The sequence below is a fragment of the Cucurbita pepo genome, chromosome LG09 (assembly GCF_002806865.2).
Source record: "Cucurbita pepo subsp. pepo cultivar mu-cu-16 chromosome LG09, ASM280686v2, whole genome shotgun sequence".
Taxonomy (NCBI): domain Eukaryota; kingdom Viridiplantae; phylum Streptophyta; class Magnoliopsida; order Cucurbitales; family Cucurbitaceae; genus Cucurbita; species Cucurbita pepo.
In genome coordinates this window covers 978,707-1,045,171 of record NC_036646.1, presented here as the reverse complement: position 1 = coordinate 1,045,171, position 66,465 = coordinate 978,707, and the positions used below count along the sequence as shown (strand labels likewise).

Below are 66,465 nucleotides of genomic sequence, written 5' to 3'. Positions count from 1 at the left end.
GTCGCAGGGAACTTGGACGGCGATTCAGTGGGCTTGTCTAATTCGACGTCCAATTCCAATGCTGATGAGAGGGAAGAAAAGAATGAGGGTTTGGATGGAGAGGATGATTCATTGATTCAGACAGCGGAGTGTCGCATTTGTCAGGATGAGGACGTGATTAAGAAGCTCGAAACGCCATGCGCCTGTAGTGGAAGTCTTAAGGTATAAATGATTGATCCCTCGTTTTAGAAATGAAGCATTATAAAACTTTATAGAACCTCTGCTTCGTTCTATATTCAAATAGTTTGGATTTAGGTCTAGTTGCAAATCGCTAACGGTATATACCTTATGGGATTAACAATAAATAATGGCTGGCTTAGTCGATGGTGATGTGAAAATTTACACCTGTATCAGCCCAAACTCACCTTCTTTGGGTTTTCCCTTTCGGGCTTCCTGCTTTTACACTCTTATAAGCAATGCTTCGTTCCCCCCTCCAATCGATGTGGGATCTCACAATTCACCCCCTCCCGGACCTAGTGTCCTCGCTGGCATTCGTTGTCCCCTCCAATCGTTGTGGGATTAAGAAATNTAATCCTGAGGTCGAGAGTTCGAGCCTCTCTCACCCCATTTTTAGATATTATGTTAAAATCTTATTATTGCGATATGAGGATTATATGAAATTCCGTAACTAAATTTGTCTAGTCTGTAAACACGAAGGGGTGGTGGCGCAGTTGGCTAGCGCGTAGGTCTCATAGCTAAAGAGTAATCCTGAGGTCGAGAGTTCGAGCCTCTCTCACCCCAGTTTTAGATATTATGTTAAAATCTTATTATCGCGATATTAGGATTATATGAAATTCCGTAAGTAAATTTGTCTAGTCTGTAAACACCCAGGGGTGGTGGCGTAGTTGGCTAGCGCGTAGGTCTCATAGCTAAAGAGTAATCCTGAGGTCGAGAGTTCGAGCCACTCTCACCCCACTATTTTAGATATTTTGACTAAAATCTCGGATAAATGATGAATATTTAATGCATGGCGGGCCAGATGGCGTGGACGATAGGAAGAACCCGGACCCGGCTACTTACGCGCCAATATTACAAGTCCCGTTATCGGATTGTATATTTCGTTACATTTATATACCTTAGAAGATTTGTTGTTCTTGGCGACGAAGGTCAATTCCCGTTTTTGACGGAACGAAACCAGCCCGATTTCATTGCATTACCACATGTATGTTCTTGGATTATGTCCCAATTTGATCCAGCCCACTTCCATTTGAGTAAGTCCCTCCTCATTCTTCCTCCGCTCTTCAGCACTGCTCCGGAACCCCTCCGGTCCGCTGCCCTCTCAGCGCGATCGCTGGGGATTCTAGCTTTCTCATCATTTGCTCCGATTACTACTAGTACGCCTCTTTTGTTTTTAATTCCTGTAGTGTTTAATTATTTGCGACTGTGAGCCAATGAGGTTTGTTTTTGGTGACTTAGGTGTTTGATTTCTGGTTGCGGAGAATGAGCGATCATCTCGCTTTGTATGTGGATCGATTAATTCGGCCGGCGCCCGTTGATTCGGAGCTCAGCCCGATTGAGGTTGTTCCTCTCTTGCCGGTCGCAGGGAACTTGGACGGCGATTCAGTGGGCTTGTCTAATTCGACGTCCAATTCCAATGCTGATGAGAGGGAAGAAAAGAATGAGGGTTTGGATGGAGAGGATGATTCATTGATTCAGACAGCGGAGTGTCGCATTTGTCAGGATGAGGACGTGATTAAGAAGCTCGAAACGCCATGCGCCTGTAGTGGAAGTCTTAAGGTATAAATGATTGATCCCTCGTTTTAGAAATGAAGCATTATAAAACTTTATAGAACCTCTGCTTCGTTCTATATTCAAATAGTTTGGATTTAGGTCTAGTTGCAAATCGCTAACGGTATATACCTTATGGGATTAACAATAAATAATGGCTGGCTTAGTCGATGGTGATGTGAAAATTTACACCTGTATCAGCCCAAACTCACCTTCTTTGGGTTTTCCCTTTCGGGCTTCCTGCTTTTACACTCTTATAAGCAATGCTTCGTTCCCCCCTCCAATCGATGTGGGATCTCACAATTCACCCCCTCCCGGACCTAGTGTCCTCGCTGGCATTCGTTGTCCCCTCCAATCGTTGTGGGATTAAGAAATGTATATGTATATGTGAAAGTGAACGCCATAATTGTGAGGAATATTTTTCTTAGGAATGTACTTACATTCCGTATGCTATAAGGCCATTTACATTTCTCTTGTTTCGGTTATCTCAAATGCATCTAATGAGGCATTTACTGTTTGTGTTGCATTATGATTTAGATGAGATGTTAACAATGATTACTTTCCCAGTATGCTCATCGGAAGTGTATACAGCATTGGTGCAATGAAAAAGGGGATATCATTTGTGAGATTTGTCATCAGGTATGTTTACATTCTTGATTTTACCTGGTTATATCAAGTCCTTGGAATCATATATGCATTTGATGTCGATATTATACTAGAGGAGGTACGGTTGTGCCCCCTTTTCGGGATAAGGGCAGTGTTAGACAAACACGACTCTCCACAATGGTATGATATTGTCCACTTTGAGCATAAGCTCTCATGGCTTTGCTTTGGGCTTCCCCAAAAGGCCTCATATCAATGGAGTTAGTATTCCTCGCTTATAAACCCATGATCATTCCCTAAATTAGTCGATATGGGACTTCCATCATCCAACAGGAAGAATTCTTTGGCAAACTTGTTGCTTTGCTGTTGTGAGGGGTGTTTGTATTCATATTTTTCAATGAAAGTGGTTTTTTTTTTTGTATATATATACACACGTGCACTCGACATGTTATGTTATGTGGCCGCATGGTACTCATTCAATACATCACGGATGCGCCATGACACAATCCGGTGAAAGCATCTTGGATAGAATAAGCTGAAAGAAAACGTTTCTTATGTAATGATATTTCCATTGAAAATGAAGTCAAGAAATGTTACAGTTTGACTATTAAAAGATTAAAAAATTAAGATGATGAGCGTTAACGCATATATATGGAACAATTCAACTACTTTGAATGTTATGGTTTTCTAGAGGTTCAGCTTATCTGATTTTATACTCCTACATATTATGTACAGCCTTACCAGCCTGATTATACAGCTCCACCACCTCCCCCTCGAGTTGAAGAAACGTCTATTGATATTGGGTACCTTACATGCTTCAAACTTCCTTGCTTTAGAAAGTTCCAGGATTATCTTTTGAAATGTTTTTGTTGAAAAATTATGGTTAACTCTCTGATTTTTTTTTTTTTTTTCATTTTCGATATTGAGCTAAACGTGTCGTATCTTTGTTTGCGTTCTTGCTTCTGCAGGGGAGGGTGGACCATTACTGGCACACCTTTGAGTTTACACGATCCTCGCCTTTTGGCTTTTGCAGAGACTGAGCGTAATTTATTGGAAGTCGAGTATGATGAATATGCTGCTTCTGATGCCGGTGGAGCAGCATTTTGTCGAGCAGCTGCTCTTATTGTAAGTTTACTGTTTGATATCACACATAAGAAGTCTCGGTAATATAATCACAAGTCTTATTATTATCATTCACTTCTCATAAATTGATGTAAATATAGATACCCTACAATCTCAATAACTAGCTAACAGATACACCATTGTGCTAATACCTCACTCCTGAAGGTGTTTTTAATGCTTGGCCTCACTCTTGAAGGGTTTTCCATTCCATGGGATAACATCATTTGCTTGATTTCAATATGGCAGCTCATGATCCTACTTTTCTTGCGCCATGCAATGGAAGTCTCCGATTCTGAAGACGATGATTACGTGTCTGCGTTCTTCTCTGTAAGTCGAGTTCATTGTTTTAATGTGGAATGGGCAACAATCTTTGACGGTTTTCCTTTTTCTATTATCTTTGACGTTGCTCAATTTGTGCATGTTGTTTTCAACCATACTGTTCAGATTTTCTTGCTTCGAGCAGCTGGTTTTCTCTTGCCCTGCTACATTATGGCTTGTGCAATCAGCATCTTGCAACGTCGACAACGAAGACTGGTGGATATTACCTCCCACATTCGTTAACTAATGATTCAACTTCAAGTTTATTTACTAAATGTTTGCTTTCCTTTATGTTCTGCCTAATTTGAGGAACGGGAGGCCGTAGTCTTAGGTGCAGCACAAGTTGCTTTTATGCGCACTTTCATGAGGACCTCAAATGACTTCCCACCAGGACACTGTTTAACTTACATAGGTGCAAATTGTATAACCTCTTCATTTATCCCCCCCAATGGTTTTAGCACCGAAACGGGCAAATCTAGATCTCCCTTAAAACCAGTGTCTATATCTTGTAATCTGACTTCTACATTCATTTTGCAAACACCGAGAGTAATTCTTCACAAGAATGCAATTGTTTTTCTTGATTTACAATCTCATAGCCCTTAGTAATTAAGCAACAAAAACTTAACCATAGTTGGGGGACTCCAAACAGAAATAGTGGGTATGGCTAAAAAGTCTCTGATATATTAGAAATACCTATATGTTTGGTCTGTCTGTCTTGTAACTATCTTATCTTACGCTTTTAATCAAAACATTCAACATGGATCTCTTTGCAGTGCGTTGAATATCAAGCTAGACGCCTCTGACTTCCCAGATCCCCTTGTTGAAAGAACAAAGAACAGCATAAAGAAGAGCAGTTGGAGTCGGAACAAGAACCAAGTATTGAGTAAACTTTTTGTCACCTAGAAAACTGATTTAATGATATATATGGGCGGTCAAATAGGCAAAAGAAGCCGATGGTCGATTAACTTTCAAGGGGGGATTTGTTCCAACAGTCATAATTCATGCATTAAATGATAGCTTCATAATCAGTCATGCTTCTTCTTGTTTGTTTGCTCTAGAGCAGGTGCACAAAAGAAGGGCCACAAACCATCAGACAGATCCAAGAAGTCCAATTGATGCAACAAAAGCAGCATAAGCTCATTCTTAAGGGTGTTTCCAGGGAGGATATGCACAAAAAAAGGGGAAATCCATGGCGCCTGATCCACATCAAGTCATCAATCAACCAAAAGAAGAGGTTCATTTCATTTGTTTTGATTACAAAAGGGAATAATAATAAAAGCTGATGCATGATGAACCTGTTGGCATTTTTAGTATCTGTCTTATTGTTCTTCATAATGGTGCATTCCTTTCCTTTCCTTTCCTTTCCTCCATGCATTTTCTTAGATGAGCTGGAATTACACTAATAGAAATGATCATTTATGACCAAAGAGAATACTTGGTGTAAGGGGGTAAGGATGAGGTAGGTTGATGACTTTTCTGACAGGATAATTTCACCAAAACCATATGAATTTTTGGTCCCTTTGGCTTTAAAGAAAATGTACTTACTGCCGCCACGTTCTTTGTTCTGTTGACTACTCCCATTCCCATTCCCATTTCATCAATCCCTTCCATCTATTCCACTCCAATCCTACCACTTTTCCACCATAACCTTCATATATTCATGCCCCCTCTTGCCCATTCATTGTATTCACCTTTATCTTCTTAGTTTGTTTCATTTCCACTCCAAATCAAACAAAGCCAACAAAGCATACCCTATAACTTTGTCAAAGATCAGATCAGATCGGTCCATAACACCTAAGGCCACATATAGCAAATATTGTCCCCAAATCCAATGCTAGCAGATATTGTCCACTTTTATCCATTATGTATTCAGCCTCAGCCTCATGATTTCTCTCTCTAATTGATGTGCAGGACTTTATTTTTCGTTTCCCTTTTTTTTTTCTTTTTTTCACGGATAAATATGTGGAGGGGAAAGTAAATTGTAAAGTTTGATTATATGGCCAATAAGGAGGACGCATGGTGATGTTAGATCATAGTGCCGCAACCCCCTAGGCCTATAACTATGGCGGCACCGGCATGTCCACCGCATTAGTTGCGGCACATCCACGGCCTGGCCATTAATTAGAGCACGCCTTGGCCTCTGGTTGTCATAATGTCATTTCAAAGATAAAATTGAAGTGTGAAAAAAGGGTGAAGCCGCAAAGATTTGTGCTGCTTTCTTCACTCCTAATTTAATCACTCATTAGTCATTTCAATGACTCAGCATTATCTTTCATTATGAGACAAATCTGTCACCTCTTCCCTTTGATTTTACCCCTCCCCTCCCCACCCCCTTAATTATGCTCTTAATGGCTTCCATTATCACACTAAACCCGACATCCTATGCCCTTTGATTTATTCATTCTCTTTGGCCTTATATGGTTTAAAAATGACCACGTGCCTCAAACAATGAGTAGGGGTGTACATTCTAACCTGAGAATCCAATTCGAATTATAAGGGTTGGGTTGAGTTTAAAATGATTTCGTGTTTAAATTGGGTTTGTTTTTTTAGGACCCGATTTGAGGGTTCGAAATTTAAAGTATTGGGTCAACCCGACCCAACTCGAGAACCTTAAGAAAAAAAGAAAATAAAATAGGCTCAAGCCCATGCAGCCCCAATCTGTGAGTCATCGTCTGCGTATGCGTCTGCACTACAGACTGCCTGTCTCTCCCTCTCTCTCTACTCTTTAGCAGTGAGTTAGAGACTTTGTCTTGCAGACTCACGCAGTGTTCGTCTTCGACCTCTACTAGCGTAATTGGGTAAGTGAAATGAAGTCTCGACTCTTGCACTCTTTGTCTCACACACTCACATCACAGTATTTGTCTTCGTCGTTCGACTCCTCTCAACACTCTTTGTATGTCGTCACTCTTGTCTCACTTCTGTGTGTCCTCAGATGTCGACGTCGCTCACCTCTTTATTTCTTTGTTGGACTCTCTTCTCAATTCCCATTTCTTCGCTCGACCTAGTCTCTATGTTTCTCATTGATCATCATCGCCAACTAGCTCTTCGCTCAGCACTCTATTCCACTTTCATCGAACTTCTCCACTCTGTATTTCTCATCGGGCTCCTCCGTTCAATGCTTTGTTGTTTCACAAAACCCAAACCCAACCCAAAAACAGAGGATTCAGTTGTGAAATTTTTGAAGTTGGGTTAAGTTACCAATCCAACCGACCCAAATTTTTGAACTCGTCCAAAGTACATCTAATAATGATCGAATATCGACCCACCCCACTTCTCAAAAATATTAGTTAAAAAGATAATCAAGACATAAATTTGATTAATTGTTGGGTGCATATCAAATCAAATATCAAAATATCAAAGGATTTATATCTAATTTGAATCAATACCTAAATTTCTTTTTTCATTAATTAATGGCCATCAAATTTCCCAACTTCTTGCTCTTCCTTTCTCGTCCTCACCCTCCATCATTTTTTTTTAAAAAAATTATTATATTTAATTATGTTTAATCATCTTAAATCTGATTTATTATTTGTTAAATTAAAACGTGTCTTGGTCAAACACTCAAATTGTTACACATTCTGATCCCAAATTTAATCATTATTGTCGTCACCGTCACGTCGTCTCATTGTTCATAATCATAATCATCTTCTTCTAATGCAAAATTAGTCCCTTTTTCCCTCCTTAATCGTGTCCCTAATCATTCTCTTACACCAAAACAACCAAATAATCTCCATCATAAAACGAGATCAGCCGACGCTAACAATCAACACCCTCCAAAACCAACCCCCATGTTCATCTATTACAGAGAATGTCTCAAGAATCACGCCGCCACCGTCGGCGGCCACGCCCTCGACGGCTGCGGCGAGTTTATGCCTTTACTTACCGCCACACCCTCCGATCCCACTTCTCTAAATTGCGCAGCCTGTGGTTGCCACCGCAACTTCCACCGCCGTGAACCGGACGATTCCTGGCAGAATCTCCCCACCCACCGACGTTTCCAATCATATCGCCTCTGCACACCGCCGTCGCCGAAGCCTCAAAGCCCATCCTCGCCGATCCCTTTACAGATTTCGCACATCCCACCGCCAGTTCACTTCTCCGCCCCTCATATGTTGCTGGCATTGAGCACCGGCGCGGCGGCGCAAGAGCAGCGTGGCGGTCGATTCAACCCAAAACAGAGGAAGAGAAACAGGACCAAATTCAGCAGGGATCAAAAGCAAAAGATGCGATCTTTCTCCGAGAAAATGGGATGGAAAATTGGGAAATGTGATGAAAGGTTAGTGGAGGAATTCTGTAATGAAATTGGGATCGGAAAACGGGTGCTTAGAGTTTGGATGCATAATAACAAATACATGGGAGGAAGAACAGAGAAAAACAGAGATTCTCAGAGTAGCGAAAATGGAAGGGATGACTCAAAACAGAGCTCATAACTTAACTTCACCATTAATTAACCCTTGAACATGTTCATGGGAAGCAATTATTTAGGGAACATTTTGGGAAATTTAGAGAGTTAAGTGAATGAGTTCTTAATAGTTGCATAAACATGTTTGTTGTCTCTGAAGAATCTCGTACTCTTTTGTATCTTATTATGTTTCCTGCAGCTGGTTCTTTGCTCCATGTTTTTTCTTTGGATTATAATTGTCACCTATGTTTAGTTCAACTTTTTTTTTTTTTCTTAATTTGCTTAAAAGATTATTGCAAGTTATAAATTTTATCTTTTGTTTTAAAATTGTGAGGTTGATGGAGATACGTAATGGGTCAAAACGGGCAATATTTGTTAGCGTTGGGGTTGGACTATTACAGTGGTATCAAAGTCAGATATGGGTTGGTGTGCTAGTGAAGGCGCTGGTCTCTTGGGAGTGGATTGTGAGATTTCACATTGATTGATAGTGGAAACAGAGTATAGAATTGTTTGAAAGAGTATGGAAACTCCTCCCTAGTAGACATGTGTTTAAAATCGTGAGGCTAACGACCCTACATAACATGCCAAAGCAGACAATATCTGCTAGCGGTAGACTATTACAGGGGTATTAGAGCCAAACACCGGGCCGTGTGTTTTTTTTTTTTTTTGGTAGTTTGCTTAAAAGATTTAAAATTTTGAAATTTTGGACTTGAAACTGTCTGAGTGGAATTCAAAAGTTAGATCTTGACAGTAGATTCCATATCTGTTTGGAACAGGGAATCACCCATGTCATTCGCAAACGCGTTTTAAAATCATGAGATTGACAGTAATACGTAACGGATCAAAATATACAATATCTAGTAGCATAGCATTTTGTCACGTGCTTTGTTAATTTTCACACTTAGGTATAAAATAAATTGTTGTTACAATAACGTTTTCTAGAGTTTCCGAGTTGACTTGCTTTATTATATTTTTTTGAGGCAATTACGTTCAATGAATCTGAATTTTTATTTTCTTCCACTTTATTTAATATAAGATATGAAGCTTTTAAAATCTTTAAATTATTCACTTTGGCCAACTAAAAAATAAAATTATGGAAATTTTATTTATTAAAAAACTTATATTGTAGGTCCAATATCATGTCATATTATCAATCTATAATTTAATTTCTCTCTTATTTTGTTAAATAAATAAAGGATATTGGTTGTAATTTCAAGAATAATTGTAATTATAAGTAGTTGACCGGAAAAGAATCGAAAAGGTGATTTCACTCTATTTATGACTCGAGACAGATTCTTGGAGTATCTAGAAAATAAATTGGAGCATAAACGAAAACATTCTCGAACTACAAAGATAGTTTTTTTTTTTAATCATTAGTATTACATAAAAACATTCTTTCTAGAGTAGCAGCTCCGGTTCGGGACAGAGAAATAGAAGACATGGTGCAAGACAACCTGACAACCACACGACATGAGTATCATCACATAAAAATATTCTTTCTAGAGTAGCAGCTCTCGTTCGAGACAGAGAACAGAAGATACAGTACAAGACAACCTGACAACCTCAAGACATTAGTATCACATAAAAACATTCTTTCTAAAGTAGCAGCTCCCATTTGAGACAAGGAACAAAAGACACGGTGCAAGACAACCTGACAACCACAAGACATTAGTATCACATAAAAACATTCTTTCTAGAGTAGCAGCTCCCGTTCGAGACAGAGAAACAGAAGATAGGATGCAAGACAACCTGGCAACCACAAGGCATTAGTATCACATAAAAACATTCTTTCTAAAGTAGTAGCTCCCGTTCGAGACAGAGAAACAGAAGACACGGTACGGATTAAGACAACCTGACAACCACAAGACATGAGTATCATCACATAAAAATATTCTTTCTAGAGTAGCAGCTCTCGTTCGAGACAGAGAAACAGAAGACACGATGCAAGACAACCGAGCAACCACAAGACATTAGTATCACATAAAAACATTATTTCTAAAGTAGTAGCTCCCGTTCGAGACAGAGAAACAGAAGACACGGTACGGATTAAGACAACCTGACAACCACAAGGCATTAGTATCACATAAAAACATTCTTTCTAGAGTAGCAGCTCCCCTCAATCTCGTATGAATATTTGATGTACGAGTTTCTTTTAATTTGATGAATTTACGAAAAAGTCCTCATACAAAATTCTTTTTATTAAGAGATTAAATTTGAAGTTTTCAATTAATTTACAATTTCGCCATCTACAAGTAAAACGTCCATCGTCTTCCCTGCAATTCTGTTGAGAAGATTAGAGCCGCCGTCTCCATCTCCGTTTCTCTGTCGCTTTACCTTCGCTTTTAATCAACACAAACCTCCATTGATCACCTTAATTCCATTTTCATGGCTTCAACCAAACTTACTCAGTTTAATCCCCTTCTTCATTTCGTATTATTCAAGACTATTCCTCACTGCAATATGTTGCCGGTCCTCCTCCCCTTCAGGATTTTTCTTCACACCTACTTCTTGTCTGCCTTCCGATTCGTTCATCGATACGTTTTCAGGTTTGCTTTCATTTAGATATCCGATGATGTGCATTTTATCTTTCTGATGTTCTTAATTCGTTCTTCTCTCTGTTTTTGTTTCTCTAAAGATTTCGTAACGATGTTCAAAGAAGTGAGCTTATGGAAAATGGTGGAGTCGATTCAGAACATTCTGAATTTCGGGAGAAGGAGAGTGGTGAAATGGAAATGGATGGTGAAGACAATGGGAAAACTAGGAGCTCTGTTTTTTGCTCTGTTTCTATGGAAACTATTTCGTCTTTGAAAATGGGAGATTCTGAGTTTACTTGCGGGATTAAAGAACTTGACATGGATAATGTTGATTGTACTCTTTCTTACGTTCAATCCACTGCCTTGGATATAGTTTCTAAGGGAGTAAATTCTGATGGCTTGAAAAGTACTAACACAATTCTTGATGTTTACTCAGAAAATGATGCTTCCAATGTGTTTGATGTATTGCCTGAACCAGAAGTTCAAGTTCTTTGGGAAGATTATCCCGATCCGTCTGATTCAGAATCTGCAGAGGAATCAACCAGTGGCTCCCCAAAGACCAATCATGATCAAGTTGATGATTCATCTTGCAAAGAAATCAAGCGACTTGACTCTTTCAACAATTTTGAGAAAGAGAAAGAATCTGTCAATGTTTTGGAGGAATCAACTGAAGCAAGTTTGCAGGAGAATCCCTCCATGTTAAATTATGATCGCAGGTATGAACTAAACTATCTACCAGATCACCAGGATATAGTAAAGCAGCTAGAAATGGAGCTGAGAAATGCAAGAACTGGAGGGCTTCCAACAATTTTTGAAGAGGATACTGAGACAGCTGAAGCAATTAATGAAAAGTTCAAGTATGAAGAAGTAATGGGAGAGATACAAAAGGTCTACAGGATTTATGCGGAGAAAATGTGGAAACTTGATATCTTAAACAATCAGATTATGCATGTCATTGGTGGGTACTCATCTACGTATCATGAAGAAGTCGAAACACTTACCTTTTTGTAAGGTCGTTCTACTCAGTATATTTTGTTAGGAATCACGGATCTCCACAATGGTATGATATTGTCCACTTTGAGCATAAACTCTTGTGACTTTGCTTTAGGCTTCTCCAAAAAGCCTTGTACCAATGGAGATATATTCCTTACTTATAAATCTATGATCATTCCCTAAATTAGTCAACGTGGGACTCTCTCCCAACAATCCTCCCCTCGAGCAAAGTACAATATAGAGTCTCCCTCAAGGCCTATGGAGCCCTCGAACAGCCTCCCCTCAATCGAGCCTCAACTCCTTTTTCTGGAGTCTTCGAACAAAGTACACCATTTGTTCGACACTTGAGTCACTTTTGACTACACCTTTGAGGCTCACAACTTCTTTGTTCGACATTTGAGGATTCTATTGACATGGCTAAGTTAAGGGCATGACTCTAATACCATGTTAGGAATCTTGGATCTCCACAATGGTATGATATTGTCCACTTTAAGCATAAACTCTCGTGATTTTGCTTTGGGCTTCCCCAAAAAGTCTCGTACGGAGATGTATCCCTTACTTATAAACCTATGATCATTCCCTAAACTAGCCAACGAGGACTCTCACCCAATAATTCTCAACATAGTTTAGTCTATTTGGTGCTTTTAACGTAGCAATTGATTCAATTCTGTAGGTTTGCAGCATCTGAAATATCCGCTGCAATCAGTTTCAGCACAGAACTCACAGAGCTCACAGCTATGGTTGGGAAAAGCACGGAGGCTGGGAGCTGACCCAGTACTTGTTTTCTTAGGAGATTTACTAAGGGACATAGAAATGGTGTATGTAGGACAAGTTTGTCTTTCCTGGGAAATGCTGCAATGGCAGCTTAGGAAATCCCTTGAGCTGCAACGATATGACTCTCAAGGTATTCGTCAGTATAATCAAGTTGCTAGTGAGTTCCAACTTTTTCAAGTTATGCTGAAAAGATTCATGGAGGGAGAAAGTCTTCAGGGCAACAGAGTTAACAACTATGTCCAGAACCGCTGTGTATTTCGTAGTCTTTTGCAAGTCCCACCCATCATAGGTAGAATATGCATCACATTTTGCAAATTTTGAGTGCTTTGGTGGTTCAGATGATGATAAATCGATGTAATTGTTACTCAGATGATGATTCTGCAGAAGCTGAAGGAAGAGAGTGGGAAGATGATTATGACTTTTCCAGTAACTTTTTAGCAGAAATCATAGAGAAATCAATGTGGGTTTTCTATGAATTTCTTGTTTCTGATAAAGATGATGCCAAGAACATCCTGAAATGCAACAGAAAGCATCAGATTGAACTCCAAAATTCAGAAAATCCACAGCTTTTGTTGGTCAACGTACAAGATCACTTTCAGAAGGTATGCATGTGCTTACCAATATTATTCCTCAATAACATAGAAATGGCTTTCTGTCAGCTTATACCTAAAAAAAACCATGTTTTCTGGTGATACAGTCAGAGAGAAAGGTGAAAGATCTTCTGAGCAGAAACAAGAGATGTTCTTTAGATAAGCTGGGAAAGCAAGAGGAAGCTGGACTGAGTTATTCATTAATGCTTCTCATTGCGCAGGTTGACCTGAAATTGATTTCAAGAGTGCTGAGAATGGGAAAATTGACAGTCAACCAATTATTATGGTGCAGCCAAAAGCTTGATCATCTTACGTTTATAAACAGACAGGTTCACTTGGAACCCTCCCTTCTGCTTTTTCCCTTTTGACACTATATCTCAATTTTTATTCACATTTAAGTAAAGTTACAAGATATGTATAACACCACACTAGAGGTTAGGATCCGTTTTAACCTATTATGTATCGCCGTCAGCTTTACGGTTTTAAAACGCATCGGTTGGGGGAGATTTTCCACATCCTTATAAAGAATATTTCGTGGGATCTCACGATATAACCCTTTCTAGAATGAGAAACCAAATATTCCCTATAAAAAGCAACTGCAAACTCTCTTCCTCCATATATTTCACTGAAAGAGAAAACGAATCCTTTATTTATGAACACAAACACATTGCCACACGTATCTTTGTTCATGCATTTATCATCCCTTATTGGTCGTGAAGTCATGAACTGTATTATTATTCCTTCAGCTCGTTCATGGTGGTGGTTCAGTGATCTTTAGGCTTTTGAGGGATCTTCTCTTTCAGCTTCTGAACCATTTTATGGTGAGGAGGAAGAGTTTCCTTAATCAGAGGATGGTCCTTCAAAGCATCCACCCATGAGAGAAAATCAGGGTTTCTTTTTGAGCCAATTACATCTCCAAGAATCTCACGCAGTGCCAAATAGTTGCAGGCATTAGGCCCCACAACTATATCAAGAAGTCCCAAGTTTTTTCCGTCATAAAAGGGAAATTTTCGTGGAAAATCTTTCTTCATTCCTTCTTCAAATACCCTTATCAGTTTTGATAGCTCCTCACAAGCTGCCTCTCTTTCTTCTCCTTTGGACTTGAAGATTGGCAAGGTGCCTAAAATGATCTGAATATCATAAACAGAGCATTTATCAAAGACTAGAAAATGATCGAGAGACCCGAGGAACGAAGCATTTTTTATAAGGGTGTGGAAACTTCTCCCTAGCAGACGTGTTTTAAATTTGTGAGGCTAACGGCGATGCGTAACAGGCTAAAGCGGACAATATCTACTAACGGTGGGCTTGGGCTGTTAGAATATACCGAAAAAAAAAAAAAAGGAAAAAAAGAGAGATTGAAATTAGGAGTATTTGGTGCAAACCTTTTGGTCATAGAATTGAGCCCAGAAACGAACTTTGGATCTTTCATAAGGGTCTTCAGGAAGAATTTTGGGACGGTGATTCCAATGCTCTTCTATGTATTCAAGAATGACAAAGGACTCTGCAATTGGCTTTCCCTTATGGATGAGCACAGGGACTTTCTGATGAACTGGATTGAAGTTGATAAGCAATTCACTCTTGTTTGCTAAATCTTCTTCCACATACTCAAAGTTTATGCCTTTCATTTTGAGTGCTAGAATAATCCTGGTGCAGTATGAGCTATACCACGTTCCAAACAACACCACATCACTTTGCTTCCCAGCTTCCATCTCTCTGTGTGTATATGGCTGATGTTTGGAGAAGGGTTATATAAGTTCATGAGTGAGATTATCTTATTTGGTCTAAGATGTTAGGTGAGTCAATATATCCATTTATTCAAACTCATATAAGTTAGTATAATAAGTATGCCTTGAACAAATAGAGTTGCTATCTGAAAATAAGATTTTAGAATGATTCCCACCATCTTAGTTTTTGACATTAAAGCATTATAAACAAGAAAAATGTTGAATATTTGATCAGAGACCTTTCTGTGCCAAATAGAATAAGATTGATCAAGAGAAAATAATGAGTAGGAAAGTGTGAGATCCCACGTCTATTGAAGAGAAGAATGAAGCATTCCTTATAAGGGTGTGGAAACCTCTCCCTAATAAACGCGTTTTAAGACCTATAGAGGAAGCCCTTGAAGGGAAAACTCAAAGAGGACAATATCTGTTAGCGGTGGGCTTGGACTGTTACAAACAGTATCATAGCCAGACACCGAGTGGTGTGCCAGTGAGGAGCTAGCTCCCAATGAGAGTGGATTGTGAGATCCCACATCGGTTGGAGAGGGGAACGAAGCATTCCTTATAAGGGTGTGGAAATCTCTCCTAGTATATGCGTTTTAAAACCTTGAGCGGAAGCCCTTGAAGGAAAAACTCAAAGAGGACAATATATGCTAGCGGTGGGCTTGGGCTATTACAAATAGTATTAGAGCCAGACATCAAACGATGTGCTAGCGAGGACGTTGGGCCCCTCAAAGGGGGTGGATTGTGAGATCCCACATCCGTTGGAGAGGGGAACGAAACATTCTTTATAATTGTGTGAAAACTTCTCCCTAATACCCAAACAGAACAATATCAGCTAGCGGTAGGCTTGAACTATCACAAAAAGTCATGGTTTTTATTTGAATTCAAAGAGATCACTAAAATAATCATTTACGTTCTGAAGTTACCTACACATGTCATGGATAGAGACAGAGAATTTTTTAAACTTAAATCTATTTATTCTATGGTACTTGCAATTATCTTCTTCTCTTTCATTTCTAACCTTTAAGTTCTCAAATTTGCACATGTTAGTCCTTAGAAGTCCAACCCTTAGCTTTTTTCTCGAATATTGAGTTATGATCAAGTGAAGATTCCATTCTATTGAACTTACTCGTAATTGGTGTGTGCATGTGATTAGATAGAAAACAACTCGGGTTATACTCATCAACTTGGTGTAGATAGCTTACTTCCACACACAGCCCATGTAAGTTCTTATAAGAACACTAATAATAAGTTACAAAAACTTCCCATATCTCTAGCTAAACTACATAATTAAGCACCTAAGAAAAAGCACTTTAAACTTTCTACTTAGCTCTAATCCATCAAGTGTAGCAATTAGATGTAGATAAACTTGTTGAAACTTCACTAGGGCATGAAGAAGAAGAGTCCCAAATCAAATTTGACTTCACCAAATCACTTATACTCAAAGGAAAACTCAAAGGATACCCTGCAGTGGATCTTATGGCCCCAAATTGCTCACCAGCTGCATGCATCTCATGTGTCATAATTTGTGGATTGTTGCTTATAAACTGCTGTTGTGCATGCATTTCTATAGGGTCAGTAGGCTTGATGCCAAAATCTCCAAGCACTGATGATGACATGTTTAGCAAAATAGAAGAAAGGTCCACTCTGCATGTTTCAGCTGGTTCTTCTGTGGTGTTGGGTGCTTCAGTTAAAATGGGAAGATGGGAGAGTCTGCTGGTTGTTTGAGTGTTGAATGGCTTACATGAGGCCACAAAGTCACAAGGGTAAGCGTTGGAAATGGAAGGTTGGTGGGTTTCATATGAGGGAAATGGGGTTTTTGTGGGGAAAAATGTGTCATTAGCTTTTGGGATATCATCAGATAATGGTGGGTTTGAAGAGAGAGTGAGAGCTCTTTGAGCTGTGGAGTTGGTCTTTTTGAATATTCTGCATATTGCCCATGAATCCTGCATCCCCCATTTTGTAATCTTTTAGAATAATTACATAGATAACTGTACAGTCCAAGCCCACCACTAGTAGATATTGTCTTCTTTAGACTTTTCCTTTCGGCTTTTCTCAAGATTTTAAGACGCGTCTATTAGGGAGAGGTTTCCACACTCTTATAAGGAATGATTCGTTTCCCTTTCCAACCGATGTTGGATCTCACAATCTACCACCCGTGAGGACCTGGCGTCCTCGCTGGCACACGAATTGTGAGATCCTATATTGGTTGAAGAGAGGAACGAAGCATAAGGGTGTAGAAATCTCTCCCTAGCGGATGCATTTTAAAACCTTGAGGAGAAGCTCAGAGGACGATATCTACTAGCGGTGAACTTGAATCTAGCTGCATAAAAGTTATCGAAACCTCTCCACTCCATGTTTGAACTAAAAGAAAATAGAAGGGTTTAGATGCATTACATTTGCAAGAAGGGTCTTATGAACAAATCGCTTAGTTGGAGCTGGATCAGTGATAGAAGGGAGACGAAACTCATGCATCATCCAGTCAGTTTTAACACCTTTAGCAGCTCTTCCCTTATAGAAAACAAGCGATTTCTTCAACCCAATGCACTTATTGCCATCAGATGAGTAAATTGGGCGATCAGTGCCAGTGGCCTTCCAAAACCCAGCTCCAGTGACACGGTTAGGCCTCGCACTGTTCCTATATTTTCTATCTCTAGGACAGTAGAAATACCACTCCTTTTCTCCACTACCAGCCAGCTCTAAAACACAAACACAAAACACAAAAAAAAAAAACACACCAAAAATTAGATTCAAAACAAGGAATATCATCACTTTCAACAACAAAAATGAATAAAAATGAAGAAAGTTTCTTACTTGGAAGATCCCATGGATCATATTTGTAGATATCAATTTGTTTGATGAGTTCAATAAGAAGAGGCCTTTGTTGAATCTTTCTTTTAAGGTAAAACCCAACAAGTTCTTCATCGGTTGGATGAAAACGAAACCCTGGCAGCATTAGTTCCTCTATATTTTCACCATGATCATGTCTCTCCTCCATTAATATATAACAAAACCCTAAAGTGATCACCTTGCTTTGTAACTAAGAAACCCTAAAAAGAGTTTGAGAGTGAAAGCAACAAAGAAATGAAGAACAACAAAAAGAGAAAAATTAAAGCTTTAGCAGAGAGAGTGTGTGAAAGTTGAGTTGAATTGAAGGCAATATATGCTTCCTTTCAAGGGGTTTGCCTCCGAGGGATCAGCCGCTATTTCTGGTGGGTATTAAAGAAGCCCTTTTTTCAATAGCAACAAATTAAAGAACACATACCAAGAAAACCCTAGAAGGTCTTAACCTTATCAATCACTCATTTATATGTTCATAAACTTCAAAAAGGAAGCAACTTTTTAAGAACCCATATGATAAAAACTTAAACTTTAGCATAATTACCTAATTTATGAAATTTTTAGTGTAACTTTATTGGAAATTTACGTTTAATTTGGTGAATTTTGTGATTATGGAAATGGGGGAATCTGGAGATTTGAGAGAGAGGGGAAATTTCTTGGATTCGTTTTGGATTAAGTGAGTTTTTGGGATTAATTTTGTGGAGTTTTAGGTGTGTTAGTATTAAATTAGGCAATGAAGATTGGAGTTTTTCGAAGAACACTTAATTAAAAAAGGATTAGTATTTGAAATCAAGACATGGAAACATGGAGCTAAACACGATTTTCGATACTCTATGCTTTAAATATATGTTAATGAAGTTGATTAATTATGAAGTTTATTGATTTTTTGTATGAGCTATGAGTTATGAGTTCCTCGGAGTCCCAAAATTCAGCTTCTATTCCATTCCCACAGTTTCTATTCCACTGCCTTTGTCAGAATTTAAACCAATATTTTAAGATTTTACAAGAAGCCAAAAGTTTGAAATTTGTGTAATTTCCAAAAGGGTAAAATGGGTATTTCTTTAAATGGGTCAACCTTCGAGTTTTGACCCATTTATGGTAATCTTACTCCCTAAAAACGTTAGGATTATTAGTAGTACCAAGTTGGCTAATTAAGAGGAATATCATGTGTTTATAAGTAAGAAACATTATCTCTAATAATACGGGCCTTTGAAGAAACCAAGAGTAAAGTTACGAGAGTTATTGCTCAAAGTGGACAATGTTATATTATTGTGGAGATTCGTGATTTCTAATATGGTACTAGAGTTATACTCTTATCTTACCCAGAACAAAGAATGCTTTGTTTGAGGGCTCTAGAGAAGGAGTCGAGCATCAATTAAGGGGAGACTATTTTGAAAGCTTATGGGTTCTAGAGAAGGAGTCGAGCATCAATTAAGGGGAGGCTATTCTGAGAGCTTATAGGCTCTAGAGAAGAAGTCGAGCCTCAATTAAGAGGAGGTTATTCTGAGAGTTTATGCTCAAAGTTGATAATATCATACCATTAAGATATTCATGATTCCAGAGAAGGAGTTGAGCCTCAATTAAGGGGAGACTTAATATAATATCATCGTGGAGATTCATGATTCCTAACAAAAAAAACACAACTCTAACCCTTTGTTCAAGGGCTCTGGAGATGAAATCGAGCCTCGATTAAGAGAAGGTTGTTCGAGAGCTTCAAAAGAGGCCTCAAAGTTATATGAGTTTATGCTCGAAGTAGATAATATTGTACCATCGGACAGATTCATAATTTCTAACAAGAAAAAAAGAAAAAAAAAAAAACCTCACTTTCAGCGTTGAAGCTTTTAGGGTTTTTGGAAAAATATTAAAATATATTATTTTGGGGAGAAGGTGAAATGAAATTCAGTGAAACTCCCAAAAATGTAGCCCTCAGTTGGAACCCTTTTTGTCCTTGTTCTTGACCTTTGAGCTAACTTGCCATTGTCAAGCGTGCAACACACTTTATTTTAATTACAATGCACAGCCTTCCATGCCTCTTTTTATTACATAATTAATACGCTTAATCACACTTAGGAAATTACATTATGGTCTGTTCTTATATTATCCTAATTACACCAACAGCTCTGATGTTTCTAAGAATCTGGCCAAAAACATAGTGGAAAAGGCAGTGTTTCTAAGAATCTGGCCAAAAACATAGTGGAAAAAGCAGTGATAAACAGCTATAATAAGCTCATTTTATCAACTAGTTTACTGCTAAAAATGTAGCTTTTAACAGCCTATTCTCCGGCACAGATTCTGAGTTTTTAGCACAAGAAACCACAGGTTCGACTATGTTGTCTGCAGCAATTCCTTGATATCGTAGCCTTGGAGCTATATGCAAACGAAAAGAAGGGTTAGCTCAGTACCTTTTGTGGTCTGAATTTGGAGTATAAGATTTCACTCACCGCAAGGAAGGTGAGGAGCAAAATGACGCCTGAGTTCCACAAAGCATGTATGGTGATGGGGGTTAAGAGGTTGCGAGTTTGAGCATACGAAAGTCCGAGAGCAGTTCCTACGTGAGTTTTCGACACGAGGAAACGTATGAAAAACTTGAAATAACTTCGGCTTTGTTATTATTGACGGGTTTATAGCTTAACGTGTTGCTCTAGAAGGACTATAGAAATGGTAAAAGGAGAGTTTCAAGAGAATTTGCAGGTGATTGAGATTACCAAGTACAAAGAGCTGAGGAAACTCGCCAGGAGTGAGATGTGCAAGGGCAAATACAGCTGCGCTGATTAGAATGGCAACGGGCGTAGGAACCCTGGAGGAATGAGGAGAAGTGATAAGGATAAACATACTAGTTCATCATATATAAATGGTAACACAATCAAAGGACTTGGACAATGATGTTAACATAATCTCATAAATTAGTAGATAAAATGATGATATTCAACCGAAACAACTTAATTTAACGAACTCGCCAACACGTCGTTCCTTAACAGTCACTTTCATCAAATTTTGGTCAGTCTTGCTTCTCGTATCACCAAGGTTAGTTATGTAACAGCCTAAGCCCACCGCTGGTAGATATTGTCCTCTTTGAGCTTTCCCTTCAAGGTTTATAAAACACGTGTGCTAGGGAGAGGTTTCCACACCCTATAAAGAATGCTTTGTTCTCTATAAAGAATGTTTTGTTCTCCTCCCCAACCGATGTGGGATCTCACAATCCACCTCTCCTTCAGGGGCCAGCGTTCTCACTGGCACTCGTTCCCTTCTCCAATCGATGTGGGACCCCCAATCCACCGCCCTTTGGGGCTCAGCCTCCTCATTGGCACATCATCCGGTGTCTGGCTTTGATGTCATTTGTAACCGCCAAAGCCTACCGCTAGCAGATATTGTCCTCTTTGGATTTTCCCTTTCAGACTTTCCCTCAAAGTTTAAACGCATCTGCCAGGAAGAGGTTTCCACACGCTTATAAAGAATATTTCATTATCCTCCCCAACCGATGTAGAATCTCACAAGATAAGTCTATAAATCAGTACAGCAGCCATTAATTAGTTCAGAACTTTCCAACCCTCGCCTAAGAGCATCTCATCCTTTCCCTCGTGCATGCAGCTTTATAAGACGATATTATGATTGTTTCGCGATTTCGTATCATTAACAATCACCCAATTCTATGCTTCCAGACATTTTTTTTTACCAGTATCTCAAAGCATGTCTCAGAGGCAGCACTATTATTTCACTTTTCTATGGCTAAATGGGCCTAAAAATGTATAGATTCTCTATTTACTCTGTAAACAGCAAGTGTTTTCCCAACAGTTGAATTCATGTTCTCAGTTAAATCATTTAATGGCCAATATCATAAGAAAAACTCAACTTAATTAAGGAAGTAAAGACCATACCACTTAGTAAGAGACACCATAAAAAATCCCCGGAACACAGTCTCTTCAAGAACTGGAGCAAGAACACCTGCGATTCCCACTAGACAAGCAGTGCTGAAATGAAAACATATATGCTGGCTTTACTTGCTTGTTTCTAAATTAATCGTTGGTCTTAGTAACTTGGACACCAAAACGATGAGCCTTAGAGAACATTAGACACATTGAAAGCCAGAGTATATGCAAAATTGATGCAACCTCCCGTGAACTACCTGATGCTGGAAGATCCTATTAGTGGAAGCAAGCGTACTAGAGCGTCTGTCTGAAACCAAAATGAAAAGAAAATTTGAGAGTCTGTGCTCTGCAAGATTTGACATAACCCATAACGACAATAATAATTTCAAAATAGTGAAACCAAGTTCATTCAGACTCATAAACATAGTAAACAATCCCATGTGAGCACACAAGAACGCTTCTCTCTTCGATCCAAAGGAAAACTTGATTGATCAAAACTCGCCTTGAAGCTGTCAAGTAGGCAAAAACAACAAAGGTGTAACAGCCCAAGCCCACCGCTAGCAAATATTGTCCTCTTTGGAGCTTTCCTTTTTGGGCTTCCCCTCAAGGTTTTAAAATGTGTCTGCTAGGGAGAGGTTTCCACACCCTTATAAAAAATGCTTCGTTCCCCTCTCAATCGATGAGGGATCCCCCCAATCTACCCACTTCAGGGCCCAACGACCTCGCTGGCACCGCCTAGTGTTCACCCCGCTTCAGGACTCAGCCTCCTCGTTGGCACATTGATTGGAGAGGGAAACGAGCGTCAACTAGGACGCTGGGTCCCGAAGGGGGATGGATTGGGAGGATCCCACATCGGTTGGAGAGAGGAACAAAGCATTCTTTATAATCGTGTGGAAACCTCTCCCTAGCAAACTCGTTTTAAAACCGTGAGACTGACGGTAATACGTAACAAGTCAAAGCGGGCAATATTTACTAGCGATGGGCTTGGGCGGTTACAAAAGGGCTATAGAGCTATATACTTTCCAGTTCCAGCTTAAAATGGACAACGGAAAATATGAAAATGATCTTAAACGTTTCTAACCTCTCTTTCAGGACTCCCACCGTTAAACGAAGACAACACAGCTCCCGTCGCTGCAATAGAAGCCAGAGCACCAGCCAGACCCACTCCTGCCCATAAGAGCCAGCCCTTCTGCAGATTCAGAGGGTCCCTCACATCTGAATGATACCCATCAGCAGAAATGTTAGAGCATGATCAATAAACCAAAGATCTGCCCAAGTTACTACTAATCACATGAAGTATAATTTTTCCACTAAGCAGTATAAAACACAACAAAGGCTCTTCTGAGTTCTGACACCATAGCTCATCATGGGTAATCCATATCAACAGTATTAAATGATCAGCAATAGCTTGTAATTAAGAATACCATAGCGATACAAGTCTTCAGGAAGTGGTTGGAAAGTGTTGGCAATACTGTATAAGATCCCAAGAACAGCCACAGTCGTAATGCTACCAGAACAACCAGTAAATAATTAAGTGTCATTCCGGATTCTTGTGAAAAAGAGGATCACAAAATCTATGAACATGTCTGAATCTGAAAGAACCACATTTGATCTAAAATCAAGGCATACCCTTGGTCGAGGAAAAGTATTTCAGCCTTCTGGTCTAAGCTTAGCTCTTCAATGCGAATACCAAGATAAGGTATGGCAGCAGATTCAACCAATCCTGTCACAATGAAACTGTCTGGGAAAACATTAACTTTTTCTCCTCTTGCTAATTATGAAAGCAATTACACTTGAACAAAGCAAAAACAGTCGTAAAAAAGTCACCTCAATCCACAAGCTAGTGAAGTTAATGAAACTGTTTGCCATCCCCATGGCACCTCCCATCGCCTCAAGATAGGCCATCCCGCCCCATTTCCCTGAAACAATTTTTCAAATGCCTTAAACCCAACTCATACTATTTTCTTTTTTCCAACAAATCAACAACAGAGAATTTTGCAAACAAAATGTCTCGAACCACACGATTCTCTATAATAACATGATATTGTCCACTTTGAGCTCTCGTGACTTTGTTTTTGGTTTCCCCAAAAAGGCCTTGTACACGTGGAGATAGTATTCCTTATTTATAAACTTATGATCTTCTCTTAATTAGCCAATGTGGGACTCCTCTCCCAACAATCCTCCCCTCGAACAAAGTACACCATAGTGCCTCCCATGAGGCCTATGGAGCCCTCGAACAACCTCCCCTTAATAGAGACTTGACTCCTTCTCTGGAGCCCTCAAACAAAGTACACCATTTGTTCGACACTTGAGTCACTTTTAACTACACGTTTGAGGCTCACAACTTCTTTGTTCGACGCTTGAGGATTCTATAGACATAGCTAAGTTAAGGGCATGACTCTAATACTATGTTAGGAACCACGACTCTCCACAATAGTACGATATTGTCCACTTTGATCATAAGCTCTCGTAACTTTACTTTTGGTTTCGCCAAAACGCCTCATACCAATGAAGATAGTATTTCTTATTTATAAACCCATAGTCTTCCCCTTAATTAGTCAATGTGAGACTCTCTCCCGACGATCCTCTGCCCAGTCAAATACTTTGTTTTCTTTTCAGCAACACAGTATACGTACTTCAATTCTCTGCTATTTAGTACATTTCTCTAAATTCAACAGCAAGTGTGTCCAAAATTAATGGCGAATTACAGTAAGAAGAGCGCACCTTTTGCTGAAAATCGCCGCCGGATTCATCTTTAGCATTGAAGAAGCAAAGTGGACGAAACCCATTTTGGAACCGGAAATTCGAACGCCGGGGTGGGTGTCGCAGGGACAAATTGCGATAACCAAAGAGTAGAATCTTAGGAATTGGTTTCACCGTGGATTTCAAAGAAGACGACGGTTTCCATTGATTAGAAAGACAATGGATTGAAGATTCAGCTAAACTTGCGAAGGTAGTCGAACAGGAAATCTTCATTACTTAATTAATTCTATAACAAATCCGTCGACTGAAGTCCCACCCAGCTTCGAATTTTTCGCTCTTACCGAAGAGGATAATGCAACGAATTTCAAAAAAGAAGCAGAAATTTCAAGAGGTCAATAATCAAAAGGGATAATTTGCAGAACTTCCAAGCCCTAGTAAGTGGACTGGCAACTCAGTGAGAGGAACTAAACCCATTCAATCGCCCATCAATTTCCTTCCAACCCATTTAAATCATTGGGCCAAACCAATATGATCAATGCTCAAGCCCAAACCCAAACCAAGTGCCCATACCATAGATAGTAACTATCAAATCTCTCAACTCACTCTTAATCGAATGTGGTGTGTCAATTATATTTGGAGAGATTTCACTTTGATATTATATCTTAACTCTTCAAACCCATGATTTATATCGAAATTTAGATCAAATTTGGCATCCAACGACCTCAACATTTCTTTGCATCCACTACGACCTTAGACATGCCATGTACTTATCTTGAACTACTAAGAATTGTGAAGGTTGTTCTTAGACTAACACCGGTTCATATGTTTTTTTTGCTCATTTACATTCTTTTCAAGAGTTCACTAAGCATAGGATTGTCAAGTCAAACACGTTTAATTTTATAAATTTCAATGGTTGAGTAGTTATCAAGAACGATAATGAGTTTAAGTAAAGAAAAGTGTCAAAGAGAGTAGATTGAAACTTTCCATTAGATGGACAAACAAGTGGCATATGTACATACGTATGTGTCTTAATAAGATCAAACCATGCTTAGTAGGGGCCAAATGAAGGCTTCTCCAATTAAGTTTGTCCACATTCTACAACGATGACATTGGACGACCACCCTCGCATACACCCATTGCTTATCAAAGCCAATGTTTAGGTCAACTAGGCTAAATGGCTTAGTCTCCTTGTGCTCGAGGCTAACCAATTGATGTGCACCCTAATTCGCATCACACACCCTTCCACTGTTCCACATAAAATCTCTATGAGATCCCACGTCGGTTGGAAATGAGAACGAAGCATTTCTTATAAAAGTATGGAAACATCTCCATAGTAGATGAGTTTTGAAACCTTGAGACTGTCGGCGATACGTAACAGACTAAAGCGAACAATATTTTCGGACGGTGGGTTGGAGCCACCCATTATTGATCTAGTTTAACAATCAAAGGTAAGCCCGGGCATTGCTCCAACTCAACGACAAGACACCCTTTTTGTCTCCTACTTCATCATTTCCTAATCATATCTCACAAAAGAAAGTACAACCAGCAAAAACCCAGTTCAGTTTTGCAGACAAGAAAATGAACAACGACGTAGGCAAACAAAATTGACGAACCAACCACGACACAAAACAAAACCACCATAAGAACAGTACTCGACTTTGTTTCGAACCCAGCTGGTCCGTTTCCCTTAACATAACTATCGCCCACAAACTTCAACATCAATGCCTCACCCTGTTTGGGGAAGTGGACCCTATAATAATCATCATCAATACTTACCCTAATGCCTGCCATTTGAAAACCCTATTAAGGCAAAATCTATGCAAGCCCCCACACGGCTAACCCACAAGCCTGCCTGTGATTACACCACTTACCCACTTGGTTGGCTTCTGCATGTTGCATACACACATTCATTAATGGCTGTAGGGGTCCGAATTGTTTGATACCATTTGAGATGAAACGCATCTTCTCGCCTGTTGGGGGGTTCCTATCCCATATCATTCTTTGGGTTAGGTGACCCTATTGGGATCTTTACTTGAAAAAAAAAAAAGAAATTTTTAATGCACCTTTCGTGTCATATCGGTCTATCTATATCTATATCTATATAATTTTATTCCATTTGTATCCTTTTCAAGGGACACGCAAGTGAGCTCTCTTTTCGTTATGAATTTGACCTTGAAATGGCTAGATTGACGTGCGATTGTCACCATAGTTTTTAAGAGGATAAGATCACGAGAGCAATAGAATCTCCATCTGTATAGGTTGAGTCTAAAGAGTCTCGTACCAATAAAGATAACTGTCATCGTTTATATACTTACGATCATTTCATTCCTTAACATGTTGAGGATTGTCGGGAGAGGAGTCCCACGTCCCAAGGGGTTGATGATGGGTTTATAAGTAAGAAATTATTTTCATTGGAATGAGGCCTTTTAGGGGGAAGGCAAAAGCAAAGTCACGAGAGCTTATACTCAAAGTGGACTATATCATACTATCGTGGAGATTCGTGATTCTTGATATAGTATTAGAGTCATGCTCTTAACTTAGTCATGTCAATAAAATCTTCAAATGTCGAATAAAAAAGTTGGGTGCCTTGAAAAAGTAGTAAAAAATGATTTAAAGTGTCGAACAAAGGGTGTACTTTGTTCGAGGACTCCAGAGAAGGAGTTGAGTCTCGATTAAGGGGAGGTTGTTCGAGGGCTCCATAGGCTTCAGGGGATGCTCTATGATGTTCTTTGTTCAAGGTGAAGATTGTTATGATAGGAGTCTGGGAATGATCTTATACTCAAAGTGGACAAATATTATAGTATTATGGAGAGTCATGATTTCCAACCGTTATGACGCTACGGATAACGTTGATAATTGCAGGTTCAGTCTTCATTAATGAGTAAAATCAAATCAAATCAAATCGTTAAGATATTAGTAAGCGCTATGGATAATACTTAAGATATTAGTGAGTGCTCTCGAATTGCTAAGTGGTTAAAGAAAGCTGGTGACTTGGAAAGATAGTGACAAGTGGTGGGAACGATGGAGCTTCACATAGACACAGTAACGTGTAGCATTTGCAGCCTTAGAGGAGTGTGGTTTAAATGTGCATACGGTGTTCAAGCTGGAAATTATGCAACACAGCACAGAGAAAAGCAAAAAAAACATCTCTAGAAACGAAGAAAAACAACTTCGTACCTTAGCTGAATGGTGAAAGTTAAAGACAGAAGTGTCCATCCACTGAGCTGATAGTACATTATGGTGTCTGTCCCCTTCACTTCAGATTTTGTGTGAATTGGTTTGTGTCGGACGTGGGATTAGCTGTCCAAGTATTGTGTGAGTTCTAGCAACTGGCATTCCATTAATGCCATTTCAGGGCCCTTCACACCACAAAACTAAGCTGTTGTTTTGATATGAAATCATGAATTTGTCAGTTTTTGGTGAAACAATAGAACCTGAACCGACCCTCGACCAAGCCTCATATGCATTGTGTCACGGTCATGTTTGTCCAAGATGTGTTGCCTCTGACCGCATAACAAATATCCCTGTAACATCCCAACCCCACCGCTAGCAGATATTGTCATCTTTAAACTTTCACTTTCGAGCTTCCACTCCAAACTTTAAAACGCGTCTACCTTATAAAGGGTGTTTCGTTCTCCTCCCCAACCAATGTGAGATTCTCACACTCCCGGTCTTTCTTGTCTAGGACGTGTTGTCTATAGTTGCATGCCCTCTCCAAACCTTGTTTACATGCTTTCATTCTAGATACGTGAGTGTATGACCATTCACCAAAACCATATCTACATCCGTCAGGCCTAAAATACTCCAGAATGAGGAATATGGCTAGTTGTCAGTTCTTACTGCCTTGAGTTATATGCTATTTAAGTTGTGGTATTTCTTAATTTGCTTATAATCACATAACGTTACTCTCTTCAAATCGTTTTCAAATGTAATTCATCGCTCACGTTTTCTAACCTTTTATCGCAACGTGACTCGAGGCTTTAACATATGCCGACGTCGAATTTCTCATGGTCGAAACAAGTGTAGCACGATCGCTATCCCGTTATCACAAGAGTACGATTGTGACACGTGGCTTAATCTCATGCATACTCTACTTATACACCAATCATTCCCATCTCTTTCCCACTCATTTCTTCAACAAAGTTTTCAACTTTTTTTCATATCTTCAATTGGGTTTGGTCCATGGGAAGGGTGAGCTTGCCGCCACCTGTTTGTGATACAAATCTCTCGCAGAGAGTGTCTTTTGAGAGCAATAACCTCCGTGAAGCCTCTTTTTCTTCTTACTTGAACCATGCAGAGCAAGAATTTGTGCGAAAACTTGCTGAATCAACTCGAAATCGTTCCAATAATTCCACCATTACCACGACAGCTCAAGAACAAGATGAAGATCATATAGAAGTTTTTGGAGCAGAGAAGTATTTCAATGGCGGAATTAACAGCCCAGAGCCCATCAAATTCTGCCCTGAAAATAAAAAACAGAGCAAGAAGCCTAAAAGTTGCAGCTCAACTCGTTCTGAAGGGAGTTGGAATAGCCAAAATGGTTTGTTGCAGAATGTAAATAGAAAATCTTCCAAGGAAATTAAGAAGAAATCGTCACAATTGGCGAAGATTTTGCTGTATAAATGCTATTGCTGCAACAACAAGTCCGTGGAAGTGAAGAACAATGACAAATCGCCGCCGACCAAATCAGGGATAAATTTCACGTTTCCGAGCTCAATACCAGAGGCCACGAAGAACACGGCGCTGAAAATACAAATTCAAGGCCGGAAATCGATTGAGGTTTTTGGATCCCCAAATGTCGATGCTTTGAACATGAATCATTTGGAGAAGAGGCTGTCTGTAATGGCGTGGAACGACGTCGTTCCGAGAGTGAAGGCTTCTGATTCCGATCAAATCTACGACGAGGACGCCGGAAGTGATGCAAGTTCGGATCTTTTTGAGATTGAGAGCTTAACGGGGAACCCCAATTCGATTCTCACAAGACAGGGCTCTGATTGCTCTGATTGTGTAACACCCACCACGCCAAGCGAGGCGAGCATTGAGTGGAGTGTCACCACAGCCAGCGCCGCTGATTTCTCCGTCGTGTCGGACTACGATGAACGGCGGCTCTCCACCACCGCTGCAGCCTACATGACTAAATCCAGCTACGAGAGCGACGTGGAGAATATTCATTGGCGGCGTTCGAATCTTCTGATGGGTTGTAAGAATCAGAAAGCGGTGAGAGTGGCCGGAGATAAGTACGATTCTCCGGCGGAAGTTCGCCGGAGAACGGCGTCGTTTGGAAGGCTGATGAGGTTCGAAGCTGATACCAAAATTATGGGGTTTAGCTCGAATCAGAGATTTGCTTGTACGCTTCACTCATGAGATAATTGGGATTAGAGTTTAAAACATTCCCTAATTAAATGTTGTTTACATGTTTTAATTATTATTCATAATAAAGTGATAATTTTTAAGGGAATTTATATAATTTTATTATAGTTTCATTAGTTAAATTAATGATTAATTTTTTTTTTTTTTTTTTGCAGAATTAAAGGTTCCAATTTTTTCACAAAAATTAATAAAATGTTTAATATATTTAATTAAATGTTTGATAAAACTCTTTTACAAACGTATTATTTAATATATTTACATTTTAAAATGGTTAATTAAATTTTTCTATATTAAGAGCCCAATAAGAAATTAATAAACAATTTTAAAAAAAGAAAAAAATAAGGATAGATTTAATGTCAATAATTTGGGCTCAGATATGGCAGAAATTTATTATTAGTATTATTGTTATTAAAAGAATTTTTAAAAATTCTTAAATAAATAAAAAATTATTTTATTTAAGTTTTATAACAAAACAAAAGTATTTATAAATTTATTTTTTTTGAAAAATAAACGATTATCAGTAACGACTCATGCCCAAGATTCGAAACCTAGATTTGGCACCTGATGCCCTGACAGTACCTTATATCTCGTATAACATGGTTAAGTTACTTACTCCTCACTCGAATACTATTTCCACATACCAACATGAGTCCTTCGAGCAAGTTTTGTCCTAACTTACATCCTCGAAAAATTCCCAATACCTCATCCAACAAGCATGCTTAACCACAAAGTTCCTATGATTGAGCCACCGAGAAGGAAGGTGCACTTTGTTGGTATAGATGATGACTTTCAATTCTTTTAAGCCAAAATCACTCTCATCCATATGTGGTCTCAATTCATGTACCACTTCTTCACTGAGTAAGAACAAAACATGTTGGGAAGACTCGTGTTCACTCTTAAAAACAAAAGATAGGTAACGTGACCATGTTGCAAGGAAATACCGAAACCATTAGGTACTAAATTAAGATTCTAAATCCTGGGTATAACACGTTACATTATCAAAAAAATACTCCGGAGACTAGTTTATAATATCCAAAACCATATTATAAGAACATAAAAGAAAAGGTGTGGGTGAGTGGCTTGCATATCATTTGAATAATTGATTTCCTAAAGTAGGAGATAATGTTAAAAATTAGAGCATATCCAAAATAGAATGGATTCCATAGCTGTTGCCACATCAAGCATTTCATTACTGAAATAAAATAAGCGACGTGCAGCTTTGAGAAAGACCCCTCCGATAGGTCCAAACGTCCCTCGGGAATGATTTACAGATGGTCATTCATAGTTGGCCATCAACATTGTATACTGCTTCTGCATTAAAATATATATATATATATATATATATATAATGTTCATGACAATTCCAGGTCAGATACAGACAACAAAATATGATTCCTGCTATTAATCCAATGTTTGACCGACAGTTTGCCAAACTTTACCTGCTGTTATGTATAGTTTCAATGAAGCAACTGGACATTAAATAATACATTATCATATAGTTCCTATGTTTATGCATAAATTATATCATTGTCTTTGTTCTACTAATCATACCATGTGAACCAAATAAGTGCTAAATCTTCCTAGAAACAAAGTTTAGCCTAGATTTGCAGCTTCACCATATCAGAGCAATCTATTTCAGTAGAAGAAAGATAGTTCAGAATGCAGCTGGGAAAGGGATAAGTAACGTTTAACCAAATCCAAAGAAGGAAAAATCAGAGGTTCTCTGTTCACAAGGAGTAGGTACAAGAAAAAGAAAAGGTTCAAATCACAACACGAATCAGCTATGAAACGACGAGGAAATAATACTAACAAGAGTGTAAGACACGAGTAGGCGTATGATACAAATTTAGCAGTGTGGTGGCTGGCTAACAGTGAGAGAGATAGATAGGGGAAAAAAAAGTAACAGTGAGGAAAATAATATATGCTTGCTATGGAACAACTAATCTTCCTTAACTCGCGCTTCCGAACCAGCCCCGGCTCTCTTCTCTGAGTAAGGCATATAGGTCCCAAATATTCTATCCCACATAACAAAAAATGGCTGGGAGAAGTTATACTTACTGCCATATAGCTGATGGTGGAAATCATGATATGCAGAATTGTTTCTGAAGAACACATGGAAAGGGTTCCCGGGAATCCATAATCCACAATGGTCATCTACTGTTTTGATGGTGGCGAATGAAAAGAAAAAGATGGAGACTCGAGATGACATCCCAGAGACGAGGAAAGATAAAGCTCCACCGATTGTGTCGAGGAGAAGACCCTCCAATGGATGGTTGTATAAAGCTCCGAATGCAAAAGGTACAACCAACCGGTGATGATGGGAATGGATGTGCTTGTATAGGAACTTATTCTGATGCATGTATCTGTGAATGAAGTATTGCCAAGTGTCCAACACGAGCATCGCAACAATAAACTGAACGATGATTGTTAGCCAAGATTTTGGAGCTGTAGCAACCTCACCATCATTTCCAGTCACCTACGTGATAAGTTAAGAACAAACACAATTGTCAGCGACAGTCAATGCCAAATCAACTTTCCTATGCCAAATCGACTCAGCTGTGGTAAATAAAATGTACAACAAAAACGACACATTATGAGTTCTAAGTTTAGTGAACAAATTATATGTCCATTACATTAGACATTAGATGAAGATTGGTAAACGAATGGAACAAGTAATTGTCCAGCTTTCAAATAGAAATGATTGCATCCAGCATATCACAAATTAATTGCAGGATTTACAGCCTAATGTTCCTATTTTGGCATCATTCAAGAAAGTTCTTCAACCGCTTTATCTTCAGGTATGCATCGGTGGTCTTCTAACTCGAAAAACTGACCTCAACAAACCAATTTCTGTTTCTTGATTGTATTGGCTACAGCCTACAGGACACTTTCAGCCAGTACTGGAACAGTGAGAGAAATGTGTATTTAAGAAATGAGGGCCAAAATGCTACACTTAGGAAACTAATAATGGCGAACTGCAGAACAATAAGATACTCTCAATGTGAAGGGTTAGAATTTGAATAAGATACTCTCAATGTGAAGGGTTAGAATTTGACCATAGCGATCCCGAGTAATCATAGATGTAGTCCAGATACAAATTAAAGGGTGCAGAAAAGACCATGAGCCTAACAACTTAGACCAACAATGTCTTCGCTAAATGATATCTGTCCATACAGGCCGAATTTTTTAAGCGATTCCTTCTACTTTCAGTTCGCTTCTTTCTTTTCCCTCAACCACCCAAATCACAAGACATGAAGGGAAAGAGGATAAAAACTTAAGCACCATCAACCGCACATCCTAAGTATCAAATTTGGTGAAGACCCAATGGTTGAGTTTTTACAATTATATAGTTTCCTAAGAGACCACAGGTTAGACGAGCATTTCCAATAGAAAATGCTCATCTTACTTTATCTTACTTGACTTCTTTGTTTGGTTGTTGACTCGTGATCAATGGCTGGACCATGCTCTTGCCTTTAGACCCGCCCACTACCAACCTCAACATGTCGGGATATGCACACACCCACCTAGCACCCACTTCACTTACGCAATTAGTGTAGTGAAGAGCTACATGCATATAGAGCTAAAAGCACACCTCTCCTAAACCTGAACCTCGAAGTAGGAGGTTACTCGTTTTTTTTTTTAAGAATTGTGGAGTAGTTTGAGGATCATGGATGGAATATTTTCATGGAAAGTGACCTAACCAGGTGAAATAAAAAAAGATGATTCAGAAATAACAAAAGGAATTCTCAGAAAATAATACATCAACCAATCTTGGTCAGCAAGACTAGGAAGTACAAAGGTCCAACGCTCCACCTACTAATGCTGTCAGCTTGTAAAGTATAAAAGAACTGATGAAGTTTCAGATCAGTAATAAATTTCGCGCAGCTAAGCACTTGTACGATTACTTCTCAACAAAAACAATTGAAGTGACAGTCTTAAAGCATCAATAAATGGTGTCTACAAATCCATGAGAACTTAAAGCAAGTGGGGGACCGGGGGGGAGTTAACAAAATACAGCGATAAATACGCATCAAAGTGGACTCAGCGCCGCCTCTTTCAACTAATAACAGTCAATTGATTCAAACTTTATACAGGGGACATGACAAATTCACAAAACATAATCAAAATCATACACAGATTGAAATTAAATGAACTCGGAACTGACATCATGCAATGCGTACCTTAAACAAGAGGATCGCAACGATTGCCTGAATAGTCTGTTGAAGCAAAACGCCTCTGACCACAGTGCTCTTGGACACTACGTTCTTCTCTAGCTCATCTTCCTTAGAGTGCAACCGGTAGTTCTCAAATGAGCCCAGTAGAATATAAATCCCAGAATACAACCAGTAAACCACAATTGGCACAAAAGTACCCAACATTTGATCGGAGAATACAAAACCCATCTTGGAAAAGGAGCTAGAAGCAATCAAAGACTAAACTCCAATAGATGCCGGAAGTGCATTAGGACTCAAAACCCCAAATCGCAGCTCCCGAACAATTCTCCGGCAGACTGAGAAACAGCAGGAAGGGATTCCCAAATCCAATTCAGGAGAAGGGGGAAGAAGCTTCCCACACTAGCGTTTTCGGGAATGAAATGAAACAACAACACCGGAATCAACGAAGGAAGGAGGAAATGGAAAGGGGATTCAAGCTAGGGTTTGCAGACAAAACAAAGAGAAATCTGTGGAAGCAGTACGAATCCAGGAAGAGAGAGGATGGAGATCGAGAAGAATCAAACTACGTCGTTTCTTAAGATTCCCTTTCCAACACGAACTTGAGGAAATATCGTCGTGGAAGAGAAAGGGTTTGGAAGGCCATCCACGTGGCAGTCTGCCAACGAGTCAAAACAAGGCCCAGCATGATGTACGGCTGTGATTTAATGTTACGCCTCGTTTAATCCGTTACCTGCCCATTGTTTCAGTTTCTATATATTTCAAGCCCAAATGTCTCTCCGTTTTAAATTTTCCTTTTTAATTTAAACTAATAAAAATTAAACAAAGACAACTTGGAAATCGGTGCGACATCGAAGCCTAGAATTGACCAAACATATTTTAATTCATTTTATTTATTATATATTTATATTCAAACAACCACGTTTGAACCCGAAAAATTATTAATAATTTTATATAAAAATTTTAAATATGACCCTCAGAGTTTTAAAACGCTCTTATAATGAATGTTTTGCTCATCTTTTTATGTTAATTTGGACTGCTTCATTGCTTTATAGAGCCTTTTAGGTTACAGGTATCGCATATAAGAGAGACTTTATGAAACAAGTCGATGATTTTTTAGGATTTGTTAGCCCACTTTATGGCTTTACAGATAAATAATCCATAGGATCGAACAAGATTAAAGATGACTTTTTTGTCCTTATCTCTTCACCCCTGTTTCATTCACCGTAGAAATTCCTTGCCACGAGTTGCTCGAGTTCCTTCCCGATAGTTGATTGGGTTTCCTCCGTTATTATCATTATTATCATCATTATTATTATTTTATTATTTTTGGTATTATTATAATTTTCCATTATGAAGTTAAAAGAATATTGGGCCTTATTGGGCCTTATTGGGCCGAAGAGCAAAAATGGATATGAGCCCAAATTTGAAAATCAAACCGATTGGACCGAACCAAACCAATCAGTTCTCCTTATTAGAATTGGTTCGGTTTGGCTTTGTAAAAAATGAAACGGTTTGGTTCAAGATTGGGATCAATCCGAAGGGACTGAACCGACATCACCCAACCCTTAATCTCAAAGCCCAAACCAAAACGATTCACGGTTCGGTTTTAAATGCGTTGGTTCAGATCGGGGCTTACCGGTTCGACGTGAAGTGTAGTTTCGTATGCAAGCTGCGAGCTACGATTTTCGCTCTTTTCTGTTTGATTATTTTCCCCATCTAATCAAAATGAGGGAATGTTTCTCTTCAGAGCGTGCTCTGTTCGGTGGCGCCATGGTTAGCACATTTCCTCCTAGGTTCCAGGTTTGTCTTGTTCCATTGCTATTCTGTTAAAATTTACTGCCTATGTCTACAACTTGTATGTTAGGGAGAGGGCGAGGAAGTTACGTGCACAGTGTAATAATCGCACTTTCTTGACAGCTGACTTTGCGATTGTGCATCACTCACTTTCAACACCAAGTGAGTCAAGTTAATTTGTATTCGCGTTGCCTACGGCTGGACAACTTATGCTCCAGCCTTTGGCCCCATTTGATAAGGTAGTTTTAGTCTCACCTATGGCGGGGCAACTCATGCTCAAGTTTCTAGCCCTATATTGTTGAGAATTGTTGGGAGGGAGTCGCACGCTTGATTAATTTAGAGAATGATCAATTTAGAGAATGATCGTGGATTTATAAGTAAGGAAAATCAAAGCTATGAGAACTTATGCTCAAAATGGACAATACCGTACCATACCATTGTGGAGATATATGATTCCTAACACCTATGGCTGAGAAGCTTATGCTCAAACCAGAGAGATTTTTGAAAGCGGGTTATAAAAGCAAGGTTATATAACTAGTCACACTCCTACCGTAGTAAATTTTGAGGCAACTAGTCATACCCGTATGGTAAATTTTGAGGCGATACATGATTTTGCCGAGTAGTCATACAAACAGAAAATACAATACAACATTGAATGAAACAAAGGGTTCGGCATGACATGAGCATGCGGCCATAAGGAACACGCCTTGGACAAACATAACCGTGATAGATAAAAGACGTTATGTGATGAAATTTATAGCTCAAAAACTATTTCTATCATCTGTAGTAATTAGGAATTAGGATTACAATTTTGGATCTTTTTCAATAGAGGCGACTGTTGCTTGTTGTAGGAAATGGTCCATATATGGTTACAACTGCAGTTGGCCAAATGGTATGTATTGCTGCTGTGTGTGGTAGTCTATCGAGTACTTGAGAAACCTGTTCTTTCTAGTTTTCATGCTCAGTTACCCAACTTGCCTTAACCTACCTTTTCTTTTGGTGCCAACCCCATTTTCTTAATTCTTCACAAATCACAACCCAAATACAAAAAATTTGAAGCTAGCACAGTCTCACGGTCATGCTTGTCTAAGGCGTGTTGTTCATGGCCACACACTCGTTATATGTCGAACCCTTGTCTTGTATCACTTTATCTCTTTCCTTTACTGCTTTCATGATGTATAATTTCCTTCTTGCTCTTTCTAAGTATATGACGTTTCAACAAAATCTTGTCCACGTTTGGTAGACATGAAATTTCCCAGAATGTACTATAGGGAGATACGACCAGTCGACAACTCCTCTCATCTAAATCTTGTATGACCGTTCGACGAAATCATGTTTAGGCCTGTCTCACCTCAAAATGTACTATAAAAGGATGCGACTAGTTGTCATTTAAGCCGTTGTGTTGCGTTTTTGCTTGTATGCCATATAACATTGTCTTCAATTTCTCTCAATCTTGCTTTCAAAATCTCTCTATCTCCGTTTTCTAAAACGTTCTTAAATTGGGGCTAGAGACTTGAGCATACATTATCCAGCCGTAGATAACACGATCCTAAGTTAGCTTGACTCACTCAGTGCTGAGAGTGAGTGTCATCGCTGCTAAGAAAAGTATGATCGTGAGACGCAGCATGTCTTTCTTGTACCTGTCACTTGCAACTCTTATACCAATTATTGTGCTATATTTTTGTCATTGCAGTGCCTTGAGCGAAAGTGCTATCCCATCCGGATCCATAGAGGTATTCAAAGTTGCAGTCTCCAGCTTTAAAGTCTCAAACTGGAGCATTTTGGGCGCACCTGCCTAATCTATTCAAACAGGTAATACTCTCGCCCTTCATTTTTACTTCACTTCCATATGAAAGTAGCTAAGAAAGCTGAGTCAATTATGTCTGCTGTCTTCAATTGGTGCTTGTTTGTAGAGTGTATAGGGCTGTCTGTTGGGTTTTGATTCTTTTAGTTTGTGGGAAGGTCATGGTAGAAGTGAATAGCCAAGCCCATTTGAGAACTCCCCTTCAAGATGAACAAAATAGAACAAGCATTAGCCATTGTATATAAGGACCCCACATTTTGCTGGAGTCAATCACGTGGGAAACAAAGGGTTTGAACATTAAAGCATGAATGACTGACCATATTAGGTAGCCTAGTATGTGTTTTCACACATGTAGCAGTGGCCTTTTCTGGGAATATAAAAGAAATTATTGTGTAACCTTTTAATAATTGCGAAAGGAACAACTACCCTCTTTGAATTTACCTTTTTTTTTTATTGTTTTTCAAAATTTTTAGATCAGAATCTTAGAACTTCTGAAGACGGGTTTTGTGAACTTTTAAACTAAACTTGTAACAGCCTAAGTTCACCATTAGCAGATATTGTCTTTTTTGGGCTTTCTCTTCCGGGCTTCCCTTTAAGGTGTTGAAGCATGTTTGTTAGGGAGAGTCTTCCGCACCCTTATAAAGCTTCATTCTCCTCTCCAACAGATATGGAATCTCACAATCCACACTCTTCGAGGTCCAGCGTCCTCGCTGGTACTTGTTCCCCTCTCCGATCGATGTGGGACCCTCAATCTACCCTCCTTCAAGGCCCAATGTTCTCGCTGGCACACCGCTTGGTGTCCAACCCCCTTCGAGGTTCAACCTCCTCACTGGCACATCACCAGGTGTTTGGGTTCGATACCATTTATAACAGCTCAAGCCCACCGCTAGCAGATATTGTCCTCTTTGAATTTTCCTTCTAGGCTTCAACGTGTTTGCTAGGGAGAAGCTTCCATACCCTTATAAAGAATGTAAGGTAAGGCCCAGTGTCTTCGATACCTTATAACGTGATATCACTTTACCTACATGTAAGGTAAGGCCCAGTGTCTTCGTTGGCACACCATTTGGTGTCCAACCCCCTTCGAGGTTCAAGCTCCTCTCTGGCACATCGCCCAATGTCTGGGTTCAATACTATTTACCAGCCCAAGCCCACCACTAGAAAATATTGTTCTCTTTGGGTTTTTCCTTCTTGGCTTCCCCTTAAGGTTTTTAAACGTGTTTTCTAGGGAGAGACTTCCACACCCTTATAAAGAATGTTTCGTTATTTTCTCCAACCGACGTGGAATCTCATAAGCCACCCCCCATCCCCCCATTTGGAGCCCAACGTCCTTACTGCCACTTGTTCCTCTCTCCAATCGATGTGGGACTCCCAATCCACCCCCCTTCGAGGCCCAGCATCCTCGTTGACACACCCCCTAGCGTCCAACCCTCTTCGAGGTTCAACCTTCTCGCTGACACATCATCCAGCGTTTGACTCTAATATCATTTCTAATACCTCAATCTCACTACTACCATAGATTGTCCTCTTTAGGCTTTTCTTTCCGAGCTTCCCCTTAAGGTTTTAAAACGTGTTTGGTAGGAAGAAGTTTCTACACCCTTGAAACACAAGAATGTTTCGTATTCGTCTCCAACCGATATGGGATCCGACAAAACTAGCCGTTCTTATGAGTTGGTTTGTTAATTAATGTTTAATAATATGTATCCTCGGATGAAGAAAAGCAAATATGAAGAGAAAAAGTTGAATGCAAAAGCAGTTTAAGAGGGAAGATTAAAGGCCATAATTGTTATGATTACAGCACTCATCACCACAGCCCACGAAGGGTGTAGCTTGAGCGAGAGAGAGAGAAAGAGAGAGAGTGAGAGGGTGGGGTGGCAATGGAGGACATTCCATTTAAAGCCGAAGATGGGAGATGGGACCAATGCCTTCCCCATAAGTCCCATTATAACTCTACCCATGTGCCTTGCTTTGCCCCCTTCGCCCCCACGCACCCAATATGACTCACCATTTTCAGAAAGATTATCAAAATAATTCAAATTTGTTTTTATTACTTACACCCGAACATGCATGTCGGGAACAACAAACCTCCACATTAGTATGATAATGTACACTTTGAATGTAAGCTCTAATGACTTTGGCTCGTTGAATTTCTTTTACTGCCACCAATCACTTTTCACTGGTACGAAATCCTTCATTTTGAGTATGATTGTCTTTAGTTCCGCCCAAAAGAAACACTATATCAATGGAGATAATTATCTTCTATCTAACCTAAGTTCTTTGTCACTAAAACAGTTGAAGCTCACTGCTAGCAAATACTGTCCATTTTAGCCTATTACGTATCACCGTCAGCCTCACAGTTTTAAAACGTGTCTACTAGTGAGAGATTTTCACTTTATTCCCCTCTCCAACCAATCTGAGATTTGGGATCTCAAAGTCAATCCATAGATAAGTATTTGTTTTTACTTGTTACCAATATTAATATTTATAAGTATTTGTAAAAGATATCGATCGAGTCTCAATATAAATAGATATTTTCATCTTCAATTCCACATTAATCCTACTGTACGTTGACCCTCTACCAAAGATATTTCTTAAGAGTACACAACATGTCGGATGCACATTAATTAAAAAAAAAATTGGTAGTAACTCAAATCACGAGAGATGAACTAGAAAAACGAAGTCAATATTAGATGCATGAAACTCAATTTCAAAATTTTAAAAAAAAATCAAAACTAAAATTTTTTTATTTTATAGGTCGAACGTTCCTTAGTACCTATAATATTTGACTAAATCAATAGTCATTTTCATATAAAATACCAAAATTTTCAACGTAAATTAACTAGTTTCACATTGATTTATTAGATACGAAAAAAAAATGTTTGAATTTTCAAAACCGAAGATACAAATCATCAGCTGTCACCGATGATCAGCGCCACAAATATTGATTATATATAAGAGAAAAAGCATTTTTTTTTAATATTTTCATTATATATTTTGATTAAATTAATAAAACAATGATGTTGATGTACATTAAAAAAAATAATAAAAACAAGCTTTTGAATTTGTGGCCCTTAATAGGCTGCTAGCCTGTCATTCCAATTCGTGTCATAATATATGTAAAAGCAATAATCATATGCTAAATATTCCCCTAATCATAGTTACGAATATCTAAATTGATACTTATATATATATATATATATATATATATATATATATATATATATATATAAATAAATAAAAGGAAATTGACTTGACCAAAAACAGTACGAAAATGAAATATTTATGGCCTGTTAACAACTAACATTCCCACAAAATTTAAATGAATTATTTAATTTTTTGGGATGAATAATTCATGTAAGGTAAGGCATCGTGTTCAAGATATTTAGATGTGCAACATTACACGTGATATCACTTTGAGCTACTCTCTCCAGCTGCCCTCTTGCCTGTCAACTTCACTGCATTATTATCCCACTTTCCCATTTTATTACTTCTTTCTCATCTACTTATTGCCCTTCTTTTTTACCCTCCAAATTTTACCCCTCAACACGAGTTTGAGTCGTTTTAGTAGGTATAGATCGGTAAAAGATTTTAACTTTTGACTCTTTGATCGGTGGTGGTCCTCATGTATCAACAATTTTGAGACGGTTTAGCAGGTATAGATAGGTGAAAGATTTGAACTTTAGATACTTTGATCTGGGTGGTCCTCATGTAGCAACGATTTTGAGTCGTTTTAGCAAGTATAGACGGGTGAAAGATTTGAACTTTAGACCCTTTGATCGGGGTGGTCCTCATGTAGCAACGATTTTGAGTTGTTTTAGCAAGTATAGAGTGTGGAAAGATTTAAACTTTTGACCCTTTGATCGGTGGTGGTCCTCGTGTAGCAACGATTTTGAGTCGTTTTAGTAGGTATAGAAGGGTGAAAGATTTGAACTTTAGACCCTTTGATCAGGATGGTCCTCATGTAGCAATGATTTTGAGTCGGTGTAGCAGGTACAGATAGGTGAAAGATTTGAACTTTTTACCCTTTAATCGGTGGTGGTATGTATGACCTAGTTGAACCAAACATGTCATGTTAGTTGATCATGGGGGAAAGATTTGAACTTTTGACCCTTTGATCAGTGGTGGTATGTTTGAACTAGTTGAACCAAACATGTCATGTTAGTTGATCATGGGTGAAAGATTTGAACTTTTGCCCCTTTAGTGGTATGTTTGAACTAGTTAAACCAAACATGTCATGTTAGTTGATCCGGGGTGAAAATTTTGAACTTTTGACCCTTTGATCGGTGGTGGTATCTTTGAACTAGTTGAACCAAACATATCATGTTAGTTGATCCTGGGTGAAAATTTTGAACTTTTGACTCTACGAACGGTAGTGGTATGTTTGAACCAACCATGTCACGTCAATTGATCGTGGGTCAATGCATAATTTTTCCTAGAAAAGAGATGCTCTTCTTTACACATCGTTGTAATGAGTGTCGATTAGGATAGATTAAAAAAAAAGAAAAGGAAAAGGAAAAGGTAAAAAATGTGTTAGGAGAAGGCAGCTTTATGAAGAAAAAGGAAAAAGAAAGGTGTTGTGAGGCAGAAATTAATATGAGGGAGGAAGAGGTAGCTGGTTTTTTCACAGACAGCATGATTGTGATGAGTCCTTTTTAGGTTTGTATCCACACCCAACGTGATTATGTCGTTGCCTATAGTGACAATGCATGAGACAAACCCTTTTGGTGTTAATGCCCCAAATTATAATAAAAATCATATCTTTCTTGTTCAACCACTCCAAAACCCTTCTGCAAAGTACACTACAACTTACAACAACACTAACAAAACCAAACCAAACCATGTTCCTTAATATTAGCAAACTGTCTCTAACATAACCCACTTGCTCCTTTCTTCTTCCCATGGATTATCCTTAATGGAAGTTGTTTAATCTTATGATTAGTCTCTTAAATTGACTTGCTCATCATTTGAGTTGCTTATCATTCATTCATTGCTAGTTGTTGGAATGTTATATTATCATGTCACACTTCCTTTCTTTTGTTGTTGTTTTTTTTTTTTTTTTCCTTTATGGTGTCTCCTTTTTATGTTACATTTTAGAATATTAGTCACATGGGTCTTTGCCCTTAGTGTGCTTTTGGTGTTGGATCGAATTCTGCGTCGGCTTTTCTCTCGCACACGATTCTTCTATCTTGTAACAAATAGTCTAACCAATGTGGGATCTCACAATCCTCCCTCTTAGGGGCATAGCGTTCATGCTTTGTTCCTTTCTCTAACCGATATGAGATCTCACAATCCATCGACCCCCCTTAAGGGTCCAACGTTCTCACTGACACACCGCCCAGTGTCTAATTCTGATACCATTTGTAAAAGTCTAAACTCACGCTAACAAGGGAGAAGTTTCCATATCCTTATAAGAAATGCTTTGTTCCTTTCTCTAACCGATGTGAGATCTCACAATCCATCGACCCCCCTTAAGGGTCCAACGTTCTCACTGACACACCGCCCAGTGTCTAATTCTGATACCATTTGTAAAAGTCTAAACTCACGCTAACAAGGGAGAAGTTTCCATATCCTTATAAGAAATGTTTTGTTCCTTTCTCTAACCGATGTGAGATCTCACAATCCATCGACCCCCCTTAAGGGTCCAACGTTCTCACTGACACACCGCCCAGTGTCTAATTCTGTTACCATTTGTAAAAGTCTAAACTCACTGCTAACAAGGGAGAAGTTTTCATATCCTTATAAGAAATGCTTTGTTCCTTTCTCTAACCGATATGAGATCTCACAATCCATCGACCCCCCTTAAGGGTCCAACATCCTCACTGACACACCGCCCCGTGTCTAATTCTGATACCATATGTAATAGTCTAAACTCACTGCTAACAGGGGAGAAGTTTCCATATCCTTATAAGAAATGCTTTGTTCCTTTCTCTAACCAATGTGAGATCTCACAATCCATCGACCCCCCTGAAGGGTCCTACGTTCTCACTGACACACCGCTCAGTGTCTAATTCTGATACCATTTATAAAAGTCTAAACTCACTGCTAACAGGTGAGAAGTTTCCATATCCTTATAAGAATGTTTTGTTCCCCTCTATAGCCGACGTGGTATCTCACAATCCACTCCCTTAGGGTCCCAACGTTCTCACTGGCACACTGCCCGATGTCTAGCTCTGATACCATTTGTAAAAGACCAAACCTACCACTAGAAGATATTGTCTGCTTTGGCCTGTTACGTATTGCTATCAGTCTCACGGTTTTAAAACGCGTCTGTTAGAGAGAGATTTACGTATGTAAGCGGGTGGAATCTTAGCTTTTATATTTTGTATTTGGTTGGAAATGTAATCTCAAGAGATCTATGGGAAGATACTGTTAGAACAGTGATTAAAAAACTGAATAAAGCTGATGTATCTGAATTCAAACTGAAATATATTCAAAGCTGCAGATCAATATGCATAGTACAAAGGAAAGGAAAGAGAAGAAGTGTTCTGCCCAAGAACTCTGCTGACTTTGGTGTGATTTTCAAATTGGGATATATTGAATTACACCAACAACATGACAAAAACTAAACTACAATTCATTCAAAATCTAAACACTTTGCACGTAAAGCATTTAAGATATTTCTAAGGACCACACTTCACATAACATTAACTCTTCAACGCAACGCACTGCCTCGCTTGCAAGATAGGGACCTCAAAATTTGCTCATCTCTTCAACAAGCAACCACCAGTAATAGTTGAGCTTCATTCAGTTTGTCCACTGACTGATATGGGAATCCTAAGTAATATCACAACCTCCACCCTTACACACCATTCGGTGTCTAGCTCTAATATCATTTCTAACAACTCAAGCCCACTGCTAGCAGATATTGTTCACTTTGGCCTGTTATGTATCGAGGTTTCGACCCCTTATAAGGAATGCTCGTTCCCATTTCCAATTGATGTGGGATCTCACAATTCACCCCCTTGGGAGCCAACGTTCTCTTCGGCATACCACTTAGTATCTGACTTTGATACCATTTGTCCACTTTGACATGTTACGTATCGCCATCAGTCTCACAATTGTAAAACGCATCTAGTAGGGAGAGGTTTTCACTCCCTTATAAGGAATGTTTTGTTCCTCTCTTCAACTGATGTGGGATTTCACAATTCACCCTCTTCGGAGCCAGCGTTCTCGCCGGCATACCACTCGGTATCTGACTCTGATACCATTTGTCCACTTTGACTTGTTACGTATCACGGTCAGCCTCACGGTTTTAAAACGTGTCTACTAGAGAGAGGTTTCCACTCCCTTGTAAGCAATGTTTTGTTCCTCTCTCCAACCGATGTGGGATCTCACAATCTCTACCCCATTGGGGGCTCAGCATACTCAGTGTCTGGCTCTATACCATTTGTAACAACCTACGCTCATCACTAGCAGATATTTTTCGCTTTGACCCGTCACGTATCACCATCAACCTCACGGTTTTAAGACGTCTCAAACTTTGATTCATTGAAAAGTGTTTTACTTAAAATAGAGGTGAAGAGTAGTACAAATAATGTCATCCTAAAAATGAAGTGTTAATGGAAAAAAGGATTGTGAAGAGTGAAAACCCTCCATCGAATCACTTAAAAAGAAGAAGGCAAATTGGATGGTGGAGAGATGAGTGAGAGAAAAGCCGAGTTTACGTATGGCTCAAAAGTAAAGATAGAAAATTTATTGAACAAAAACAGCAATAATAAGAAAAGGTAAAGGATTATCCTGTCCCATCCCCTTTCGATTCAACTCCATGCACTTTCTTTGATTCCCCAAACAATGTTACTGCCACTTCTTAATGAATCACTAAATATACTCTCGACCCGTCCCCTCGTGGCCCCTCGTGTCTACTCCTTTTAAGGCTCTGATATCATTTGTAATATCTCAAGCTCACTGTTAGCAGTGTCGGGCTAAGAGAAAGAGGGGACGGGGGAAATACGAGAAAGGTGAAGCCCTTGAGAGGCAAAGTGAAAAGGGAAAAGGGTGTCAATTGCAAATTATGTCAATGATGATAGGAATGATATGGGAGCCACATGCATCATGTTATTTAGATAATTCATGACCTTCCTTTTAACAGTCACTCTCTCTATCTCTATCTCTATCTCTATCTCTCTCTAGTATTATTAGTTTTTTGACTTGCCTGTTTGTAGGACCCATCCCACTATATCCTTATGTCTTCATATTAACTATGATCTCCAAGAATCAACATTCAATCCTACCTAATCCTTTTCCATTACACCCGGTTTTCGTGTTCACGTATCAAACGGTTGAGAGGAAGATCATGAGTTTAAATTGGATTTGACCCTCTTCACCCGAGGTGGAATCCACCCCTTAGAAGTTTCATTCCCCTCCCCAACCAATATGGGATCCACCATCCAACTCTCTTGGGAGCCCACTGTTCTTGTTGGCACACCGCTCAGTGTTTAGCTTTGATATCATTTGTAACATCATTAATCTCACGATTTTAAAACGACTCTACCAAAAAGAGGTTTCCACGCGCTTATAAGGAAAGCTCTGTTCGCCTCTCAAAGAGTTGATCCAAACGTAGTCTAATGCATAAGACACGTAAGAAATATTATCTACACTAAAAGTAAAGTTACGGGAACTTATGCTCAAAATAGACAATATCATATGATTGTGGAGTGTCGTGATTGGTGAGACAGAAATCCCACTTATTATTTTTGTTGCTTAAAGCTTGCCCACTTCCCATATCTTCTCTCTCTTTCTTTCTTACTCTTGTATGGATGAAAAAGGAGGAAACTTTGAGACACCCACACACACACAAAGCTCTGCCAGCTCCCATCTGAAAGGAATTCCATGCTGCTCCACAAATACATGAGAGAGAGAGAGATGAGAGAGAGAGAAAGAGACCCAGTAGGCCATTATGTGATATGATCTAAGGGTCAGCTACAGATGTACTGGTAGCCAAAAAAAAGAGACAAACAGTCTACGCTTATGATCATGGATGCTGAAAATGGGATCCGAAGACCTAATTTTCCATTACAATTGTTGGAGAAAAAAGAAGAACACCACCCTTGTTCCACCTCCGCCAACAACGGAACATCAACCACTACTCCAATTCTTCAATCCTCTTCTTCTTCTTCACCCAACAAGCCACCTCCCAAAAGGGCCACCACCAAAGATCGCCACACCAAAGTCGACGGCCGCGGTCGCCGTATTCGTATGCCTGCTCTTTGCGCTGCTAGGGTTTTTCAGCTCACTAGAGAACTCGGCCACAAGTCCGACGGCGAAACAATTGAGTGGCTTCTACAGCAAGCCGAGCCCGCCGTAATTGCCGCTACCGGAACCGGTACAATTCCGGCGAATTTCACTTCACTAAATATTTCCCTTCGTAGCTCCGGCTCCACCATCTCCGCTCCTTCTCACTTCCGAACGAGCTATTTCAACCCGACCCAATTCGCCGTTAGAACAAGATCCGATCTTTGGGATCGGAGTAACGCTCTCGTGGATGATTCTTCTACATTCTTGAATTTCAACTCTTCGAACTATGTCAAGCATGATCAGGGTGGAATTGATTTGACTGAGGCGGGAAAAAAACGGCGGCCGGAGCAGTCGGAATCTTCATCGGAAAATCCAATCGGAAATTATTTAGTTCAATCGAATTCCGGGTCGATTCCAGCGAGTCACGGCACGGCGGTGCCAACGACATTTTGGATGATGACGAATCCGAGTAATCCAGCGAGTGATCCGATGTGGACATTCCCGTCGATGAGTAGCAGCAGTATGTTCAGAGGAGCAGCTGCAGCTAGTGGCAGTGGCGGGTTTCATTTCATGAATCTTCCACCGCCAATGGCTCTTTTGCCAACTGCCCAACCGCTGGGCTCCGGGATCGGTGGCAGTGGCGGCGGTCCAGCCACCGACACCCACTTGGGGATGTTAGCAGCGCTGAGTGCTTATAGAACGATGCCGGGATTGTCAGTGTCAGAGTCTCCGACAAGAGGAGTGGCGGCTGTTCATCAAAGTGGGAATGAAGCTCATGATTCCACTTCAAATCGCGATCAATCTTAGACCCACAAGACATCTCAAAAAAACATGTATGCTTGCTTTTTTTCAATCCTAATACATACTTTTTTCTTTAATTTCTTTCTTTTAGTGATTGATTTTCTGAGTAAATACACCAAAAAAAAAAGAGTGATAGTTGTTTATTGCGGTTTGTGTGTATGAGTTTTCATTAAAACTGCAATGTTCTTTAGTATCATAGTAGCTGCGATGGATTTGGTAAGCAATTAAGGCTTTTTTGATTACCAAAAACAAGGCTTGGATTTGGCTTGTGTTCCCCCCGCCGGCATCTGCCTATGTTTTCATCATATAAATGAATATCAACCAAGTGAGTATGTTCGGTTTTTGAATGTTATATCTATCTCTCTATCTATCTATTTTTTTATCATGTGGAGAATTTTAAGTTCCGATATCTTTCTACATCTGGGTTTTTCGTATTTTTTAGGCATGAATTAGTCTAAATGCTCGTTGGGAATGGATACACTGTTCTGACATGGATGTATGGTTGATAAGAAAGTAATGATCGTATTGATTTGGAGTTTTTTGAATGTGGTAAAATTAAGAAAGGAGGGAGCAATGAGTTGTAGACGGGAAGGATAATGTTGGGATTTTGAAGTTTTTCTATTTAACGGGCTACCTCTTTGTCAAATCACTTCTTGTTCGGACTCTTCTTCTTTATTAGAAATGATATGTTTGTCCCGAAATGACCTAGTCCAATAGGGAAATCCCAATTCATTAAACATTTCGATACAATCAAATAGAAAGTCTTCAAGGCGTCATATTCTAAGAGCCCAAACTATGTGATTGAATAACTCCTCCTCTATGTGTTGCGGGTCAGGTCGTGGACTTCTTCCCATTCTTCAAACTTCAATTCGTATTGTTCATAAAAAATCTATGATCAACGATAGAACAAAACCCATTTTATATCATATCTAAGTGATTCTTTCGTAAAAATATTAACTTTATAAGCTATTACTATACTTCACCTATCATTTTTATGCCCTAATCAGTGTCATCCTATCGATTTGATACTCGCTTACGTATATTTAGTATCATCGTCACCACATATTTTTCATCACTAAATCTCGTTGACTATTGACCAAACAAAGATATTTCCATATTGCTCTCAAATTGTCGTAGATAAAAACAAGCATTTATTCACCAACTAAACTATCAAACCAATTAAATAGATAGAACAACGAATCGAACCACTGCAATGATATGATATTGTCACGAACTTGAAAGCCAATGGGTGAGTGGTAAGAGTGTATGTTGGCGCACCCACTGAAAATCGGTGCCTCTTTTCTCGTGTACCATAATTCTCGGACAATTAGCCCTACTGTCAAAAACACCTTTTTGACAAACTTTACTCCTACGCCTTTCTCTATCCATCAGCCTCCCCTTTATTTCCACACCCTTTTCTTCCACACCAAACAAACCTAGTTTCAATTTTGCAGGTCATGGGTTCGGGGAACTTTCTTCAAGTTGTGGCCAACAACTTCGATGTTCTTGCTCTGTAATCCTTCTACTTCCTTCCATTGCTTTCAAAATTTGCCCTTTCTTTAACTTGTTTTGATCTCTGGCTTTCAACTTTGCAGGCCAGTGGTTTGTCTGGTGTATCCACTGTAAGTCACCAATGGGTTTGTAACTTTGTATTAACCTTATTTGAATTCACAGCTACAATGGATTGTTTTTGTTTGATAATAGTTACGCTTCGATCAAGGCTATCGAGACGAAGTCAATTGTGGACGACCAGCAATGGCTCACTTACTGGGTTTTGTACTCACTCATGACTCTCTTCGAGCTCACGTTTGCCAAAGTTTTAGAAGTGTAAGTAGGCAGTAGGCTGGCTCTGTTAAGATTGTTGGGAGGGAGTCTCACGTTGACTAATTTAGGAAATGATCATGAGTTTTATAAGTAATACATCTCTGTTGGTATGATGTGTTTTGGAGAAGCTCAATGTAAAGCCACGAGAGCTTATGCTCAAAATGGACAATATCATGCCATTGTGGAGATCTGTGATTTCTAACATGGTATCAGAGTCATGCCATTAACTTACTCATATGTCAATAGAATCCTCAAATGTCGAACAAAGAAGTTGTAACGACCCAAACCCACCACTAGCAAATATTGTTCTCTTTGGATTTTCTCTTTTCGGCTTCCGCTCAAGGTTTTTAAAATGTGTTTGGTAGTGAGAGGTTTTCACACCCTTATAAAGGATGTTTCGTACTCCTCCCCAACTAATGTGGGATCTCACAGAAGTTGTGAGCCTTGAACGTGTAGTCAAAAGTGACTCAAGTGTCGAACAAATTGTGTATTTTGTTCGAGAACTTTAGAGAAGGAGTCAAGCCTCGATGAAAGGGAGGCTGTTCGAGGGCTACAATATAGAGCCTCTCATAGGCCTCAGGAGAGGCTCTATAGTGTACTTTTTTCGAAAACTCCAGAGAAGGAGTCAAGTCTCAATTAAGGGGAGGCTGTTCGAGGGCTCCACCATAAGCCTCAGGAGAGGCTCTTTAGTGTACTTTGTTCGAGAGGAGAATTGTTGGGAGAGAGTCCCACAATAGCTAATTTAGAAAATAATCATGGGTTTATAAGTAAAAACTACGTCTCCATTGGTACGAGGCCTTTTGGGGAAGTCCAAAACAAAGCAATGAACGCTTAAGTTCAAAATAGACAATATCATACCGTTACGAAGAGTCATGGTTCCTAACAGGTTGATTCTTGTTCCAGGGTTGCGGTTTGGCCATACGTGAAGCTGATAATAATGAGCTGGTTGGTGCTACCACACTTCAATGGAGCAGCCCACGTTTACAAGAACTTCATTAGGCCATACTATATGAACCCACAAACTTCGACGCTATGGTATATCCCTCAAAAGGCCAAAGAAATTTTCAGTGCCCCAGATGATGTTTTAACTGCAGCTGAGAAGTACATGGAACAACATGGAACTGAAGCTTTTGAAAGGCTTATGCACAAGGTTTGTTCATGCATTTACTTAACATATTACCAATGGAGTTTGATCCTGACACGTGATTTGTTTGCCAAATTAGCAGCAGGCTGAAAGAGATAGGCCGAGGAGGAACAACAATTACATGATATTCGATGATGATTACGTATATTGATTGAATTGTGTACTTGTAACTCGCTGATGGATGATGTGTAAGAGGATGGTTTATGCATAACTTTATGAACTTGCAAGATCATGTCCCCAATTCTAGCTCAGTATTGATCTCATTTTCATTACTTTACTCTCAAAAACTATAAAGATTCGATTCATAATAGAAATGTCATCGGGACGGGGACTCATCCCCATCTCCATGAGACATTAAACTCGTTGTAACTTGAACTTGAAGACTTGAATTCATTGAAGAAACCTGAAAACATAAAGCCCATTTGAACTTGAAGGCTTACTCGCTCCGAGTATGTTAAGAATGAAAAATAGAAATAGAATTGGGATCGAAAGTCTGAATACTTTTGTGTTAAAATGAAAAATAGAAATAGAATTGGGATTGAAAGTCTGATATTCTGATTATAACTGTTTAAATAGGATACAAATTATCAACTAATACCCAGAGAAAAAATATATAACTAACTAAATCTTGTATATAAGATAAAATATATTGCTAATCAAATCTGAGATAAAATATACTACTAATAATTCCCACAATAAAAAAAATATTAACTGATATATAAGATACTCAATAATTAATTATTAAAATATATTCTCCAAATATCATATTTAATAGAGTCAATAAATTGGTCAGGGACGAGAATGAGGAATCTAATCACGTCCAGTCCCGGGCCCAATTATGTAACGCAAAAATCTCTCCTAATTTATCTCTCATTCTTCGTTTAAATAGGAAATGTATGTGTGGCGTCTATATGTATAATTTGTTAATCTTATTATAATTTCATTAATTAAAATATATATTATTAATTAAGAGATCATTTATTAGAAATAAAAGTAATAACAAATTATATAATAATGACATAAAAATTAAAATTATATATATATATATAACATTGCAATTGGAAGAGTGGGTTACAGCACGTGATTAGATACTCAAAAGGCCCAAACAAACCCCTAATGGGCTCATGAGCCCATATGTTAGTGGGCCCATCACGTGGTAAGGCCCAAACAAACCAATAATGGGCTCACTGGAAAGCCCATATGTTAGTTGGCCCATCACGTGCTCTGCCCAGAGCTTCGGCTAGGGCGCAGGCCCAGGTTCGCATCATTAAGCGAGGAGTTTTAAAGTCTCATATAAATTCACCACAAAACCTCCCTCCATTACGGCGCTCTTCGTTTTCGTGTTTTAGGGTTTCCGATCGAGATCGCGGCGAGGACTGAAGCCGGAGCGGAGAAGAAGACATGGTGCACGTCTCTTTCTACAGGAACTGTGAGTATGCTTAAATTCAATAACTTTATGGGATTGTATATTCATTGTCTAGAGCCTTCGAACATCTGCAATACATATTCATATGCTTCATTTTAATGCACTTAAGGTTTGGATCTTCTATCTTTGGTGCTTTTCTTCTGGTTGTGTTTCGCGCATGTTACGCCACCTGGTTAATCTTAGGTTAGCTGGAACTTAAGGAACCGTATGGTTGGTGGGATGCCATGGGGGTTGGATTAGAAATCATGGAGACTCAAATTCCTAGGCTTTAAATTCATGAATGCTTGACAATCTTCTATGCTCCATTTTGTTTCTTTCAAAATTTTGTTCAGTTTATTTTATGTAGATCAGAATATGACACAGTGGCTTTTGCATTATTATTATTATAAAATGTTGTTTTACATAATGCCGATTTCTTGGCGCGGTTGCTGAGAGCCATGGTTGATGAATAGTGGGTTCTGTCATTATGTAGATGGAAAGACGTTCAAGAAACCTCGACGTCCTTATGAGAAGGAGCGTCTGGATGCCGAGCTTAAACTTGTAGGTGAATATGGGCTTCGTTGTAAAAGGGAGCTATGGAGGGTTCAATATGCATTGAGCCGAATCCGTAATAACGCAAGAATGCTTTTAACTCTGGATGAAAAGAATCCGCGTAGGATTTTTGAGGGAGAGGCTCTGCTTAGGAGGATGAACAGGTATGGACTTCTGGATGAGAGTCAAAACAAGCTTGATTATGTTTTGGCACTTACGGTGGAGAATTTCCTTGAGCGTCGTCTTCAAACCCTCGTATTCAAGTCTGGAATGGCGAAGTCTATTCATCATGCGAGAGTGCTCATCAGGCAAAAGCATATAAGGTAGAATGGCTTTATCATCACTCTTAAGTTTTTTAGATGTTGCATCGCAGTAACATTCCTTTGTAGTACTCTATATAAAATACTCCGAAACCACTTGATTTATACCAATTTTGTAAGATCGTATTTGTTGCCTTAACATTGTGTTAGGTATTTGCTGAATGCAAAATTACAAGTTTAGTGTTGTTTTGTGCTACTTCTTTACTCTTCCTTATTAAAATGTATGTAGCGTTTGAAGCATATGTTGTTGATTATTTCATTCAATTCTGTCTTTCTAGGGTTGGGAGGCAGGTGGTTAACATCCCTTCTTTCATGGTGAGAGTTGATTCTCAAAAGCACATAGACTTCTCTCTCACTAGTCCATTTGGAGGTGGTCGCCCTGGAAGAGTGAAGAGAAGGAACCAGAAGGCAGCTGCCAAGAAGGCTGCTGGTGGAGATGGAGATGAAGAAGATGAGGATTGAGTTATCGAGTAAACTCATAATCCGAGATGTTGGTAAAAGATTAGCCAAGGATCTCAGGTATCTGAGATTAACCTCAAGTCCTGTTTCCTTCTCCAGCTAACCTTGAGCTTTCTCTGTTGATGAAAATGTTATGTTTTCTAGAAGTTTTGCTTTGATTAATTTTCATTTAGAGATCTTGATTGTTCTCCGGTGGTGGCACTAGTTTTCAATTTTGGACAAGCTTCTCTTTGGATTTTGTTGTCACATTTTTTATGCCATGATAGGACTTCACTAAAAATTCCTCTGCATCATGAATTTATTGAGTAGATTTGATCATAATCTGGTTGCTTGGCGTATTAATATTCCTCATGGAGCTCTGCAAGTGTTTGTGAGTTGTAAGCCCTAGACTGTCATGAGTTTAGATATAGTAAACCATGAATGTCAAAATGACAGATAGATTGAAATTTGAAGGTATTATGAGTTTATCTAGACCTTGATGGATAGCATGTGTCAATAACAAGAAGTCTTGATGGGATACTGAAATAAAGAAACACTTTGATTTATTGGGAAATGAAAGGTCAAAAAGATGATTATGTGATCTGTTGAAGTCTCATGATTATATGTTGTAATGATAATGAAAATATTGAACTTATCCTTTGGTTGAATGGCCCAATAACATAAATTCTGTTGGTGCCAATTATTTGATACCCAAATTATTTTGCACCTAATCTTTTAGTCTTTTCCTTACTTTTCCTTCGGTTTTAATAATTAGTAAAGGTAAGGACTTGAAATGAAATTAAATGGTTGGATTGTCTCTTTGGGGCCCTTCTATTAAGTTTTTAATTTTCAACATTATTTCTACTTAATGAATTTGCTTCGCCCTCTTTGTTTGAGTTTTTTTTATTTTTTTTTTTTAAGAATAAGGGTGTTCTATAGTGAACCAAATCATATTGGGATATGCCTTGTAATAATTGGATATAAACTTGATGAACTTATAATCATTTAGATATATAATCAATGATAAAAGAAACTGTCAGCTTCATTGTGACGTTGAAAGAGGCTATTAAGTTGACCGAACAAACGATAATATAGGCAAAACTTGGATATTATATTTGTATGGTTTATTTGTTTCCAAATGAATAAGATTCTGCTCAAGTTTGTTTTTAGATGTGTTTTCCAAACATTCTTGTCCACTTGTTTGTGAAAGCAATGTATGATTTTTGTGATAGGTTTGGAGAAAGATGATTTTATGAAATAATAATAATAATAATAATTGGAAGACGTTTTCAGTGTTACCTTAGATATTTTTAGATTATAAAGTTTTTCAACAAAAATAACCCTTACTAAATAAATTAAAAAATTAAAAATTTATAAAATTAAAGAGATATAGGGAAAGGGGAGGTGGTCCGTTGAGGGCAGTGGCAGACATGAAAATATGTGACGAAGACTGGACATTAACGTCACAATATGCATTATTATTAATTATTACTATTATTTATAATATTATAATAGAGATAGAGATTTAAGAGTTGGCCCCACATCCTTATCCTATTACCCCCCCGCCTTCCTTCTCCGCCACTTAATTTCCTCTCTCATTTTAATATTAATTAATTTAAATTCTCCCAAACCCTAAATTATATTTTATTTCATTAAAAAAATAAAAGAAAAGGGCTGGACATTATTTCTTTGCTCTACCTCATTCCCGTGCTCACTCACACACCTGATAATTGCCCCTGCCCCTGCCCCTGCCCCTTGCCCTCCTCATTTACTTTAACAATTCAGATCTCCTCCTCCACCACCTTTTTCCTTTTTTTTCTTTATATATTTAATGTAATCATATTTCCCCTATTTGCAAAAACAACACTATTTTCCCCTTCCCACGTCCGATCTCGAGCCTAAGCCAATCACTAGCAAGTATTTATTCATTTTGACATATTATGTATCGTCGTCAGACTCACAATTTTAAAACATGTCTACTGTAGAGAGAGTTTAGCCCTACTCTAACCAATCCAACGACAAACATGCCTACTATGGAGAGAGTTTAGCCATATTCTGACCCGTACATCACAAAGTTCGGTGACTTGACTTTAATATCATTTGTGACAGCCCAGCCCACTGTTAGCAGAAAATGTCCTCTTTAGGTTTTCTCTTCAAGGGCTTCCCTTTAAAATTTTAAAACGCGTCTACTATGAAAATTGGTTTAGCCTTACTCCGACCAATGCATCACACCGTTCTGTGATTGGCTCTAATACAATTTGTAAAAGCTTTAACCATCGATAACATATACTGTTCTTTTTGGGCTTTCCCTTTAAAGTTCTAGAACGTGTCTATCATGGAGAGGTTCCTACACTCTTATAAGAAATGTGTGTTCCCCTCTCTCACCGACATGGGACCTCACAAATGTAACAACACAAGCAATATCCTCTTTGGACTTTCCCTTAAACGGCTTCTCTTTAAGGTTCTAAAAGGTATTTACTAGGGAGAGATTCCCACACTCTTATAAAAGAGGTTTCCACACCCTTAAAGGGGATGATGTTCCCCTCTCGTGACCTCACAATCTACCCCCTTGGCCTAGTGTCTTTGTTGTCACACGGCACAACGTCTGGCTCTAATACTATTTGTAACAACCCAAACCACCGCTAGCAAACATTGTCTGTTTTGGCCGGTTACATTTTACAGTTAGCCTCACAGTTTTAAAATGCATCTACCACGTAAATGTTTTCACACCCTTATAAATAATGTTTCGTTCCCCTCTCCAACCGACACAGGATCTTACACTTGATCCTCGTGCATTCGCTCTGAGAATACTTCACCTTAAAATTTTTGTGAAGAACCCGAACAAAAAAGAGGTGAAGATGAAGATGGAGAACGTATTTTGTGACGTCCCAATGAAATGGACATCTCCAATAATCTTAACCCATTTCTATTGGATATTTTTATTTAAAAAAAAAAAAAAAAAAAAAAAATTGCAAGTGGAGGAATCAGTCAAAGATACTTACAATTATTTTAATTTCCAAGTTAATTTGAGGAATAAAAAAAAAATAAATCCAATTTAATGGAGAGACGTGACAAATATTAAATTATATGACAGGGAAAAAAGAAAAGGAAATTACTAATTAGACCTTATTGAAATGAAAAATAAATTTAATATTAAAGTAATTAAAATTTGTTAAAATTAGTAGTGGGTGGAAATAATTAATCACCACTAACCCCATCAACACCTGCAATCAACTAACTAAGCTCTCCGACAATGGCTTCCACAAATTCCTTCCATTACAGACGCAGAGATCAGAGACGATGATGAACTTGGAACACATTTTTTAATTTTCGTGTTGAAATTCTAACATTTTAAATATATTTCTATAATTGAATTAAATGGAGAAGGGTTGAAGGCTACATAAACAGCTGGGATTGAAACAGAGTATAGTAATTAGCAGCCTCATCTTCCAATTCCCAGAACGCATCACAGAACGGCAGCACACCATTAACGCCGTCACCGACCAAGAATTCCCCGGCCGGAATCCCCAGCTCGTCGTCGGAAGCTTGGAGGAGATGTCTCATAACCCTCTCACTTTCCCCTTCTTCCTCTGTTTCTTTAACAGAGTCGGAAGAAGTTGCAGAGGAGGAAGAGGTAGAAACAGAGTCGTGGGTAGCGGTGGTCACGGCGTCGGCGGTGTTTTGAGGCGACGACGGCGAGGAGATTTCTTGTTGGAGAGTAGTGATAATGGAGGATAAATCATGAATGGGTTCCTCTTCATCTTCGTCTAAAAGGGAGAGAATTTGGGTGTAGGATTTTTGGCGCTTAAGCTCGTTGATCTCGTCGGCTCCGGCGGGTTCATCATCTCTGTCGCGTTTAGAGGCCATTGTTGAGAGAGGAAAGAAAGGATGAGGAGAGAGAGAGGAGTATGAAGGGGGTTATATAGAGAGAGAAAAGAAGAGGAGCTTTGCGTTAATGGGGGCCTCGTGAGTTGTTGGCCAGTTGCAGATGGACTCACTCCATTGTTCTTCTTTTAATATAATTAATTGGGTCTCTGTTTCGAGTTTGGGATTTGGATTTGGATTTGGATTTGGACATTAATATAAAGCCTGTAATTCTAAGCTATGAACAACACGACAAGCTGTGTGTTCAATGGAAAATTGGTGCACTCTGTTCGGAGCTGTACTTACTCTGTTTTTGACTCTTCATTAACCACAATTTTGCCATACCCATTTCATTTTTTTTCCTAGGAAACTCCTCCCTTTATTCAAATATATGATTCCGCTCAACCCTCGAGATAAGTAACTAACATTATTTTTATTTGTACGAGACTTTTCGAACAAATCAAAACCGAAACTAACTAAGAAAGTAAGTAAAACCACTCGAGTTTATGCTCAAAGTGGATAATATTATACTATTGTGGAGTACTATTGTTCCTATAACATAGTATTAGAGTGAGAAGAATGCTTCAGGTACCTGAGGCTTTTGTTGAGGATTATTGGGACTGAGTCCCACCTTCGTTAATTTAGTGGAAGATCATGTGTTCTAAGTGAGGAATACTATCTCTATTGGTACAAGGTCTTTTAGGGAAAGTTCAAGCAAAGCCACGAGAGCTTATACTTATAGTGGACAATATCATACCATTGTGGAGGAATCCATCCCACGTCCCCGTTCGTACTCAAAGTGGATTCTGGTTCTTAACATGGTATCCGAGCTAGAGATAAAAATATAATCTCATTGTTTTTCGGGATTCATTTATGCTCTCTATTTATTATTTTTTTTCTTTTTCATTTTGTCTCTTTTATTTATTGATGCTTTAAACAACCCATCATTACCTTTTTTTTTTTTCTTTTTTCTTTTTCACTCATAGTTTAAAAAAAAAAAAAAAATTAGAATAGACTATTATTTTTACCTTTATAATTATTATTATAATAATTATTATTATTTAAGTTTTAATCTTATAAGGCATTTATTACATCCTCTATGTATTTATTCCATAAATTTTTATTTTTTAAAAATTTTAGTACACAAAATATAATAACTTAGTCCATCTATATTTTTTAATTTTTCAAAAAAATAAAATAAAAGGAGGTGAATAGATCCAAATATGACGCACTTAATATTAAATTAGTGTTTAATTCACATGGGCAATAAGACAATTGGCAGCATGCGTGNTTTTTTTTTTTTTTTTTTTTTTTTTTTTTTTTTTTTTAATTATCAATTAAATTATATGAGTTCCTTAGAGAGAGACAAACACAGACACGAAATTTTTAATTAAATAAAAAAAAAAGCAGGCCAGCTAAAATATACATAAACTATGTTAATTATTCGTGACACGATTTATTTATTTAATTATGATTATGATTTCGTTAATTAAAAAAATAAACAAGTTGAAGGGAGACTGGAAAGATCCATACGTAATAAAAAAAAATATTAATTCGAGAAATTATTAATTAAATTTAATTAAATATTAACCCATGTTCTTCGATTATTGCTCTCATTCTTTTAATGCTAATGTTTATGTAATCAAGGATGGGGTGGGGAGATTCATGCTTCTTACCTGATTATTAATATAATTAAAACCTAATTTCAAAATTAGGGATATTTAAATAAATATTTATATATNAAAAAAAAAAAAAAAAAAAAAAAAAAAAAAAAAAAAAAAAAAAAAAAAAAAAAACAAAGTTCTTGGTAATTACGGCATTGCTGGGATTATGTCAGAAGGAGGCTAATATATTATTAATTTTATAACTTCAATAACTTTTGCTAAACGAAGAAAGCTATTGGTTTAGAACCAACTTCACCGTATACCACCTTTTAATTATACTTTCTTTTCTTAATCTTAAATTAATCTTACTATACCACTTCACATTGAAGCTATACGTGTTTAAATAATTCGAGAACTCGATTAATTTGTATAAGAGATCAAGTCTACTGCTAGTAGATATTGTTCGTTTTGACTCGTTGCGTATTCTTATATAAGAGACCAAGTCCACTGTTAGTAGATATTGTCTGTTTTGCCTCGTTGCGTATCCTTATATAAGAGACCAAGTCCACTGTTAGTAGCTATTGTCTGTTTTGACTCGTTGCGTATCCTTATATAAGAGACCAAGTCCACTGTTAGTAGATATTGTCCGTTTTGACTCGTTGCGTATCCTTATATAAGAGACCAAGTCCACTGTTAGTAGATATTGTCTGTTTTGACTCGTTGCGTATCCTTATATAAGAGACCAAGTCCACTGTTAGTAGATATTGTCTGTTTTGACTCGTTGCGTATCCTTATATAAGAGACCAAGTCCACTGTTAGTAGATATTGTCTGTTTTGACTCGTTGCGTATCCTTATATAAGAGACCAAGTCCACTGTTAGTAGATATTGTCCGTTTTGACTCGTTGCGTATCCTTATATAAGAGACCAAGTCCACTGTTAGTAGATATTGTCTGTTTTGACTCGTTGCGTATCCTTATATAAGAGACCAAGTCCACTGTTAGTAGATATTGTCCGTTTTGACTCGTTGCGTATCCTTATATAAGAGACCAAGTCCACTGTTAGTAGATATTGTCTGTTTTGACTCGTTGCGTATCCTTATATAAGAGACCAAGTCCACTGTTAGTAGATATTGTCCGTTTTGACTCGTTGCGTATCCTTATATAAGAGACCAAGTCCACTGTTAGTAGATATTGTCTGTTTTGACTCGTTGCGTATCCTTATATAAGAGACCAAGTCCACTGTTAGTAGATATTGTCCGTTTTGACTCGTTGCGTATCCTTATATAAGAGACCAAGTCCACTGTTAGTAGATATTGTCTGTTTTGACTCGTTGTGTATCCTTATATAAGAAACCAAGTTCACCACTAGTAGATATTGTCTGTTTTGACTCGTTGCGTATCCTTATATAAGAGACCAAGTCCACTGTTAATAGATATTGTTCGTTTTGACTCGTTGCGTATTCTTATATAAGAGATCAAGTCCACCAGTAGTAGATATTGCTCGTTTTGACTCGTTACGTATCTTTATATAAGAGATCAAGTCCACCGCTAGTAGATATTGCCCGTTTTGACTTGTTGCGTATCTTTATATAAGAGATCAAGTCCACCGCTAGTAGATATATCCGTTTTGACTCGTTGTGTATTCTTATATAAAAGGCCAAGTCCACTGCTAGTAGATATTGTCCTTGCGTATCCTTGTTAGCCTCACGGTTTTAAAACACGTATGTCAGGGAGAAGTTTCCATACTCTTGTAAGAAATGTTTTGTTTTCTTCTTCAACTGATGTGAGATCTTACTGTCTCAATTACTCAACCCAAATCATAAAAGTTGGATTGGTATATATATATATTTTAATTTACCTGGGATAAGTTGAATTTTTGAAAAATTTAACTTATCAGGTCGGTTTGCGGGTTGTCATTTTTTTGTTAGGTAAAGCCGACCAACTCGAAAATAGGGTTACAACCAAATCTTCCTTACCTTACATTATTTGAAAATTAAGAATATTTGAAATTTATAACTATGTTAGTGAAACTTGTATTGTGGAGAAGTAGGGTTTATATCTGTAAAAGAACAACTCGACAATTCCAACCCAACCTGAATAATAGGGAGAGGGTTGGGTTGGGTTGGGTTGAGTTGTGAACTCTATTCTTGTCGCTCGGGTTAACAGCCCAACCAACACGAAATTTCAGGTTGGTCCAAAAGATTTTTTTCTAAGCAAACCCGTGTACACCTCTAACCACATAACTTTGTTAGTCTTGGTTATAAACGACACAACTATTAAGCAATGATCTAATTTAATTATACGATTATTTAATTTTAGTACGAGATTTTTGTGGGTTTAGAAAAGAAAAGTAGGGTGTATATTGGGAGAAGAATATGTATATATGAATAAATGTGAAAGCAAATAAATAAAGTAAAGTCATGTTTAGTGACATTGGTTGTATTACTTAAATTTGGTGAATCCCTAAAGTAAGGAGACATGATTTGTTGTCATCAAACCCAAACTTGTTTGACTTCATAAGCATCTTCAATTGCAAAAAGAGGCAAACAAAGCTATGTAGGTCTACACAATAAAGCTTGACCCACAAGTTTGTCCCCCCAAATAATCCCTTATGCCTATCATAATCATGGATCTAGATCTATCAATAATAATTTAAATTATACCAACGACTACATGAATAAATGCATTATAAAATTGTGAGGCTGACAGCGATACGTAACGAGCTAAAATAAACAATATTTGCTAGCGGTAGGCTTGGATTGTTATAGTGGTATCAGAGCTAGATATCATGTGATGAGCTAGTGAGGACACTAGGCACCCTAAGATCCCACGTTGGTTGGAGAGGGGAACGAAACATTGCTTATAAGGGTGTAGAAAACTCTCCCTAGTGAACATGTTTTGAAATCATGAGGCTGACGACATTACGTAACAGGCTAAAGCGGACAATATCTGCTAGCGGTGGGCTTGAACTGTTATAGTGGTATCAAAGCCAGACACCATGTGATGAGCCATGGAGGACACTAGGGACCCTAAGATCCCACATTGGTTGGAGAGAGGAATGAAACATTGCTTATAAGGGTGTAGAAAACTCTCCCTCGTGAACATGTTTTAAAATCATGAGGCTGACGACATTACGTAACAGGCTAAAGCGGACAATATCTGCTAGCGGTGGGCTTGAACTGTTATAGTGGTATCAAAGCCAGACACCATGTGATGAGCCATGGAGGACACTAGGGACCCTAAGATCCCACATTGGTTGGAGAGAGGAATGAAACATTGCTTATAAGGGTGTAGAAAACTCTCCCTCGTGAACATGTTTTAAAATCATGAGGCTGACGACATTACGTAACAGGCTAAAGCGGACAATATCTGCTAGCGGTGGGCTTGAACTGTTATAGTGGTATCAAAGCCAGACACCATTTGATGAGCCATTGAGGACACTAGGGACCCTAAGATCCCACATTGGTTGGAGAGAGGAATGAAACATTGCTTATAAGGGTGTAGAAAACTCTCCCTAGTGAACATGTTTTAAAATCATGAGGCTAACGACAATACGTAACAAGCTAAAGCGGACAATATCTACTAGTAGTGGGCTTAGGCAGTTACAGTGATATCAGAGCTAGACAACTAAAGTGGACAATATCTACTAGTGGTGGGCTTGGACTGTTACAGTGGTATCAAAGCTAGACACCAGACGGTGAGCCAATAAAGACACTAGACCTAAAGTAACATGGTAAAGCAGATAATATCCGGTAGCGGTGAGCGAATTTAAAATCAAATCAATAGAAGATATGGGTAAAGTGAAAGGCGTATTAAATTGGGAGACAAAATCTAATGGTTTAAATTATTCTCGAATCAAAATATGAAAAATAAAATGGAAATGGAAGTAAAAAGCAACGTTTATTTGATAACCTAAAGTTGACAAGTTGAGAGTTTGGATGCTTTATTACCAAATTGCTTGACTTTATATCAAAGATGCCACATTATTAAATTATTGTTTTAAAGAACAATATTGAGTCAAAATCATTACAAATAAATAATTTACATTATTCATATACTTTTAAACAAAATCATTTTTTTTAATTAAATAAATAAATATTAGTATTATTAAGTTGGTAAGATATATATGTGTGACATGTGGTGGTGCCAGCAACTATATACTATATACTATATTATTATTATTATTATTATTATCATTTTAATTTAGGGTATGAAAATATCACAAAATTTGGTTGCAAGTTTCCATAATGTGCTGTGTCTCAACCACTCACCTAGTGGACCCTTCAATTGTTTGTGGCGCCATCATTATATTTAATTAAACCATATTTTAAAATTTAAATAAATTATATTCTTGGAATAAACTTGATTAACGCTTTGAATTGATTCTATCCTAATCTATTATTCGCTTTGTGGTTGTGCATGTTTAGTGGTAATTAATGAGATTAATTAATCATAATGATTTCAAAGATTAATTAATACCCAAAACTTATGTCTCCAATGTTGGAGGTTCAAATTCAATCACAGTGTGGGACTAGTGTTTCGGATGTCTTTCTTTGAAAATTGTCTTTTAAAGACAGTACTGGACGGCACAAGTGTGACAATTCTGTGCTCCAGCCCATGTGTTAGAGGTTGGACGTCTTTCTTTGAAAATGGTCTTTAAAAGACAGTACTGGACGCACAGGTGTGACAATTCTGCGCTCCAGCCCATGTGTTAGGGTTGGACGCCTTTCTTTGAAAATGGACTTTAAAAGACAGTACTGGATGGCACAGGTGTGACAATATTGCGCTCCAGCCCATGTGTTAGAGGATGGACGTTCTTCTTTGAAAAGGGTCTTTAAAAGATAGTACTGGACGACACATGTGTGATGGTATTTCGCTCCAGCCTATGTATAAGAGGTTGGATTATGCGCCTACAATCTGGAACTTAAGAGAACTCGGATGGATGGATGTTTGGGATGTCTCAATTAGATGATCGACACATGGGTCAGTACCCAACAGATGTGTTCGACCATAGTATTTTCACAATGATATGATATTTGTCTACCAAACACTGTGTGTGCGATTTCCCTGCCCTATTCTCCAGTAACTTCAAGGCTCGTTCAACCAAGGTTGAATTTTCACTTTCTTGTGTACGACATTGCTATTCAATACTTTTTTTTTTTTTTATTCGGTTTGATTTTCGTTATTCTTTCTTTTCACATATGTCTTTGTTTGGATCGTTTTTGTTCATAGAGGTTATTTTCTCACCGATATGAGACTATATTGATATGAACGATGTAATGTTTGAACAACTGGAGTAATGAATATTATCGGGATAGTGTTTATATTGCGGTGATATGTTTAAAAGGAAAAAAGAGAAAGAAAAAGAAAAAGGAAGTGAGAGTAAAGCAATGAAAATGATATAATTTAGGGTTTATTGAGGGCACATCTATAAATGATACCCATTTATAGAATATGGGTATTTGGTGAACCACTAGAGGCACCACCACCTCTGAAAGGTGAGTTTGCTGGTGATGCACTTTATGCTCCCAATGGACCACCCAATAAAGCACCCACCCAGCCCTTATGGACCCTTTCTTTTTAACTTACCCTCTTCCTTCACCACCCACCACCCACCACCAACCTGCCCATTCCCCTCATCCATCCGTCACTCTCGTAGTTTTAAAATACAAGGAATTTTCATATCCATCCGTTACGTATCATTGTCAGCCTCATAGTTTTAAAATGCAAGAGGAACTATTTCGTGGAATCTCACGATCCACTCTCTTGGAGATCCAGCGTCCCAATCCACCCTTTTGGAGGCTCACGTCTTTGCTGATATATCGTCCATATCTGGCTCTAATATCATTTGTAATGGTCAAACTCTACTATTAGTAGATATTGTCTGTTTCATTTTTATGTTTCTACACTCTTATGAGAAATATTTCGTTCTCTGGGACTCAAAATGTTGTATGAATTTATGAATTTTAAAAAAATATAAAATAAATAAAAGATGAAAACGTAATTATAATAATTCAGCGGTCAGCTCGGGACATAATTAGGTGGCAATAAAGTGCAGTGCTAAGTGGGTGGTCAACTCATCTTACAATAATAATAATAATAATAATAAAGTGTAATTATTAAAGAAAATAAAATTAAAGAAAATTAAAATTGGACCATTCTGTGTCGGTGCGTACTCGGCCATGGCCCAATAACCATTTTAGGCTGCTTTTCCATCTTCGGCCCAATGTTCTCGCAGGCCCAATACAGAAATTGCCTATTTTGGGCTGCTTTTGCCTCTTTTACCCTTATTTTATATTTAATTATTAATTTTTAATTTGAAGCTTAATTATTGGTATTACAAATCCACTGATATTGTCCTTTTAACTTATTACATATCCACGTCAGTCTCACAATTTTAAAACACATCTACTACGGAGAAGGTTTAGCTCTACTCAAACCAGAGCCAAGGGAATCTCCCACATCAGTTGGAGTAGAGAACCGATCATTTCTTACAATAGAGTATAAAACTCTCTCTATTAGACATGTTTTAAAACTGCGAGGCTGACGACGATACGTATCAGACCAAAGCTAACAATATCTGCTAGTGGTGTGCTTGAACGGACTAAAACGAACAATATCCACTAACAGTGAACTTGGGTTCTGACAGCGTGCAAGTTCATTTCATTTCTTCAACACAGATAGCAGAGTGGTAAGTAAAGTTCATGCAGAAATGTCCACTCAGTGAGCTATGAATGTTCAAATTATTGGGAACTATAAGTGTTCTAAACAACAAATCAATCGAAACCCAGTAATTGGGGATGCAGTTTCAATGGAAGAATGAATGAGAATCAATGATATATATATATATATATATATATATAAACTATTCTTCCATGAAAAAATTTCGAGTAAAATCAACTCCTCTCCCCACACCTCCCTAAGCAATGGTTGAAAATATGTAAAGAGAGCATGGGAAATAACTCATCACCTACAATATATATCATCTGTAGAACAAGAAGAAGATGAAGAACAAAGAAGAACAAACCCATCTTCAGCAGTGGTTTGGTTTGGTGTGGTTTGCTTGGTTTTAGCATCCCATCACAGCACAGTTATACACAAAGCTAGCAGATAGCTTCCTCGCAAGCAAATCCCACCTTGGAGGGCCTTCACTTGGCACCCATGAGTTCAGCTCTATATACCCTTCCCCCATAGCCCTCGGTCCACCAATTACAATCAGCCTATCTCCACATGCTCTAAACGCAAGCCCCCAACCATTCGTTGATACAGCTCGTTCAGGCAACCTCCCAACAGTATACCATGTCCTTCTCTCTTTGTCATACTTCCTAACCTCCATCTCAGCGTGATCTGCAGCATAGAGTTCATCATTCACCACAGCAAGAAGAGGGGGCGCTTCAGCTGCTGCTGGCATATCACCCTCCCTAGCTGCAGCGCTACGCCCAGGCGACATGTTGGGGATTTCAGTCCATTTTCCAGTGTCTAAATCGTACTCTTCACCGCATGTAAGAACCTTAGCTTCACTTCCTCCCACTCCACCAATGACGTAGAATTTCTTGTCCATGAAAACCCCAGAACAAAGCTTTCTGGGTTTGGTCATATTTGGAAGGGTCACCCATGTTTTAGTCTCGGAGTTGTAGAGCTCAGCTGAGCTGAGTATGTTGCCATTTGAATCACACCCACCTGCTAGAATTGCTATCTCTCCTCTGCTAGCAGACCCAAACAAGCATCTGGGGTCATTCATACTAACCCCAGGACACCAGGAATTTGTCAAAATACTGTATCTATACGTGACATGGGAATTCAAATCCTTACCAAAAACAAGAAGGTCAGTCCCCACTCCTAAGGATTCCTTATCAGAACACATGAAGCATTCATTAGAATCCATTCTGGGCAGATGCATCCA

The 66,465-nt window shown here is 38.5% G+C and overlaps 13 protein-coding genes, 1 long non-coding RNA gene and 1 other non-coding gene across 29 annotated transcripts in view; 9 read left to right on the top strand and 6 right to left on the bottom strand.

Annotated features, from left to right (window-relative positions):
* The window catches only part of LOC111802745, a 5,695-nt gene extending 524 nt beyond the window's left edge, over positions 1–5,171 (top strand). For 2 of the 11 annotated variants that reach the window (XM_023687223.1, XM_023687222.1), the window contains exons 2-8: positions 1–201; positions 2,335–2,406; positions 3,106–3,173; positions 3,339–3,495; positions 3,739–3,819; positions 3,937–4,026; positions 4,120–5,171. The exon at positions 1–201 is cut by the window's left edge and continues 120 nt beyond it. In XM_023687223.1, the coding sequence (XP_023542991.1) occupies positions 1–201; positions 2,335–2,406; positions 3,106–3,173; positions 3,339–3,495; positions 3,739–3,819; positions 3,937–4,026; positions 4,120–4,413 (963 nt within the window). In that variant the 3' untranslated portion in view covers positions 4,414–5,171. Of the gene's footprint in view, positions 202–1,053; positions 1,374–1,455; positions 1,777–2,334; positions 2,407–3,105; positions 3,174–3,338; positions 3,496–3,738; positions 3,820–3,936; positions 4,027–4,119 lie in introns of those variants that run through there. The other 9 variants (XR_002816299.1, XR_002816298.1, XR_002816300.1 and 6 more) reach the window with 9 other exon arrangements.
* TRNAM-CAU lies at positions 696–780 on the top strand. The gene is given in 2 exon segments: positions 696–733; positions 745–780. It is a non-coding gene; the product is annotated as a tRNA-Met (tRNA).
* A 2,236-nt stretch (positions 5,172–7,407) lies between the features above and the next one.
* LOC111802338 (zinc-finger homeodomain protein 11-like) lies at positions 7,408–8,423 on the top strand. The gene has a single exon (XM_023686666.1). The coding sequence runs from the start codon at positions 7,599–7,601 to the stop codon at positions 8,238–8,240; it is 642 nt and encodes a 213-aa protein (XP_023542434.1). The 5' UTR covers positions 7,408–7,598; the 3' UTR covers positions 8,241–8,423.
* Positions 8,424–10,516: 2,093 nt separating this feature from the next.
* On the top strand, positions 10,517–16,492 carry LOC111801499. 3 transcript variants are annotated; one of them, XM_023685508.1, is made up of 6 exons: positions 10,517–10,758; positions 10,848–11,704; positions 12,413–12,802; positions 12,883–13,115; positions 13,211–13,432; positions 16,401–16,492. In XM_023685508.1, exons 1-6 carry the CDS (start codon positions 10,598–10,600, stop codon positions 16,407–16,409), a joined length of 1,872 nt encoding a protein of 623 aa, XP_023541276.1. In that variant the 5' UTR covers positions 10,517–10,597; the 3' UTR covers positions 16,410–16,492. The 3 variants fall into 3 exon arrangements, with proteins under 3 accessions (XP_023541276.1, XP_023541279.1, XP_023541275.1); XM_023685511.1 differs by lacking the exon at positions 16,401–16,492 and having other exon boundaries at positions 13,211–13,222; positions 13,325–13,529; XM_023685507.1 differs by lacking the exon at positions 16,401–16,492 and having other exon boundaries at positions 13,211–13,529.
* Positions 13,732–15,038, bottom strand: LOC111801501 (glutathione S-transferase U10-like). The gene is made up of 2 exons (XM_023685513.1): positions 14,486–15,038; positions 13,732–14,233 (listed from the first exon to the last, which is right to left on the bottom strand). The coding sequence occupies exons 1-2, from the start codon at positions 14,810–14,812 to the stop codon at positions 13,868–13,870; spliced, it is 693 nt and encodes a 230-aa protein (XP_023541281.1). The 5' UTR covers positions 14,813–15,038; the 3' UTR covers positions 13,732–13,867.
* On the bottom strand, positions 16,004–17,996 carry LOC111801500 (protein FEZ-like). The gene is made up of 3 exons (XM_023685512.1): positions 17,642–17,996; positions 17,225–17,526; positions 16,004–16,773 (listed from the first exon to the last, which is right to left on the bottom strand). Exons 1-3 carry the CDS (start codon positions 17,823–17,825, stop codon positions 16,168–16,170), a joined length of 1,092 nt encoding a protein of 363 aa, XP_023541280.1. The 5' UTR covers positions 17,826–17,996; the 3' UTR covers positions 16,004–16,167.
* A 1,669-nt stretch (positions 17,997–19,665) lies between these two features.
* LOC111802741 lies at positions 19,666–24,664 on the bottom strand. Its single transcript, XM_023687216.1, has 10 exons — positions 24,259–24,664; positions 23,362–23,453; positions 23,164–23,271; positions 22,959–23,041; positions 22,616–22,749; positions 21,792–21,841; positions 21,544–21,636; positions 20,374–20,465; positions 20,110–20,216; positions 19,666–20,035 (listed from the first exon to the last, which is right to left on the bottom strand). Exons 1-10 carry the CDS (start codon positions 24,508–24,510, stop codon positions 19,994–19,996), a joined length of 1,053 nt encoding a protein of 350 aa, XP_023542984.1. The 5' UTR covers positions 24,511–24,664; the 3' UTR covers positions 19,666–19,993.
* Positions 24,665–28,209: 3,545 nt separating this feature from the next.
* LOC111802323 (protein PHYTOCHROME KINASE SUBSTRATE 1-like) lies at positions 28,210–29,690 on the top strand. Its single transcript, XM_023686643.1, has one exon. The coding sequence runs from the start codon at positions 28,420–28,422 to the stop codon at positions 29,599–29,601; it is 1,182 nt and encodes a 393-aa protein (XP_023542411.1). The 5' UTR covers positions 28,210–28,419; the 3' UTR covers positions 29,602–29,690.
* A 993-nt stretch (positions 29,691–30,683) lies between these two features.
* Positions 30,684–34,373, bottom strand: LOC111802313 (sphinganine C4-monooxygenase 2-like). Of its 2 annotated transcripts, XM_023686627.1 has the most exons (3): positions 33,789–34,373; positions 31,666–32,083; positions 30,684–30,918 (listed from the first exon to the last, which is right to left on the bottom strand). In XM_023686627.1, exons 1-3 carry the CDS (start codon positions 34,008–34,010, stop codon positions 30,887–30,889), a joined length of 672 nt encoding a protein of 223 aa, XP_023542395.1. In that variant the 5' UTR covers positions 34,011–34,373; the 3' UTR covers positions 30,684–30,886. The 2 variants fall into 2 exon arrangements, with proteins under 2 accessions (XP_023542395.1, XP_023542394.1); XM_023686626.1 differs by lacking the exon at positions 30,684–30,918 and having other exon boundaries at positions 31,268–32,083.
* A 1,128-nt stretch (positions 34,374–35,501) lies between these two features.
* LOC111802624 lies at positions 35,502–39,524 on the top strand. The gene is made up of 3 exons (XR_002816273.1): positions 35,502–35,582; positions 37,270–37,388; positions 39,176–39,524. It is a non-coding gene; the product is annotated as an uncharacterized LOC111802624 (long non-coding RNA).
* A 6,577-nt stretch (positions 39,525–46,101) lies between these two features.
* Positions 46,102–47,764, top strand: LOC111801470 (transcription factor TCP15-like). The gene has a single exon (XM_023685480.1). It carries the CDS (start codon positions 46,345–46,347, stop codon positions 47,416–47,418), a length of 1,074 nt encoding a protein of 357 aa, XP_023541248.1. The 5' UTR covers positions 46,102–46,344; the 3' UTR covers positions 47,419–47,764.
* Positions 47,765–48,725: 961 nt separating this feature from the next.
* On the top strand, positions 48,726–50,612 carry LOC111802362 (HVA22-like protein c). Of its 2 annotated transcripts, none has more exons than XM_023686696.1 (5): positions 48,726–48,925; positions 49,008–49,034; positions 49,117–49,239; positions 50,140–50,386; positions 50,460–50,612. In XM_023686696.1, the coding sequence occupies exons 1-5, from the start codon at positions 48,870–48,872 to the stop codon at positions 50,529–50,531; spliced, it is 525 nt and encodes a 174-aa protein (XP_023542464.1). In that variant the 5' UTR covers positions 48,726–48,869; the 3' UTR covers positions 50,532–50,612. The 2 variants fall into 2 exon arrangements, with proteins under 2 accessions (XP_023542464.1, XP_023542465.1); XM_023686697.1 differs by having other exon boundaries at positions 48,729–48,925; positions 50,463–50,612.
* Positions 50,613–51,681: 1,069 nt separating this feature from the next.
* LOC111801527 (40S ribosomal protein S9-2) lies at positions 51,682–53,434 on the top strand. Its single transcript, XM_023685548.1, has 3 exons — positions 51,682–51,809; positions 52,279–52,660; positions 52,936–53,434. The coding sequence occupies exons 1-3, from the start codon at positions 51,782–51,784 to the stop codon at positions 53,117–53,119; spliced, it is 594 nt and encodes a 197-aa protein (XP_023541316.1). The 5' UTR covers positions 51,682–51,781; the 3' UTR covers positions 53,120–53,434.
* A 2,814-nt stretch (positions 53,435–56,248) lies between these two features.
* Positions 56,249–57,140, bottom strand: LOC111801526. The gene has a single exon (XM_023685547.1). It carries the CDS (start codon positions 56,960–56,962, stop codon positions 56,492–56,494), a length of 471 nt encoding a protein of 156 aa, XP_023541315.1. The 5' UTR covers positions 56,963–57,140; the 3' UTR covers positions 56,249–56,491.
* An 8,126-nt stretch (positions 57,141–65,266) lies between these two features.
* Positions 65,267–66,465, bottom strand: part of LOC111801525 (F-box/kelch-repeat protein SKIP11-like) — a 2,530-nt gene continuing 1,331 nt past the window's right edge. Inside the window, exon 2 of the mRNA XM_023685546.1 lies at positions 65,267–66,465. This exon is cut by the window's right edge and continues 504 nt beyond it. Within this exon, the coding sequence (XP_023541314.1) occupies positions 65,632–66,465 (834 nt within the window). The 3' untranslated portion in view covers positions 65,267–65,631.

Excerpts from the sequence above, each read along its gene's own strand:
- LOC111801470 (XM_023685480.1), top strand. The coding sequence starts at position 46,345 with ATGATCATGGATGCTGAAAATGGGATCCGAAGACCTAATTTTCCATTA.
- LOC111801526 (XM_023685547.1), bottom strand. The coding sequence starts at position 56,962 with ATGGCCTCTAAACGCGACAGAGATGATGAACCCGCCGGAGCCGACGAG.
- LOC111801527 (XM_023685548.1), top strand. The coding sequence starts at position 51,782 with ATGGTGCACGTCTCTTTCTACAGGAACT. Across the intron at positions 51,810-52,278 it reads CGTCTCTTTCTACAGGAACT|ATGGAAAGACGTTCAAGAAA; the intron begins GTGAGTATGCTT and ends GTCATTATGTAG. Across the intron at positions 52,661-52,935 it reads ATCAGGCAAAAGCATATAAG|GGTTGGGAGGCAGGTGGTTA; the intron begins GTAGAATGGCTT and ends CTGTCTTTCTAG.
- LOC111802338 (XM_023686666.1), top strand. The coding sequence starts at position 7,599 with ATGTTCATCTATTACAGAGAATGTCTCAAGAATCACGCCGCCACCGTC.
- LOC111801500 (XM_023685512.1), bottom strand. The coding sequence starts at position 17,825 with ATGGAGGAGAGACATGATCATGGTGAAAATATAGAGGAACTAATGCTG. Across the intron at positions 17,527-17,641 it reads TGATCCATGGGATCTTCCAA|AGCTGGCTGGTAGTGGAGAA; the intron begins GTAAGAAACTTT and ends TTTGTGTTTTAG. Across the intron at positions 16,774-17,224 it reads ATAAGACCCTTCTTGCAAAT|GATTCATGGGCAATATGCAG; the intron begins GTAATGCATCTA and ends TGGGGGATGCAG.
- LOC111801501 (XM_023685513.1), bottom strand. The coding sequence starts at position 14,812 with ATGGAAGCTGGGAAGCAAAGTGATGTGGTGTTGTTTGGAACGTGGTAT. Across the intron at positions 14,234-14,485 it reads CTCAATTCTATGACCAAAAG|ATCATTTTAGGCACCTTGCC; the intron begins GTTTGCACCAAA and ends TATGATATTCAG.
- LOC111802362 (XM_023686696.1), top strand. The coding sequence starts at position 48,870 with ATGGGTTCGGGGAACTTTCTTCAAGTTGTGGCCAACAACTTCGATGTT. Across the intron at positions 49,240-50,139 it reads TTTGCCAAAGTTTTAGAAGT|GGTTGCGGTTTGGCCATACG; the intron begins GTAAGTAGGCAG and ends TTCTTGTTCCAG. Across the intron at positions 50,387-50,459 it reads TTGAAAGGCTTATGCACAAG|CAGCAGGCTGAAAGAGATAG; the intron begins GTTTGTTCATGC and ends TTGCCAAATTAG.
- LOC111801499 (XM_023685507.1), top strand. The coding sequence starts at position 10,598 with ATGGCTTCAACCAAACTTACTCAGTTTAATCCCCTTCTTCATTTCGTA. Across the intron at positions 10,759-10,847 it reads GTTCATCGATACGTTTTCAG|ATTTCGTAACGATGTTCAAA; the intron begins GTTTGCTTTCAT and ends GTTTCTCTAAAG. Across the intron at positions 13,116-13,210 it reads TACAAGATCACTTTCAGAAG|TCAGAGAGAAAGGTGAAAGA; the intron begins GTATGCATGTGC and ends CTGGTGATACAG.
- LOC111802323 (XM_023686643.1), top strand. The coding sequence starts at position 28,420 with ATGGGAAGGGTGAGCTTGCCGCCACCTGTTTGTGATACAAATCTCTCG.
- LOC111802741 (XM_023687216.1), bottom strand. The coding sequence starts at position 24,510 with ATGAAGATTTCCTGTTCGACTACCTTCGCAAGTTTAGCTGAATCTTCA. Across the intron at positions 23,272-23,361 it reads TCACTAGCTTGTGGATTGAG|TTTCATTGTGACAGGATTGG; the intron begins GTGACTTTTTTA and ends TTTCCCAGACAG. Across the intron at positions 20,217-20,373 it reads TCCTCAGCTCTTTGTACTTG|GAACTGCTCTCGGACTTTCG; the intron begins GTAATCTCAATC and ends AAACTCACGTAG.
- LOC111802313 (XM_023686626.1), bottom strand. The coding sequence starts at position 34,010 with ATGGGTTTTGTATTCTCCGATCAAATGTTGGGTACTTTTGTGCCAATT. Across the intron at positions 32,084-33,788 it reads TTGCGATCCTCTTGTTTAAG|GTGACTGGAAATGATGGTGA; the intron begins GTACGCATTGCA and ends CTTATCACGTAG.